Here is a 70,370-nt window from a genome sequence, read left to right on the forward strand (position 1 = left end):
CGTTATCTCACAAGGGGTCCCAGACTGCGAGAGGGCACAGGACAGGCTGAGGGACCCCCCTCTCCCCCCCCCCCCCGAGGGCACAAATTTTTGTGTACCGGGCCTCTAGGATGTTTTTAAACTTCAAGGACATTGTTTCATACTGTCTGTACAATTCTGCACCTTGCTCTTTTTCACCCATGTTTTTGAGATATATTTACATTGATACATATAGTTCTAGCTCATTTATATTACTGCTGCATAAATATTGTATGATTCCAGCACAATGTATTTATCAGTTCTCCTACTGGTAAATATGTAGACATTCTTTTTCTTGCAATCACAAACAATACTTCAGTGAACATCCTTGCATTTGTCCATATCTTGATGCACATGTGGGGGAGTTTCCCTAAGGGACAACATGTATGGAAAATGTTTTAACAGATTAGAGGAAAGTAGTCCACTAAATTGAAGTAATATTCTAATTGCTAGTAGTGATAACAATGAGAGTGATATGTTTGGATAGTTCAAAGCCACCACTTGACCTATATTCAAAAACTTATTAAATCACTTAGACTGAGATGAAGAACTGGCATGTAGAGGTCAAGCAGAACTTGGTCAAGTTTTTAATTCAGTAGCTGAAGCTCTGCAGGGTCCGATCGAAGCTGAAAATGTGGTTGAAAGAGCTGAGCATTTCTAATTTAAGATATATGCCAAGTAGACCCAAATAGCAAGGGGAAAAATGGGAATAGATGTACTGAGAGAGAAAAAATCTTGACAGGTTCAAGTTAGCATCTCACTTTCCCAACCCTTGAGGCTTATTTAACATGAAGAATTCTACAGAACTAGCTACAGACCAACGGGTTTTTCAAAGTCTGATTTTTTTCCCTTAATTTTTTTTCTTCCAAAAACTAACAATTTAGGGCCAGGCTGGTGTCAGGGTTTCCATTCACATCCTACTGCTGCTTTTTTCATCATCACTCATTGACAATACTCAAACAGCCACCTTGTCAGACTTGCCCTTTGGCTAACTGAACCGAGAATGAAAAATCCTTCTAAGCTGAGCAGCAGTCCCATGTGGGTGAGTGGCAAGGTTTCAGTGGAAGAAAATAAGTGCAGATCCATCCTCTCTAATGTTGGCTCAGAGTGAAAATCTTAGATCTCGCCTCCTGCCTGCAAAGCGCAGAGCACCACTTTCTAACAGCCCAAGGAGGCCCTGCACATCGAGCCCTCAATACTGCCTGTCACTCAGACACACCACCAGTGTGCACTTGGAATCAAAGGAACATGGACTTTTTTATTTATAATGAACTCAGAGACCACTTCATTTAAACCCTTTGTTTTGTAGATATGGGAGCACTGTGATACTAAATGTTTTGTCCAAGCTCATACAGGAAACTACTGGCATACAAAAACTACACATTCTCGGTTTCATGCTCTTTGTCCTGCATCATGCAGCTTGTATATAATGCTAATGCATTATGACAATTACAAACATTCATTCATTTTAAAATTTTCATTCATTAGAAGTTGCCAAAATTTTTCAGCAGCAGTACTTTTAGATCACCATTAGATAGTTCCCTTGGAAGATTATACTAACACTAGAGGCCCGGTGCACAAAATTTGTGCACTGTAGGAGGGTCCCTCAGCCTGGCCTGCACCCTCTCATAGTCCAGGAGCCCTTGGGGGATGTCCAACTGCCCCACGAGAAATGGGCCTAAGCTGGCAGTTGGACATCCTTAGTGCTGCCTTGGAGGTGGGAGTGGCTCCCACCACTGCCGCTGTGCTCACCAGTCATAAGCCCACCTTCTAGCTGAGCAGCACTCCCCCTGTGAGAGTGCACTGACCATCAGAGGAAAGCTCCTGCATTGAGCGTCTGCCCCCTGGTGGTCAGTGCGCATCATAGCAACCAGTCGTTCCACAGTTTGGTCGATTTGCATGTTAGCCTTTTATTATATAGGATTCTCAATAATTTCCTCTGCCTCCCTGGATTAAACTGTCCCATTCATGACAGGCTTGACCATGTGACCTGCTTTGGCAAGTCATGTGAATAGAATTGAATCATGCCATTCCTAAGCATGTTTTCTGTCTCTCTCTTCCCCTACCCCTCCCCCTCACCCATGCTGTAAGAAAAGCACATCCTAAATAGGGACCACTCCTTCAGCCTGAATCCCAGGATGAAGAAGAGGCATAGAGAAGAGCTGACCCTCACTCACATTGATATACTGTGAATGGAAACAACCCTTTACTGTTTTAAACCATTAAGATTTTAGGGTTTTTTGTTATTGCAGCATAACCTAGTAAAAACTGACTGATACAGTTACTAACAAACAGCAGAGACAACAAAAATGCTTGGCCAGTCATCACAAAGCAATTCATAAATTATGAGCAGAGATCAACCTAATATGTTATTTTTATAGATGAAGGCAAGTCATAGTCCACTTTTTCCCTTTATTTATTCACTTCCACAATGCACAGAACTTCCTTTCCAGGAGCAGTGTGAAACATTGACTGTGGGATCACTAATAGGTGCTTTTCACTAATTCTTCTCAAGAATACACATCTCATATAAAAGGAATTGAGACTGTGAATGTGAAAATGCAATGTTCCACCTCATCACCAATGGTTTCTATAAAGGAGGCTGAAGAGAAGGGGCCATAGAGAAGCTTAGAACAACAAGAGCCAAGACCCTCAAGGCTGAAGGCTCAAGCTACTTATCTCTATGCCTAGCCATGACCTAGTTACCCAACAACCACTCTGTCAGAGGCCAGCCTGCTATTGTCTATAGGAATCTAGCAATAAAGTCCATCCTGAGCAAGACACTTGTCTCTAATCCTTCATGCAGCTGAGATCTGTTGAGTGCCTACTGTATCCAAGTCAGTTAGGCCTGTTAAGATATAATAAATAAATAAATAAATAAATAAATAAATAAATAAATAAATAAGAAGACAGGTCCTGACCTCAATTAATTTATATTATATATTTTATTTATTTATTTATGTATGTATGTATGTATGTATGTATGTATGTATGTATTTATTTAGGTTATTCCTCACCAGAGGATATTTTCTCCATTGATTAGAGGATGGCAAGGAGGGAGGTAGGGGTAGAAGCATCAATGTAAGAGAGACACATCAATTGGTTGCCTCCTGCATGTGCCCTGACTGGGCTGGGGATTGAACCTGCAAACCAGGTACATGCCCTTGACAGATCATCGAACCCAAGACCTTTCAGTGTGTGGGGCTGGTGCTCTAACCACCAAGCTGCACCGGCCTGGGCTAAGTTATATCTTAATGAGAGGCAGACAAAAAACAAACATATGAAAACATTTGTGAAAAATATGGGAAGTAAATAAGGTGCTACAGTAAGGAATTTCAGCACAGGTTGTTTTAGATAGTAAAAACCCCTCTCAGAACATGACATTTCAGCTAAGATCTGAGGATACAATGAATTCAACGATGCAGAGAAAGAGCTGGGGAAAATGTTTCAAGTAATGGAGGTGGGAATCTCCAAGACTCTGGGGCATGAATGAGCATGACATGTTCAGGGAGCAAACAGCTTTTAGAAAAATGGACTTCTTGCCGAAACCGGCTTGGCTCAGTGGATAGAGCATCGGCCTGCAGACTGAAAGGTCCCAGGTTCGATTCCGGTCAAGGGCATGTACCTGGGTTGCGGGCACATCCCCAGTGGGAGATGTGCAGGAGGCAGCTGATCGATGTTTCTCTCTCATCGATGTTTCTAACTCTCTATCCCTCTCCCTTCCTCTCTGTAAAAAATCAATAAAATATATTTAAAAAAAAAAGAAAGAAAAATGGACTTCTTATTTGGGTCCTAGGACCAAACTCAGCATCAACAAAACCCAGACTAAATGAGAGTCAAGTTGTTGTGGACTGTGGGGAAACAGACTTTCTAGAATACTTTAACAGCTAAAGGCAGACACACTTTTGAGGCTTAACTGAAATACAATAGTTCTCCCCTTACCCACAGTTTCACTTTCTGCAGTTTCAATTATCCACAGTCAACTGAAGTCCAAAAAATTACATGGAAAATTCCAGAAATAAAAAATGTGTAAGTTTAAATTGCACACCATTCTGAGTAGTGTGATGAAATCGTGCACTATCCCACTCCATCCCATCCAGGTCGTGAATCAACCTTCTGTCCAGCATGTCCACACTGTAAACACCACCCACCCCTACTCACTTAGTAGCCATCTCTGCTATCAGATGCACTGTCACAATATTGCAGTGATTGTGCTCAAGTAACCTTACCGTCAGAAGGGCAATAATAGCCCAATGCTTTGTCATAATGCCTACATCATTCAGCCCATTTCATCTCGGCCTGCGGGCATTATATCATCTCCCATCATCACAAGAAGAAGAAGGATGTGAGTTTAGTACAATAAGATATTTTGAAAGACACAGAGAGACCACATTCACATTATTTTTATTACAGTACTAGAGGCCTGATGCAAGAAATTTGTGCAAGGGGCTCAGCCCTCGCAGCTGCGGCAGCTTGCCTCGGCCCTTGCAGTTCCAGCTTCATCTGGAAGGTCATCCAGAAGGATGTCCGGAAAGTTGTTTGGCTGTCCAGTCAAATTAGCATATTATGCTTTTATTATTATAGATATGTTTAGAATTGTTCTAGTTTATTATTAGTCATTATTATTATTTTACCATGCCAAATTTATAAATTAAACTTTATCTATCATAGGCATGTATATATAGGAAAAAATAGTATATATAGGGTTCATTACTAACGGTGGTTTCAGGCATTCACTAAGTCTTCAAATGTGTCCCCCACAGGTTGTATTGACTCTCCTCCAATGAGGATGTGGCTTTGCTGATGCAGAATTTGGTTTAAACCTGGGAAATCTAAGTGCACAGTACACAGAATATTAGGCTAAGTCTTGATGTGAGTCCTATGTGTAAAAGAGTTGTTGTACAGCAAAAACCTGGCTGTTTTCTTAGGACCAGAAAGACCCTATCCTATTCCAGTGGACATTACACTGAGGAACCAGGAATGAGGCAAAGCCCGACCAGAATACCCTGCATCTGCTCTCATGTTCTGTGGCCAAAATTTTCCTGAAAAGTTTCTGGGTCCTGACTATACCAATCAGAACATGCACACACGTGTGTGTGTGTGTGTGTGTGTGTGTGTTTTCTCCAGTTGCCATTCCATAACCTACCTGACACCAAAGTGAAATTTTGGGTAAGGGGAGAACTATTGTATTTCAGTAAAGCCTCGAGCTGGGTTGGCTGCAGCCCCGTGGCTGAGGGTTAGAATGGAAGATGTGAGATTGAATTGCGAGGTAGGGACAAGACTATGCAGGACCTTGTTTATAGTCCTGGGAAGACATTTGGGGTTTATTTTGAAGAACAGTAGGAAGAGAGATGAAAGTCTTTAGAGGGCACCTGGTCAGATCTATGCTTCATGTATATCTGTGCTGTGCTTAGAGTAGAAGAAAGGGTGGAGACTAGTGAGGGGTACAGTTGAAGTGGGCGGGGCAAGAGAATAGAGTGGGTAAGACCAGGGTGGTGGCAGTGAGTAGGCAGAAGTGGATGGTTTGACAGTTATTTGATGGAACTTGGTGATGGACTACATGGAGAATGATTTCCCGGATGTTTGCTTGAGAGACTGGATACCTAACAGTGCCATTTACTGAAACGAAGACTGTTGACCAGAGACAGATTTAGTGGGAGAAAAAAACAAGGAAGTTAGAAGCTCACTCTGGGCCACATTAGACTGGTGAAATCTGTAAAATATCCAGATGGTGCTAAGGGAGACATACAAGTCTGGAGCTCAGGGCATAGAACAGAGCTGTGGATGTGGATTAGGGAGTTATCAAGACATGAATGCTGTGAAGAAAACAAGCTTATATACTGTTAGAATTTGTTCTTCTAGAATCACAAATTTATTTTTCTCAGCTAAATCAATAACCAGAAAACCAAGACAAAGGACCTTACGGTTTCTGACTAGAAATTGGGTTTTGAATTTATGTAGAAATAGAGTTATGAAATAAAGTTAGCGAGGTCATTAACAGTGTTGGTGGGTACATGACAGCTTAGGTATATAAATTCAATCTCCCACCCAGACATATTCTAATATAAACAGTTTCTTATATAAGACATATAGTGAGTAAATTCAATTCCCCACAACAAATATGTAAAACAAGTTTTGCAGTAACTATAGCCTCAAGGTTCAAGATTGTATTCTATACATGATTATAATAAACCTCTATAATAAAGGGGGAAATGTCTCAAGAGATTTCCTTACGTTCCCAGGAAACAAACCAGCCATAAATTCAGTTTCACAAGGAGAAAAGCAAGTACATATAGATCTAACCTTAATAGGACTTTTAACCCACCTGGCCAATACACTTTATTCTCTGTGGTAACTATATGATAACTTCTTCAACCTTATCCCTTATCTTTGGAGCAAAGGATAAGAAGTAGCTCGGTGCTTTGCATTCTCATATAATACACTTGTGTCAACTATCTTTTTTCCTCTCAAGATTTCCCATTAAATACTATTTCTCATTAAATTCCACAGCCTACAATGTCAACTTCCATGTTAGCTGAGGTTGACTCCACATGCCTTCCTTGGGCTATGTTAATCTAAGCTTTCACTACAGACTGGATGAAATCACCTTGAGAGGAAGTATAGACCTGGAAGGGAAAAAGGTCTGGAGCTGGGCCTGGAGGGACTCCAACATCATCTCAAGTTGAGAAGGGTAAGAGGGTGAAGGAGAATGAAAAAACGTGAAGTAGGATGCGCATTAGAAAAATGTGGTGTCAGGGAAGTTGTAATGGGCATTTGTCTTTGCTGCCCAGTATTCAGTCCCTTTCTTGTGGTAACAGGATCACAGATATGCTCACTCTAGGAGCAAGGAATGTGGGTGAAGTTAACTCTCCCTTAAGTCCTAGGGGCAGAGAATTTAACAAAGGCCTAGCCAGTGGTCGGCAAACTGAGGCTCGGCAAACCGCGGCTCTTTGGCCCCTTGAGTGTGGCTCTTCCACAAAATACCAACTTCTGCGCATGGGCCGCGAAGTTTCAATCGCACTGTATGTGCGCGCCCGCACGTGGTATTTTGTGGAAGAGCCACACTCAAGGGGCCAAACCGCATGTGGCTCGTGAGCCGCGGTTTGCCGACCACGGGCCTAGGCCAATCCATATATTCCATCCTCTTGGCCACCGTGGTTGGTTCAGGGATGAACAGAGCTTAGGACAAGACACTATGACCAATCAGTGCTAATCTCAAGACTTCCTGCCGGAGGCATAACTTTTCCTACAGGATTTGCACATAATTAAATGAAAGAGTGGAGCTCATGGCAGCCTCTCCTCTATGAGGGGAGAATGTCTATGAGAATGGAGCCCATTTGGAGGATGTGGAGCCAAGAAATAAATAGAGAGAAAGCAGTCTTAGTAACATTACCTGAGCTCCTGCCTCAGACCATACCTAGAGCCAGCCTCACCAAGACAATGATTATATGAGCCAATAAATTACCATTTTGCTTGGCCATCTTTGGCATGGGTTTCTCTGACCGGCAATGAAGTCCTAACTAACAGAGAAAGCAAGAGAAGTGACTGCTACAAGGAGTGCCTGACATCAGCATTTCATGATTAGAGGTTTAAATTGAGTCAAAGCTTCCACAGAATTTAGCAACATGGAGGCCATCAGGAATCTGGGCAAGATCAGCTTCAGTGCACAGGTGGGCTGGAAACCAGATTCAGGGGGTCATGTGGGAGATCCGCCATGCACATGTATTATCAATCACGGCTCCTAATTGATAAAACAGAGCAGAAAGAGTCAGAGAACCATGCCGAACCGGTTTGGCTCAGTGGATGGAGCGTCGGCCTGCGGACTGTAAGGTCCCGGGTTCGATTCCGGTCAAGGGCATGTACCTTGGTTGCGGGCACATCCCCGGTGGGGGGCGTGCAGGAGGCAGCTGATCGATCTCTCTCATCGATGTTTCTAGCTCTCTATCCCTCTCCCTTCTTCTCTGTGAAAGATCAATAAAATATATTTAAAAAAAAAAAAGAGTCAGAGAACCAGGAGATCTGGACTCCAGGTACAGACCAGCCACTAACCAGCTGGGGGCCTTGGGCAAACTGCTCACTTAACCTCCTGAGGTTTAACAGTTTCCTCGCCTAGCAAGTAATCAGCCCTGCCTTACACCCAGGGGCCCTGTAGCACTAAAATTCTCGGTATTTTGTTATTTTCAGCAAAGTTATTCTGTTCTGAAACTTCATGGGAGAAGAAGTCATCCATTAGCATTCTCACTAGGTTCTCTCCTGTGCTGCTAAATTAAATTCTCCTTGGCGCAATTTTCATTTCATAGAAGCATTTCACTGAAGGCCATGTCACTGCTGTGGTCAGCTTGTGTAGAGCACTGGGGTGTGCCCCCTGGCTCTGGCTTCCAAATTGATCTCTTTTCTGCGATCACCCATACTGACATTGTCCCCACATGTCTTCTCTGTTTTGGGGTCCGTATTCCATTTCTACTCATTGTTGCTCTCATTGTTTTCCAGACACAAGATATGGGCTCCAGTGTCTGTTCAGGAGTTTCACGGGCCTCTTGAGCCTCTAAAAGACAGAGCGCTTTGCTGATCAGCTTTCATTCTTGGCAGAGTCTTTTCTGAAATGTTGACCATGCACTGCTTTTTACGTCACACCATGGACCAGTCCAATGGCAAACTGGACGTTGACCATGAAGCAAAACACGCACAAAAGGTCAGCAGTTGTTAAAACACATCCCTTATTCATCTCAATCAGGAGCAGGACGGGAGAGGTTAATTTTTCAATGGGGTAACATACTGTATATATCAGCACTAACAATGAGCTTTTATTTCCCTGAGTCAGCTTTAAAAATAATGTTGACTTTTATGGCCAATACATTATGGATCACCATATTTATGTCAGGATGTATTGGCATGAAAATAAATCAGTGAAAAAATTAATACAGGAGCCTTGTGTTTAAATGAGACTCCTCGCAACTCCACACCTTCCCCTCGTATTTCACCGGAGCGCTTTCCCAGACCTCATCGCTGACATGACATCAAGGCCTGTTTCATTCTCTATAACTACTGGTTTTAATCGGTCTTACACATGATGAGGTTCAAAAAAATATCCACTTGGTTCTTTTGCGATAAACATACATAACTGCATTCCATCATTAACAGGACTGTCGATTCGAATGTATGGTTTATGCATGAACAAAATATCTCCATGTCAAAGCTCTGACTGGTACACGATTGATAAATGAAACTCTTTTGTGTTGGAGACCAACTCCAAATAGTATATTTGCTACCCACAATTGTTTTAGAGCCATGAGAAGTGTCTACGTATATGTTTTAGAAAGCAGGCTCAAAATCTAGACGCTAAAGAAAAATGGAGTTTGGTGAAAAAGAAAATTCACTCTCTCAAGTGTGTCTTCTCTTTCTAATGCTCTTCTGTACTCATAGGATGCACCAAAGGCCCAGCTGCCCACAGTGCCCTCTGAGAAGAATGCGTTTCTCAAATCCCCTGCAGAAAGAGCAACTCTCAATGTTTACCGTGTTGTGTGGTCTTGCTTCCAACTCTGCGATCCATCATAGCAGCCCAGGCCATGATGGAGGGGCCACCCCGCCAGCCAATATGTGAGAGAGCCACAGTGTGTGTGTGTGTGTGTGTGTGTGTGTGTGTGTGTGTGTGTGTGTAAGAGGCCTGGCTGTTACAGTCCTATCCAAACAGGAATAACAGTGAATACCCCAGTCAGTCAGAGTCTCTTGGGAGAATTTCTATAGCTGTGTGCAGAGTTACCCATCTGCAACAGTGAATGCCAAAGGATGCCCAGAGGGAAAGCTGAGTCAGGAGATGCAAGGAAGAAGCAGAAACTGAATAGAGAAGCAATGAAACAGAGAAGTAATTGACAGAAGAAGGGTGAAGGCATTGGTTGGTAGCTGCAAAAAAAGAAGTCAGCCTGGCTGGCATAGCTCCGTGTTTAAGCATTGACCTAAGAACCAGGCGGTCATGGTTCAATTCCAGGTCAGGGCACATGCCCAGGTTTTGGACTCAATCCCCAGTAGGGGGTGGGCAGGAGGCAGCCAATTAATTTCTCATCATTGATCTCTCTCTCTCTCTCTCTCTCTCTCTCTCTCTCCCCCTCTCTCTCCCTTCCTCCCTCCCTCCCTCCCTCCCTCCCTCTCCTTTCCTCTCAGAAATCAAGAAAAATATTTTTTAAATGAGTCACTATTTCTTCCCCTACCCCGAATATTTAATTCATCACCAAGTCACATTCATTTACTCCTTAAATATCCACCGACTTCACCCATTTCTCTCTGTTCCCAGCCTCACCACGCACATCAAAGCCACCAGCATGTCCCTCCTAGACTGGAGCAAATGCTCCTCATCTGTCAAGTGCTCCCTGATCTCCACTCACCAAACAGCATCTAATCTAGTCATCATGTTTATCTGTTTCTTACACACACACACACATACACACACACACACACACACACACACTCACTAAACCCTTTAGTAAGATAACATCAATTAGATGAAAATGGGGGAAGGCTTTCATATATTAATACAGAAAAAATATCCTGATGACCCTCAAGGTACAGAAAAGTTTCTTATTCCAGATACAAAAGCACAGAACCATAAAGGAGAATTGACCATTTCAACTATGTTAAAATTAAGAACTTTCACTCCTTTAAATAAAAAAGTATATATATCATTAAGCCAGGGAAAGCCACAGAGTAGGAAAGAATATCTGTAGCCATGAGTAACTGAAAAGACTTTTATCCAAAATGCTAGTGGCCCAGTGCACAAAATTCGTGCACATTAAAAGGGGATTAATTAGAGGAAATATTTCAATATTGCTATTTGCCCTTTCTCTATAATAGAAGTGTTAGAGATGAAAGAAAATTAGTAAAATGTATATGAAAATCTTCCACCTGTCAGAGTCTGGGGTGCACCGGGACCCAGAGTCAAGTCCCCACCCACCCACATGCGCCTCGAAATCGCGTGAGACCCAGACCTGGCTGGCCCCACCCGTATTAGGCTAGATCCAGACCTGGCCAGTCCCACCCTTGTCAAGCCCCACTGGGCAGGATCGCAGCCTCAGGTCCCCTGGCCTGGTGCCAGATGGGGGACACAGCCTGAGATCCCCCATCAAGCCCTGCCAGGCCGGGGGCGTGGTCTGAGATCCCCATCAAGCCCCACCAAGTGGGGGGCACAGCCTCAGGTCCCCCCGTCAAGCCCCAACAGGAGGGGGCACAGCCTCAGGTCTCCCGTCAAGCCCCGCTGGGTGGGGGGGAGCAACCTGAGGTCCCCCAGCCCAGTACTTGGGCAGGGGGCACACCTTGAGGTCCTCCATCAATCCCTGCCAGGAGGGAGGCGTGGTCTGAAGTCCCCTGTCAAGCCCTGCCAGGCACAGGGCATGGCCTCAGGTCCCCCAGCCCGGCACCGGGGTGGGGGGTGTGACCTCAGGTCCCCTGGCCCAGTGCCAGGGCGGGAGACGTGGCCTGGGGTTCCCCCATCAAGCCTCACTGGGCAGGGGGTGCAGCCTGAAGTCCCCTATCAAGCCCTGCCAGGTGGGGGGCATGACCTCAAGTCCCCTGGCTAGGCGCTGGGGTTGGGGGTGCAGCCTCAGGTCCCTTGGCCTGTGCCAGGGCAGGGGGCATGGCTGAGGTCCCCCATCAAGCCCTACCAGGCAGAGGGCATACCTTGAGGTCCCCTGTCAAGCCCTGCTGGGCGGGGGGTGTGGCCTCAGGTCCCCTGGCTCGGTGCTGGGGCGGGGGGGCATATCCTGAGGTCCCCTGTCAAGGCCCGCTGGGTAGGGGGTGCGACCTGAGGTCCCCGGCCTGGTGCTGGGGCGGGGGACACGGCCTGAGGTCTCTCCGTCAAGCTCCTGCCAGGTGGAGGGCATGGCCTGAGGTCCCCCGTCAAGCCCCATGGGTTTGTGGGGGCGCTCAGACTCAGGTCCCTGCTGATTGCTTGTTAAGGCTCATTATGGGAATTCCACCTCCACTGTGGGCGCAGCCATCTTGTGTTACAGAAACCCCCTGCCTCTGCTGTGGGTGCTGCCATCTTTGTGGCGGAGTGATGGTTAATTTGCATATTCCCTCTTTATTATATAGGATGTAAAGAACTCCTAGAAATCAGTTACCAAAAGACAGACAACCCAATAGGAAAAAAAAATAAGCAAGAAGAAACTAGAAGAATCACTTCACACAAAAGGATACAGCAGGAGCCCCTCCTCCCCCACACAGAAGCAACACAGAAGAGTCTGGGGAGGGAGGGGGCACCTTGCCAGGCAAAAGGAAAATGGGATTGGGCGAGAGAATGCATCTCTTCTGTGTGGCTCTTCTTTCTGATGCTCTCCTGTCTGCAGAGACCATGCCATGCACCCACCATGGCCTGGCCAGTGGGAGACGCAGCTGCTGAACAAATGCTCCTTCTTTCTGGCTCTGAGGACGCTCCTGGGGTTCACTGATTCAGGTTCTCAGAGGACAATCCCTTGGGCCTGAGCACTCGGTTGCCTTTGGTGGGCTAACTCAACACCACTCTGCCCAGTCTCCCGTCCCCCCTTCCTCATTGCACTGGTCACGCCGCTGGCCCCTCACTCCTGCTCCCTGGGATTGCACTCCCAGATAAAACGGCTGCACAGTGAACCTGGGCTCTGCTTTCTGGGTGACTGAGGTGAGAACAGCATCATTCTCCTCCTCCCCCACTGCAGAGCCATTGTGGAGTCTTCCCACACCACCCCCACCCTAGCAACACCCTAGCAACAGGAAAGGCTATGATGGTGGACAGAACATACCGTGTGTTACCACGTGAACGGCATTTTAGGGGCAGGCTGTGCAGGGAATTGGCTGCCTGAGGGGAAGAGTGGATCCAAGAAGAGGTCCTGGGATACAAGCCCTCTACTCTGAAATGCCTTGGGCAACTTACCGCTCAGCCTAGAGCCCCGGGCTCTGCTACTGATCTCCTCTCTTGCTCCAAACCAAGCCAGCTTTCTACATTTCTCCACACAGCACACAGGGAAAGAGTTGTGATGCCTTTAAAGGTCTTTGTCTGATGCTAAGTGAAAGGCAAAGGAAAAAGTTTAATAAAGATTCCCTTTTAGGGTCATGAGCCCAGAGGCAAAGATGGACTTCTACAACCATAAGTTCTTTTACTGAACCATTGATTAAAGTTAAAAATTCTGGGCGCTCTCCCTCCCTGGAGCACACCTATGCCTTTCTCTTTTCCTTCCTCTTCCCTTTCCCACTCCCCACCCCAAGCACCCCCTTCATACCCAGGCATCCCCCCATCCCAGGCACCCCCTCCACACCCAGGCACCCCCTCCACACCCAAGGCACCCCCTCCACACCCAGGCACCCCCTCCCACCCAAGGCACCCCCTCCACACCCAAGGTGTGTTACCTTTATCTTCCTCACTCCCAACCTCGAAGGGCCCTTCCTTTGCCTCTATAACGTGTTTCTAAGCCCATTTCTTTCTTCTATGAATTGCTTCTTCTACCTCTGTGACTTTATAAACAAATATTCTCTTTTTAAAAAATTCTGATTGCAAAACTATTTGGGGGATCATCATTCGTACAGATGGAGTGAGAGATTATTTTTTTAGCAGCGAGCTTTCCAGGCAGTCACATCAGTTGCAGAGCAGCACCTTCTCTGTGGTGACAAGACAATGTCAGGCAGTGGTTCCCATCACGCCCTGTGCTTACACCCATTTGACGCTGCCAATTATGTCAGATCCTTGTCAACAGAAAACAAAAATGGTGCAAGCTGCTATTTAAATTAATTATTGACATTAAGTAGTCCCTGTCTCTAGATAGTCTTCTAAATTATTTAAAGACTCCAATTTGCTTTCCTTATGGAAAAAAAATCACAGCCCCCAGACTCCTACATTTGGGGACAATTCAGACATGGAAGAGGGGTCCAGGCACACAGCAGGCATGAGCCCACACAGTAAATTTATAACAAATTCAGTAAAAAGCGATGTCAGTGCCTTTTCTCTTAAGACTCGAGGTATAGTTTAAACTATAATTATATAGGTTTGCTATGTGGGTCTCACTCTTGACAGGATTTTTAATTCTATTTATTCTGTTACTTCTCTCCTTACCATTATCTCCATACCATGCTTTTCAAGATAGGGTTCTGTCACCTACAACAAAGGCACTGCATCTAGTGACTGTAGGGGTCACCTGCACTTTTATTTCCACGTCATCTCTCTCTCTCTCTCTCTCTCTCTCTCTCTCTCTCTCTCTCTCTCCATATACACACACACACACACACACACACACACACACACACACACACACACACACACACACACTGAGGGGACATATTATTATGACCGGCCAGATTATGACCACCCCATCAGTACTTCGTTGGGCCACCTTTTGCCTTCAATACTGTGGCGATTCTTCTTGGCATTGACTCCACAAAATGTTGAAAGGTGATGCGAGGAATCTGACACCATCCTGATGAATAGCATTGTCCAGTTCTGTGAGATTTGATGTTTGTGGAACCAGCTGCCTGATGGCTCTTTTAACTTAATCCCACAAATGCTCAATTGGATTGAGATCTGGTGATTGTGGGGGCCACCTAAGCAAGGTAAAGTCTCCTTCATGTTCTTGAAACCACTCCTGCACAATACAAGCACCCGTGGCATGGTGCATTGTCTTGCTGGAAGAAGCCATCTCTATTGGGATACAACATCAACATGATAGGATGAACTTGATCAGCAATGATACTTAGGTATGTTGTGCTATTCAAACGTTTATAATGATCTGGCCTTCCAGCAACTTCAGCGCAAAATAGCTAATTTGCCTACAAACGTCAGGTGGTCATAATAATCTGGCCACTAGAGATAGATTAGATATAGATATAGATATAGATATAGATATAGATATAGATATAGATATAGATATATAGATAGATATATAGATAGATAGAGATAGAGATAGAGAGAGAGAGAGAGAGAGAGAGAGAGAGATAAATATAGATATAGATTAGAGGCCCGGTGCATGAAATTCATGCACCGGTGTGGTCCCTAGGCCTGGCTGGCAATCGAAGCACGAGCGTCTGGCATGGAAGGGCAGGTCCCAGCTGACCTCTGGGCCCTGGGCAGCACCTGGGCCCCCGGCCCCCCGCACACCCCCTTCCGCCTGAGTCATCAGGCCCCTTCCTGGTTCCCTCAGCACCTGGGGAGTCGGGTGGTGGTGTCACCCCCTGCCACCACCACTGGTTGCCATCTGCAGGGCAATCAGTGGGGCGATCAGGCACTGTTCACACCCACCTTGGCCTGGTGCCACCCACTCAACTGCTCCACCATCCCGCAGTGGTCCTGCTCTCATGGAGGCCAATCGGGCCGGCAGCGCCTCCACTGCTGCCCATTGCCAAAGCAGCATCACTGACGCCCGCCATGTTCCACGTCGCCCCCTGGTGGTCAGCACACATCATAGCAAACAGTCGAACTCCCAGTTGAGGGGACAATTTGCATATTAGGCTTTTATGATATAGGTCCTATATTATATATTATAATATATAGGTCCTAAATATTATAATATATCCTATATTATAGGATATATGTGTGTGTGTGTGTGTGTGTGTGTGTGTGTGTATGGGAATCTGGGAATTTGATGAGTCTCTCTACTTTGTAAAAGTAGTTCAGGCTTGGCTGAACCACTGAGCCCTGCCAGTGTGGCTCAGTGGTTGAGCATTACCTATGAACCAGGGCACATGCCAGGGATTGCAGGCTCGATCCCCAGTAAGAGGTGTGTAGGAGGCAGCCGTTCAATGATTCTCTCTCATCGTTGATATTTCTCTCTCCCTTCCTCTCTGAAATCAACATATATATAATTTTAAAAGTAGTCCGGGTTTTCCCCAGATCATAGCATATAGAACTTCCACAGAACCTCTCTGAACCTCGGTTTGCTTAGCTGTAAAATGGGAGAATGCCTGCCATGCTTTTCTCACAGGATCCTTTGGAAAATCAATCACAGTAACAGATTGCTTTCACTAACTGTAATACCAATTCATTGTGCAAATTGAACTGTAACTGTAGACAAAAGACCCAGAGGAGGTGGTTTGTTGGTGGAATTTCTCTATGTTCTCAATGAATCATATCTCACCCACAGCTGCTATTCCTGGACTTGAGCCCTATCCCAATTCCTGCTTCCATTTGCAGGAGAAAACTGCCACCTGTCTGTCGGTCTTCCACGCCATCCAGTGGTCTGTTGGCCAAATAACACCGAGTTACCCAGTGGATTTGAAAGACTTGGGGAAAGTAATTCAAAATAATTCAGACTACTTAAATCTACCACTTGATTAAATGTATTTGGGGCCCCCACTTTTAAAAGCTTTCTGAAAAATCAAATAATTAAGTTGTGATATGAACAATAAATCCCTAATTTATCTTTGTAAATTAAGAAACGCATACATGAATCAACAGTTTTTCAGAATAACTTCTAGAAACGAATTCTTATTGTCCATTAAATAGCTTAGTTGTTTATGAAAGGTCTCCAGATGCAAGTAAAATATTTAATATTAAAAGGAAATTCATATATTTAAGCATATTTATGATACAGTAGTGGCATTTTAAAATGAAAATGAGCAATGCCTACTTTTTTGTCTCAAAATTTTTGACCCAATCATGCCTCTACGGTTGAAAAGCAATAACATTTTATTGTCACTCAAATTTATTCATAACTTTTCCTTTATCCAAACTCTGGAAACATGTATCATAAACACTTGTTAAAGAGAGAACAGTGCTTTCATCTTAGCTATGTCATTTCTCTGAGCAGTGATAACTATTTCAGACCATTAAAGCGACAAAGACCTCTTGTCCCCTTTGGAAGAGGTCCACCGTGGTACTCGGGGACCAAGACTGCTCCCAGGAGGATTTGCTGTTCAGCAGGGGCCAGAAATGGAACCAGGCTCTTGGGGCCGCACAGTGGGAAGAACATTGAGTCCAAGGTCAGAAGCCATAGGGCCCATTTAAACCAGAGTTGGTCTGGATCTCACTTCATTCTTTTCTCAAGGCCCCCTCCCCAGTGAGCTCATTTAAAAGAAACAAATTCCAACTCTAATTTGTGTCTGTCTTGTTTAAAGCTCTTGAAGAAATGGTGATAAAGAGGGGAAATTGCATTCTGCAGTACACACTCACTTTCTAGAGGTGTACACATCTCTTCTCCTTAGAATCCCATCCACCATGGCCACTGTCCCCCAAATTCTCTCCTCTCTAACCCCCAGCTGGCCTCTCCTTCACTCTGGGTCTTTTCCTTGGTTCTATGAATAGCTAGCTACATAGCCTCCAATTCTTCATCCCAGTGAATGCCTCTAGGGAGGCAGGAGAGAATTCTGGGAGGACAGAGGCTAGAGAAGGCACCTTCCAGGAGGTCAACATTGTCACAGCTTTTGGCGGGTAAATTAACACTTTATGGCCTGAGGTTTTCTCCCTCTTCCTTTCTCCATAATAACTTCAATGATGCATAGTCTGAACATTGTGTAGTTCTTTTACACTTATGCCCTAAGAAAGGTCATCCTCTCACATAAAAAGCTGTCCCTCCACACTGGGTAGGCCTACAAGTGTGTGGAACGTATCTTAGTCTGCAAGCTGCTGTAACAAAATACTACTGGCTGGGTGGCTTAACCAACAGATAATGAACTTCTCACAGTCCTGGAGACTAGGAAGTGTAAGATCAGGAACTGTAGGGTTTAGTTCCTGGCTTGTAGGCCACCTTCTGAGAGAGAGAGAGAGAGAGAGAGAGAGAGAGAGAGAGAGAGACTCTACTGTCTTTTATTATAAAGAAGCTAATTCTATCGGATTGGGACCCATTCTTATGACCTCTTTTAACCTCAATTACTTCCTTATTCCAAATGCACACTGGGGGCTAGGCGTTCCACCTCTGATGTTGTAGTGGATACAGTTCCGATCAGAGCAGAAGGTAATAACCAGGAAGAAAAGTGACCTTACCCAGCTTTCAAGTAGCGAAGCCAGACCTCATCTCCCATCCTCTGACATAAGCCAAAGAGCGCTGGTTCCCTGGCACCACAGTCTCTAGGACAACAAGGAGAAAGGGGGGGGGGGGGCAGCATGTGTTGGCTTTCTCCTTGTGGTGCCTGAGCCTCTCCTCACTGATTCTCGGAGCAACCTCACCAGAGAGACATCCCATTCTACAGCTGAGGAGCCCCTGGCTGAGACAAGGTGATTTGTTTCAGATGGTCCTTGTGGTCCTGGCAGAGGGGGACTTGAGTGCTTTGGACCACCCACAGCACGCCGTGAGGGGTGGACACAGGATGCCCGGCAGGAGACAGCCCACTAGAGTAGAGGACGCCATGAGCCTACGGGCGTGTCTTCTCTGACCCTCCTCCGTGAAACAGGACACTAATGCTTCATCGCAAGGCTGTTCTGAGATTAAATAAGATCACGGGTGTGAACTGCTGGCCGAGCCAGGGCTCCACTAGGCTGCTTCCCTCCCGGCTTCCCTCTGAGAGCCCTCCCAGACCTGGGAAGGCAGTTTCGCCTGAAATAACTAAGCACCTGCCAGCCTCCCACATGAAAGATTACAGGGAACAAAATGAATGAAAACTCCATTCCTTTTACTCACCAGCCAAAAAGTACTGCCCTCCCAGTGGGGTGGATTCTAAAGCCAGTGGGCAAGCTATCTGTTCCTTGGCAGGCTGCACCGGAGAGCCACTGCCCACAACCTGGGAACACCAGTCCCAGCCTTCAAGCTTCAGGCTTCAGCCCAGGCACGGGCCTCACTCCCCACCCAGCCTCAGGGACACCCCCTACCCCTCCTCAGGCTCATGCCCATGTCCAATCAGTCCTGTCGCTCCTGCCTCAGCAGCGTCTCTAGGGTCAGGTCCTCCTCTCTGTCCACCCTGCATGGCTTCACTGGGGGTCCTGAGCATGCACATGCACATGAAGCCCCCCCCTAGAGTCTCACTGCTCCAGGCCCATCTCGTGCTGCTGCCGCCGGTCATCTCCCTCCAGCAGAGCCTATCCCATCACCGTCCTGCTTAAGGATAGGCCCCCTCCTTATGGTGGCATCCTTGAGTTTCATGCTCCACGCTGGCTCTCCTGCCATCCCAGGACACTGAGCCCACCCAGGAACACCCGAGCCTCTCTGCCTCACAAGCTCCTCTTTGTTCTCCCAAGCAGCTAAGCAGTTCACAGGACGCCTGGTCTAGGGAGCCTCCACTCCACCCTCTCAGGGGAGAACTACCACATCCTGCCGGTTTTCACAGCATTTGGACCATTTTTCACATTGTCTGGCCATTAGCTTCTGGGCTCTGTCTTTCCTGCCAGACTGCGAGATCCTGGAGCACAAGGGCTGTTTTATTCATCTTTGCAGTCCCAGTGCCTGACTCAATAGATGCTCAATAAATGTTTGTTGACTGACTGAATGAATGAGGTCTCTCTTCTTTTTATTGTGAATGAAGTTCTATATATTTTAAGTTTACAATCAACCTTCAATGTATCTAAACTTACCTATCTTAATTTTTTCTCTCTTGCCCTGTATTCATTCATCTTTCTGAATGTTAAGTCCTAGAAATAAACGTCTTTCCATCCCTGTAGGCTCCATGCTGATTGGCTGACCAACCCACTGACTTCCCAATGGGACCAAATCTGCGGGCCCTACACACAGCTTCCTCGGCTGGTGGCTCTGCCCATTGGATCTGCTCTGTCCGCAGGGATGGGAGTAAGGAAGAAGCCGCACCTGGCTTCATGGCTCAGGCTTGTTTTCTTGGCTGTTCAGGGTGCTGAGGTAGTTAATAGGCAAATCAGTCTCCGTATTCAAATACGCAGTTAATAAATCCTGAAAGAGATACAAATCCAAATCTTCCAGCAGCGCCTGTAGGCAAAACCTGTGCTTTCCCTAATCCCCCTTAACCCCTAAGGATCACCGTCTTTTCCACCATGGCAAGTGGGCTTAGGACTGAGAATGCGAGCCTGGGAGATCTCCCCTGGGAGATTTCCTGACTCTATGCAAAGGATTCTCGCCAGGGGAGGAGCCACGGCTGGAGGCTGTGTGCCCTGTTTAAATGCAGCAGCACCTACGGGCTACCATGTGCACCTGAGCTTCCTAGCACAACCCAGCCCGCAGCGGAGAGCATACAAGCCAGTGCAGGGCCAACCCTGGGACCTGGTAAGCCTAGAAGCCCTCGTGTTGAAGACACGAGTTTAATTCTTTTTTTCCCCCTGGAGCTGATCTCTCTCAAACTAGGACTCTGACCACACTTTGGAGTGGAACCACACGTTAGTACAGAGCTGATTTAGGTAGAGGCTGATCCAGCCAAGGTCATGATACTCTGCAGTCCCCCCCCCCTTTTTTTTAAATCCATCTTTTTTAAAATATATATATTTTTTATTGATTTCAGAGAGGAAGGAAGAGGGAGAGATGGAAACATCCATGATGAGAGAATCACTGATCGGCTGCCTCCTGCAAGTCCCCCACTAAGGGTCGAGCCCACAATCTTGACCAGAATCAAACCTGGGACCTTTCAGTTCGCAGGCCGATACTCTATCCACTGAGCCAAACCAGCTAGGCCCTTTTTTGTTGTTGTTAATCCTCACCCAAAGATATTTTTCCATTGATTTTTAGGGAGAGTAGAAGAGAGGAGAGACAGAGAGAAGCATTTATGTGAGAGAAACACATGGATTGGTTGCCTCCTGTGCGAGCCCTAACCAGGGCCCCGGGTCAGGGAGGAGCCTGCAACCAAGGTACATGCCCTTGACCGGAATCGACCCCCAGGACACTTTGGTCCACAGGCCGATGCTCTATCCACTGAGCTAAACTGGCTAGGGCTGTGGTCTCTTTTGCTTCCCCCCAGGGGCAGCAGGAGCAGCAGGAGCAGCTGGGCTCCCAGAAGGAGCCTCCCAGGAGATGGAGAAGCTGGATACGAATGCCTCAGAGGAGCAGGGATTCTGCCAGCTCTCAGAGGACTACAAGCAAATCTACCTCCCCCTGACCTACAGCGTCATCTTCGTGCTAGGGCTGCCCCTGAACGGCACTGTCCTGTGGCTCTCCTGGCGCCAAACCAAGCGCTGGAGCTGTGCCACCATCTACCTGGTGAACCTGATGGTGGCCGACCTGCTGTACGTGCTGACGCTGCCCTTCCTCATCGTCGCCTACTCCCTGGGCGACTGGTGGCCCTTTGGGGAACTGCTCTGCAGGCTGGTGCGCTTCCTGTTCTACACCAACCTCTACGGCAGCATCCTGCTGCTGACCTGCATCTCTGTGCACCGCTTCCTGGGCGTGTGCCACCCCCTGAGGTCACTGCCTTACCGGACCCGCCGGAACGCCCTGCTGGGTGTAGCTGCCACCTGGGCCCTGGTGGTCCTCCAGCTGCTGCCCACGCTGGGCTTCTCCCACACGGCCTACATCAGCGGCCATATGGTCTGCTACGACATGACCAGTCCGGAGAACTTCGATCGGTTTTTTGCCTACAGTATGATTCTGACGTTGTCTGGCTTTGTCTTGCCCTCCTTGGTCATCTTGGTGTGCTACTCGCTGATGGTCCGGAGCCTGGCCAAGCCGGAGAAGACCCTGGAGAGGACGGGGAACACCACCCGGGCCAAGTCCATCCGGACCATCCTGCTGGTGTGCAGCCTCTTCGCCCTCTGCTTTGTGCCCTTCCACGTCTCTCGCTCCTTCTACATCACACTCCGCTTCCTGGCTTCCCAGGACTGCCAGCTCCTGACGGTGGGCAGCATGGCCTACAAGGTGTGGAGGCCTCTGGTGAGCATGAGCAGCTGCCTTAACCCGGTCCTGTACTTCCTGTCAGTTGGGAACAACGGAGTCAGGCTCTTCCAAAAACTGAAGCATGACAAGGCGGGCGAGCACCCAGCTGGAGGCAAGGGAGAGAGACCCGGGGGTGGGCAGATCTGGGTAGTGCCGAGATGAAGGTGGGGGAAGCGAGCTCCAAGATGTTACAGTTACAATGACTTGTTGGAAGACAGTCCTGTGCTGGTGGGAGAGGGACTCACAATTGCCTAGTGGTGTCCTGCTGGAAAGGACTGTACATTGATGCTGAGATTTTAAAATAATATGGAGAGACCTATGTGGAATCTAATGAACAAAATAAACTAATGGACAAAACCGATCCAGAGACATAGAAGCATGGAACAGACTGTTGAATCTCAGAGGGAAGGCGGGGGAGGGTGGGTGGGTGGGTGGATGGGAAGAGATCAGCCAAAGAACTTGTATGCATATATGCATAACCCATGGACACAGAGAATAGGATGGTGAAGGCCTGGGGGGTGAGGGGACAGACGGGGGGCAGGGGGGTTGAAGGGATCAATGGGGGAAATATGTAATACTTTCAACAATAAAGATTTAATAAGTTTGAAAAAACATACACAAAATTGACAAAAGAAAAGAAAGAATATGAAGAGAGCCACCAACACAAGGAAATTTTTATTTTAATGACAGCTGACATTTATCTCATCATTCAGGTCTTTCAGCTCAAATGTCACCTCCTCAGAAGCCATGCCAGCCTATCAAAGCTAATGTTGATATCTCTTCCCATAACGCAGTCACTGTATTTCCCTACCCATTGTCTTGTTAACACTTATTAGTATCTGGGCTTGTTAACTAGTTTACTTATTTATGATCTATCTCTGCCCCCTAGACTATGGGCTCCTATAGGACAGGGACCTGGTCTGACTACTGTGCCTCTAATGCCAGTCTCCACAGCAGGGCCCAAAACATGGTGAGGGCACAGGAGAAGGGGGCTGAATGAATAAGTGAAGGAATAAATGGATGGGTGAGTGAATTACTATGGAATCACTATGAACTGCTAAGTAAGAGCACTTTACATAGAGTAACTCACTGAATACTCACAAGAGCCCTTGGAGGTGGGAGCTACTGTTGGCCCCAGTTACAAATAAGAGGACCACAGCACAGAGCTCAGGGTAACCTGTCCAAGATCACCTGGGGAAGGCTCACGCCACAGTGCTGCCTGGAAGCTCTGGACCCAGGAACTGAAGGGCACACTCCTAAGATGGGAGCACGTGGCCCCGTCCAGAGACTGGTCCGAGCCAGCCCGTGCTCCTCGGCGAGTCGGCCGGTTTTACGTCAGCTCACTCTTACATAATTGCTGTTCTCTGCAGACCATGCATATACAGGAGGAGCTCTTTCACTATCTTACTAAGCAGTGTTCTGGCTCAGGTTAGAGAGAGCTCTGCAGGTAAAGTGGGGGGTGCAAGTTAAAGTGACTTCATGAATGAAGGGTTCTGTTGGAACATGCTGTCTCAGTTTATGACAGATAAGTTTTACCACTGTCTTAAATCACAATATGATGTTCATTCTCTAAAATAAAAATTATTTAAAAGCCAAGGTAATTAAAAAAAAAAACCCTCATATTTAAACAATAATGATCTCCAAAGACTTCTCAGATCTAATCATATATTATTTAAGAATTCATTATAATCTCTTTATGAAGAGGTGGATAAACCTTTTTCATAAAAAACAAAGTGAAACCCCTCATTACCACCCCACTCTAATTACTGAAAATGTCTGAGTAAACCATATATATGTCTAGAGTATAAAATTTTATTCTAAAAGTGCAGTTTATTGCTTTCAAGGGCACACAATAATTAGAGCTAGACGAAGTGTTGCCAGCAGATTTCCTTAGGATAATTAGCTTAATGAATAGGGAAGGATGTTTTCTGATTAGCAGGTCAGCTGTTTCCTCATAATAAGTGCTTCTACAGTAGCTGAGAGAGCTTAAAGCTGTTTGCTCTTTTGAACATTCACTTAGCTTATTAATTTTTGTCTCTTTCTTTGCATAACACACTGGGAAGATTCAGCCAACTTAGAGTCCGAATGATCTATCACCCCTTATAAATGAATGAAGTTTAACATTACTGGAGAATGGGTGCACTAGGCTCCCCCAAGCAGCATAAACCCACCCCACACCTCACTTAGCCATGACCTCTAATGCCCACCAGTCCTGGAAGTGGGAAGAAAATGAACCTAGAATCCTCGGGATACATCACCTTTATCTGAAAACCAAGTGCTTTATACCCCTGCCAACATGTGCCAGCTAACCTATGCTTGCAATTACTTCTCTGATCCATATAATGCTAATTGTTTCTGTGGTCTTTTGACCTCCTTAACAGCAAAGAGTATAAGCATCCATTTCTAACTTTTTTCCGGATAGTTGGGATCAAAAAGTTTTAACTTAACTGACGTTGTATCCTGGTTTTCGGGGACCGTTAAGACCGAAGAAACAAACTAGACTAGTGGGTCCCCTTTGTAAGAGGAGCTGGGGACACACTGTCCAACATAAGTTTCTCCTGTGGTTATGGGAAACCCATCCCATAGAAGGGGACAAGGAGACTAGAAGAAACAAAAGTTCTTCCTGTGCCCTAGCTGCTGTGGCTCAGTGGAGAGAGCGTCGGCCTGCGCACTGAAGGGTCCTGGGTTTGATTCCGTTCAAGGGCACGTACCTGGGTTGCAGGCTCGATCCCCGGCATGTTAGAAGTGTCTCTCTCACAGGACACATGTTTCTCTCCTTCTCTCTCTCCCTGTCCCTTCCACTCTCTCTACAATAAATTAATGGGAAAATATCTTCGGGTGAGGATTAACAAAACAAAAACAAAAAGTTCTTCCTGAATCTACCCACCACCCTGGTGAAAGCTGGGATCTCCAAATGTGGTATCCCCCTGGGTCCCGAGCATCTTGCATGATCTGCCTGGTTGTTTGGCGGTTTAAAATAAAAACAAAAGTCAGCGAATATTATCATGTTCAAGCATGAATGCGGAGCAGTACTAGATGCAAATATAACAGCTGTAGCCACCTACAAACGTATCAAGCACGGTGCCAGTCTGTAAGAAGGCTACAGGAGAGACAAAACAAAACCAAACAACAGTACGCACATTAATCAACTCCAGCAGCTACGGAAGAAATCATGTCAATTACTGACTAATCCAAATGAACAATACAGACAGGAAATATTAGGGAAGTTTGGGGGAGGGTGGTGAGAGCACTTTCAGCTGAGAGAGCCAAGAAAGGTATTATGAGTCTGCTGAAGGCTGCATGAAATTTCAATTATTGGAATTCCCCAAGCAATGGAGAAAATGAAGCACTTTTGTGGAAGCCAATGTTTGGTTCCTAAAGGGGAAGAGGGAGATAATTCTGGGAGGGAAAGAACCACTGTTCAAGGCACAGGGAACCACCAAGGGTATTTGAGCAGGAGAGTGTGATATGATCAGAGATGTGACTTAGAAGTGTACTGACAGCCCCCATGTTTGAATGAATTTGAAAAAAGAAACAAAATGTGACAGCAGACTTCAAGGTCTCCTCACTGGCCTTCCTTTCCCTCAAAGACATCCTACATAACACCTCCAGATTTCCCTTAAAACAGCGTTTTTCATACATCACCACCTCCCCAATTTTGTCAGTTTCCTCCCTATACCATCATTTCCATACAACAAAGTTCCGATTTCTCCTGTTGGCATACTAAGCCCATCACTGTCTACAAGTGAACTGTTCAACTCACAGGTCTCCTACCACACCAGGTGGACGTCTACCCCTCACATTTACCACAGGGCCACCATCTGCCAAAAAAAAAACAATAATCCCTTCTCCAAATGCCTAAGTACTCATCTTCCCAGACCATGAGTTCTACTTCCTCCAGCTACCCCCAATCTCACTCTGCCTGCTGACTTACCATCTTGACCCACTGGGCTTATCACCTTGGAGTTGATGATGGGCTCCTTTATCATTTCAGTCTGTTTTATCTCCCCCACTATTTGACTGTTCAATCTATAGAACATGGCATCCTAGTAACATTCTGAACTTAGTAGACACTTAATAAGCAATGGTGATGCTGATGATGGAGGAAGAAGAAGGTGGTCAACATTTAGAAGACCACTGCAATGATCCAAACATACAGATAAAGGGCTCGAGTAGAACTAACAAGATTTTAAGACATATTGGAAAGAATGAGGAGAAATAAAATGATTATTTGGACACAAGTGGTAAAAGAGACATAAAAATGGCTCTGAGATTCTCAGCCTGAGGAACCAGAAGAAAACTAGCACATAGTGGGTGCTCAATAGTCTTGGGGGAAGAAAAGGAAAGAAAGGGAGGGAGGGAAGGGTGGGAGGAATGGAATGAGGCTGTGCATTGTGGGGGACAGTTCAGACTCAGACAAGTGCAACGTGAACTGCCTGTGAGACGAGTTGGAAATGTAGGATGGAGGATCTGAGACAGCTTGGGCTCAAGCTCTGGATTTAGAGTTATCTGTCCAGGCAAATATTTACAACTGCAGACATAAATAATATCTCTGAGGAAGAAGAAAAAAGAATGAACAAACAGAGGACCTAGGAGATACAGGAATCATAAAACTTTCTGACAGGGAATACCGGGATAGGAGGTGGGGGTAGATAATAGAGCATTGGAAAATCAAATGAGGTTTTAAGAGAGTTGTCAAGGGTGTTACATAAAACAGACCAGGCAAAAAAGCACAAACAGATGTCTCTCAGCAAACAACTCAAATGCCCTCTTCTAAGGAGCCTCCCCTGATCACCCATCAGAAGGCCCTATTCCTTCTCTGACCCATCAGCCGTCCCTGTGAAGGGACACCTTCCCTCCTGCCAGGTCTGAGCAACATCATTAAAATCCTCTTCTCTCCCTTCCTGCAGGATCTAGCAGAGGCTTGAACACATGGGGACTCACTAAATCTTTGTGGAATAAATGAATATACAGCAAACAGTTCTCCTGTGTATGCTTTCCTGGAATTACTGCCTAAACCCAATTTATAAATGTGTGCCTATAAAACTAAATCACAAGTTGTTTGGGATTTATTTGTTCTAACACCAACTCCAATTCACTGCAATTCCAGGACACACAATACCTACAAGCATTCTCACTTTTTAGCCCACATTTCAAAGACGATAAAGAGGGGAAATTTTTCACAAAGTCATTTGCAATCCAGCATAACCTAAGCTTATAAAATCATGTATTCTCATTATCATTTACTTTCTTGTAAACAAGCCAAATTTCTGTAGTATTTCCATTTCTCAACTTTTTGAGGGTTGGTTTTTTTTAATGTATCAAACAACTTCCAAGGTAATGGTTTTAAGAATTATTCCATGATAAGAGCAGAACTTATGTTCCTGCAGCAAGCTATAACTGGGCGTTTTTATAGTGGTTAAATCATGAACAAAAAGCAAGAAGTGCCACTCCAAGAAAATTAACGAATCAGAGAGTCTGAGAATGTTCCACTCCACAAGTGGAAAAATACATTAACAATGAGACCTTTAGAAGTGTTATCCCAACAATCAAAGAAACAGCCATTCAAGACTCCTTATGTTCCTCTCTTCTTTTATAGCCTAGTTTCTTGCAAGGGGAGATACTTTTTCCTTTTTTTTTTTTTTTTGTGCAATTTCTACCTTGAAGTTATACTCCAAATTTTTACAAGTCAGCTGCTGCCCGTCCCACTGCAATTGCTCTCAACAATGCATCAATGACTTACCAGTTACAACTGAATGGACACCCAGACCCTATCCTGCTTGAGCGTCAGGGCATTTGCCACTGTCACCCACTCTCTTCTTAAACTCCCCCTTTCTTTCACAGAATGAACCCTCCCCTCCTTCCCTTCTCATCTTGTCCTGCTCCCACTCTGTAAGTGTGGGTGGGTGTGCCTTAGGATTCTGTCCTCTGATTTATTTTAAATGTGTTTTTATTGATTTTAGAGAAAGAGGGAGATAGAGAAACATTGATGTGAGAGCACAGCATTGATCGGCTGCCTCCTACACGCCCCCTACTGGGGATCGAGCCCACAACCCAGACATGTGTCCTGACGGGGAATGCAACTGGTGACCTCTTGGTTCATGGGTTGACGCTCAACCACTGAGCCACACCAGCTGAGCTTGGCACTCTTCTCTCATCCCACACTCTTCCTGCACAATCTCACTGACTCACTGATGGGCTGGAAATCTTCTTGTATTTCAAACCTATGCTTCCACCCATACAACAGACCCTTGGGCACTGCAAGCTTCAAAAAGCCAAAACTGAAATCATTTTCCTCCCAAACCTGATCTTTCTGGTAAAGTGGCAACGGAAATCTGGGAGTCATCCTCAATTCCGGCCTCTCCCCCTCGTCACAGTCGTGATCACAGTCAGTTAGAAGCATCACTAGAACCTGTTCTCTCCTTTCCTCTCAACTGCCAGTGCCTTCATTCAAATTCCCATCATCGCTCGTGGGCTTCACTGCTCCAACCTACTGACTCCACATTTGTTCCCCTCAACCTCCAATTCATTCCCTTCCTTCTGCTAGAGCATCTTCCAAAATGTAAATCCTTTCTTAAACCCCAACATAAAAATCTTCCAAAAGCCCCCATTTGCCTTCAGGATTAAGATAAAAATAAGTCAGGCCGAAGTGGCTCAGTTGGTTGAGCATCGTCCTGTGCACAGAAAGGCTGCCAGTTCAATTCTCCAGTCAGGGCACAGGCCTGGGTTGTGGGCTCGATCCCCAGTTGGGGTACATATGTAAGGCAACCAATCAATGTTTTGCACATCAATGTTTCTCTCTTTCTTCCTCTCTCTAAGCATTTCCTTGGGTGAGGAATTTTTTTAAAAAATCAATATGAACATGGAATGAAAAGCCCTCAGCAATGTACCTCATATGAAAGCTTTCAACCTAAACTCTCCATGCGCCCCCTTCATTCCACTTCCATTAACCAGCAGACTCTCTCGGAATTAGCTCTGCAACCTCTGACCCTCCCCCAATTTTACCCACACCTCCTCTGCTTAGGTGCATCATCCTACTTATCCTTTACGATGCAGCTCAAAGACCATCTCTGAATACCATTGCTCTGCATAGCCATTGCTCTATGGTAGTGCTCATCAGGCTGTACCACAATCACAGCCACTGGTCCTTTGTCCATCTCCCCCCTTCATCAATGAGACCCTTAAGGAAGGTGTTCCACATTTTCCACATCTCTGAATTACCACCTCTACTAAAGAGCCTAGGTTCAGTGATGCCAGAAACGAATGATAACACAGAAATCTGCATATCTTACATGATCAAGCATTACTATAGGCTCATTAGAGGCCTGGTGCATGAAATTCGTACAGGAGTAGGGTCCCTAGGCCTGGCCAGCCATCAGGGCTGATCAGGGCCTTCCTTCACCTGGCTGCTGGCTGCTGGCTGCCGGCCGGGGCCTTCCTTCATTTTTCACCGCCCCCTGGTGGTCAGCGCAAGTCACAGCGAGTGGTCGAACTCCCGGTCGGTTGAACTCCCAGTCAGTCGAACTCCCAAGGGGACAATTTGCATATTAACCTTTTATTATATAGGATGCTTGGTTTTCCCCATTACTACATTTCTTTGAATCATAAGATGATGTCAAAGACAAGATACAGCCAATTTCAGAGACATTAAAAGGTGAAATATTGTAGTCTCTGAAAGACAGCATGTTTATTTAAGTAAAAGAATCATAAAAAGTTATGCACTTTGTCGTCAGATTAGAAAAGCATTTCAAAAGTCCAAGTGCTGGAAAACAACTCAAAACTTTCTAAAATAATTCTTAAATGAAAGCAGCACATATGTTATCTTAAAACATTATAAATAGTTCCCCTTTGAAATGTTCATTAAGAAACTCTTCCATATCCTGCTGTGGTAGCCAGAACACAAATCTAATCTCTACTGAAATTCATAGAACTATAAAGTCATGAAAATAAAACATTTTTAAATGTCCATTAAATACGCCCATTCCCCTTCTCTCCCATCTACCTGGTCTGGAATGGATCCATCCCCACAGACCCCACAAGAATCCAAAGAGGACACATATATTTCTCCTCTGACACTCGCTCCATTTTATGAGCAATGACTCTTAAAACCTGAGATGACCTGTCTCCAGGCCCATCTGCTGACTACCTTCATGTCCCACCCAGGCTTCCTGCTGCTAATACGGGGCCATTCTCCTTCTAGCCATCTCCAGCTCTCCCAGCTCAAATCCAGCTTCTCTCATCCTTCTCCCACCTCATTCCACTGACAGTGTGTCTAGCTCCTGTCCACTGTACCCTCTGAAGTCTGGGCTCTACTGAGCTTGGACGGAGGAAAGAGGATCACCTTTTATCCTGACACCTTTATTTACCTCTCTTCCCCAGGGCAGATAGGATCTGCTTTGAAAGGTTAAAACCACCCGAATGTGGTAACACACAGAACTCCAACATCATCAGATTTTTCCTTGGAGAACTGAGCAAACTGATACTCTTTGCTAATCAGGAAATGGAAGCCCAGAGAGCTACTACCTAGTAAAACTCAAGAGACAAGCACGAGAGATGATCCATTCCAAAAAGACCAACTCCTACCAAGTACATGCTAGTCCCAAATGGAATAACTCATAGGTCCACTGGTTTTCATTTCACAATTGATTTGAAGGCAGTTTAGGGAGTACTATAAGTTAAAATAGCTGCCCTGATGTGAGACGAACAAAGATCTACCAAGGAGATGACTCATCACTTGAGTACATGACCATATGCACAAACATCTCAGGGGAATAAGTGGTAATAAGTGTGTCCTAAGTTGGCTGTCTGGCCTACCTGCACGATGTCAAGAACTTTTCAGTATTTCTTACAAAACATCAAAGTTTTCCCCACCAACTTCTTAACAGCAAATCCCTGCTCAGTGTTCACCAACCTCCCCACCCTTGCCTCCAGGGGAGCTCTCCAAGAACAAGCAAAGGGAAGAAGCCAAGGGGTAGTAAGAGGCTGAGGTGGAGGCATTCCAGAAATCTCGGGCAGCTTGTAGACAACTTACAGCTGTTCTTTGCTACCACTGGGATCAAAATGTAAGTGCATTATTTCAGTTAGCCCATACCCCATTCTCTATTGCTTTGTCTCCTACAGTTCTCATCACATGCAATTTTCTTCCTGTAAGTGCCAATTCTATTTCTAACTCAGGGTTCTGTTTAACTCCCTTCTGTATCCTCAAAGTTCTTTGGAAAACACTTTCTTCCGACTCAAAGACATTCATGTGCATACCCTTCAGACACGTTGGTGTTTGCTTTCACAGGAACAGCAGCACCGAGTCTCCCACATAATAAAGCCATCATTGCCTAGGTCAGTATGCACACCAATGAAACCATGAAACGGCGCTTCCTATTTCACTTTAGGCACATGATACGATGTACTTGGCTGGGAGGTTTCCTATTTTAGGCTATTATAAGCAATCATGCAAAGAAGATACTTCCTTAAAATATATAAAAATGTGTATCTATCTAATGGTTTCCTTAAGATAAACTATTAGAAATGGAATTGCTAAGCCAAAAGTCTTGCAGCCTACCACTCTACCCCTTTTAGGTCTTCTTATTCACATTTCCAATTTATCCTTCAAAAAAGATACTCAAATTTACTCATATTATTTATGCATAATTCAAAAAATATTTATTCAGTGCTGGGCACTATCGACATAATCATTATTAACATTAACAGACACAGTTCTTGCCCTCAAGGAGCTTACAATCTAAAGGAAGAGACAGAAACCCACACCATCACAAGCAAAAGTACAGGGTTTTTCCAAGACCATAGGAATAATTAGTTCTAATAGGTTCTGAGCTAGGGCTAAGATTGTTGGAAATCAGATGAAACCAGGTCATAAGAATCCAGGACAAAATATTCTAAGCAAAGGGAGAATGGACAAAGCCCCTGAGAAGGGACAGAACCTGATTCAACTGAAAACAATGTAAGCAGGTCACTGTGCTGGGCACAGAGGTAGCAGAAAGACGAGGGCAGGGCCAGACCACAGGTCACTGTGCTGGGCACAGAGGTAATGGAAAGACGAGGGCAGGGCCAGACCACAGCCCTCCGGCAGCAGCAGCAGCTGGCCTCCTGCACCCTCCCCAACTGTGAGGCCAGCCTTCACTCATCAGAGGCTAGAACAGGCACAGGGCAGTCAAGCCCACAGAACTAACAACTGAATAATGACACCATACACTGTAAATCAGAAACATGGATGAAAGTAAACTTACCCTGAAAAGGAATGCACTTTCAATCTGTCCCAGAAACTTTAGGCATACAATATTATGCCATGTACTTTAAACAATATAATCAGCTAAACTCATTAGTTTAATAGTTGTCTAAAATATCTGTGTGCACATAGATAGCAAAATACATGAAAAAGTCCTTGACTTTAATACGCTAAGACTAATAAGTCAATTAAAAAGCATTTAAATCTGTCAGAGAAATTTCATATCCACATTTTATTTAATGTGAAAAACATAAATGTCACTTTAAGGTCCTACACTAGAGAAAAAGCTAATCCCTATAATCTTTCAACGAATAATTAGGTAAATTTTCTTTAGTCCAACACAGATTTTCTTATAATCTTCCACATAAATAAGAGTTAAAATCAGTGTTTTAAGATTTTTTTTTAAACTCAAAAGTTATAAGACATCATGTAGATTCCTTTTACAATGTTTTTATTTATCCATGTAGAAATGGAATTATCATCATTTAGAGGACATTTTCAGTAATTAGACTATATTAAAAAACTGTACAGAAAGTTCATACCACAAACTTATGTCCCTAAGTAATAAAGGTGCTCAGTAACAGAGAGAGAGAGAGAAAGAGAAGTTCAAAAGGGTCACCGCTCAGCAGCCTGTCTCATAAGTAAAAAGAGCAGAACACAATCTATTTGTGAAAATGAAGAGACTTCATCAAGTATATTTCAAATAGTCCCTATTACAAAGGGAATGCCTATTAAAATGCGGTGGTTTACACTATTATAAAACATCCCTTTACCCCCTCAAAAGCTTTAAAAAAATATTCTTTGCTTTAAGATAAAGAAAAGGCCAAATCTCTATGATATACTTTGTAAAAATGATCTCAATATAAATCCAATGATCTCCATTATTTACTGTCCATACTGAAATTCACCTGCAAGTCCCAGAGCAATTTCCTAAACTTCACTGTTGATTAGCCTATTCTGAAGTAAAATTCTTCAGCAACACACAAAAGACAGAGAGTAAAATAGTCCTCACAAATATACTTAGAAACAGGTGTACTTGAAATATAAACATAACTTTCCAGACCATTATTTTTCCTATTGACTAAACTCTATATAATTTTTTAATGGAGGTTTTCAGATCAATGATGTGTGCAGCCCACTCTCATGACACAGTCATTTAAACTTCTCATCTGCAAAACAGAATGCAATATATTATCAAAAAGGGGTAAAAAAAACACAAAGCCCCATCTGCCTTACAGAATAAAAACCATAGCATTACAAAACACATAGCGCCAAATACTGAGAGTCCACATTTTGCTGAATAATCTTTTAACTCCTCATGATTGTAAAAGTAACACAGGACCAATTTAGAAAATATAGAAAAGCAAAGAAAAAAATAAACTCTTATAACCCTATCATTCAAATAGAACTGTTAATATTTGGGGGCTTTTCTTTCATTTTTTCCTATTTTCGTATTTTTTCTATTATAGACAAATAATAGGTTTAAGAAATACTCATGTTTGCATACTTTAAAAAATAATTAAATTAGAATATTATATTTGCATTTTTATCTTTTGCTTACTTAACATGTAGCATGTAAAATATCTCTGACTTTAAAAGTCCTTTTAAAACATAATTTTAAAAACATACTATATGGGTGTATCATAATATATTTAACCATTTCCCTATCATGGGACATTTGGGATATTTCCAATTTTTTTACATAATAAACAGACTATCGTAAATATATTTAAAACTCACAACACTTCTGATTATTTTCTTAAAATGTATTTCTAGAAATACAATTACTCTGTTAAAAGGGAATTTGACATGATCAAGAATCACCCCCGGAACTAAAAAGCCTTGTTCTACCAGATTTTAACTTATTCAAAATTCACAAAACTTACAATTAAATGGTATATATTTAAAAATAAATTTTTAAAGTGAAAAAGTATTCACTGTCTAAAAAATTAGAAATAATAGGAAACAGAATCACTATTATGTTATAGAAATAGTGTATGATATACACTATTATGTTGTACAAATGATAGGAAATAGAATCACCATTATGTTGTAGCATGTAGAATCACTATTAGATGGTAGCATATACTCATGAAAAAAATTAATTTAACTTAAAACACACTATATACTTTAATTTGTTCCAAATGAGTCAAAGAACACAGAATAGCATGTTAGTACCGAGAAAAGATGAAAAATGATCTCAACTAGTTAAGAAAAAGAAAACATCAGAGAGAAAAGAAGGGTGAGCTCAACAGAGAAACTTAGGACAAAGGCCTTTGCTCCAATAAATTACAAATACTACACATCTCTGTCTCTCAGAAGGCAATTTAAAGCCAAATTCTCCCACCCTGCCTTCATTTGAGACCTTGATATCCACCTTTCACAATTTTCTGACACAAACAAAAATGTTGTTATAGTTCCAGAGATGATCATTAGCTCTCGAAACACAAGAAAAAGACTGTTTTCTTAAAAATCCAATCCTAATACTTTGAAATACAATGCTAATGTCCAAGAGTTTCAAAATAAAGACAACTTTTTTCTTTTTCAATACTTACTCAGCATGAGAAAGTTTCATTTCTTCCCTTTGTCTTGCAGAATAATTTAGGTTCCCACCTAAAACACAAATAAGCATAAAATCTTTTCAATATAACTATTATAAAAATTCAAACATGCACGCAAGCTCAAGCACACACACACACTCACACACACAAAAAAAAATACATTTGCACTGATATACTATGAAAGATGAGAAAAAAAATAGTTTATCTCCTGGAACCGTCCCAAGAGAAAAATGGTTTTTACTTTTAAATCCTTATAGGATACAAGTAGTCACTCCTTAACTTTAGCATTTTTTTAAAGTTTGAACTTATGTATTACCTCAGGTTTTCTTAATTGGGACATTGTATTGATATTGAGTAATAGTGAAAACTTAGAAAAATTAAAGAAAAGACCTAAAATTATAAAGAACTCACACACACAAAGCACAAATGCATGTAGCTCACATATATTCACAAAAGAAAAAATCTGCAATTTCTCATTCTATATCAAACACTTTCAACCTTAAAATGAAAATTTCAGCTGAAAATTTATTTACTTTTTTTTTTTTTTTTAATATAAGACAATAACACAGGAAGGGCTTTAGGTTCTAAAAATGCTTCTTTAGCCCTAACCGGTTTGGCTCAGTGGATAGAGCGTTAGCCTGCGGACTCAAGGGTCCCAGGTTCGATTCTGGTCAAGGGCATGTACCTTGGTTGCAGGCACATACCCAGTAGGGGGTGTGCAGGAAGCAGCTGATGGATGTTTCTAACTCTCTATCCCTCTCCCTTCCTCTCTGTAAAAAATCAATAAAATATTTAAAAAAAAATGCTTCTTTATGGCCCAGTCAGTGTGGCTCAGTGATTGAGCATTGAAACATTTCCTTCTCTCTCTAAAATAAATAAAAAAACATATTTTTAAAAAAATGCTTCTTTATGCTAATATACAAACAACATCTAGCCTGGCCAGCATGGCTCAGTGGTTGAGCATTGACCTATGAACAAGGAGGTCATGGTTCGATTCCCGGTCAGAGCACATGCACAGGTTGCAGGCTCAATCCCCAGTGTGGGTGTGCAGGAGGCAGCTGATCAATGACTCTCTCTCATCATTGATGGTTCTATCTCTCTCTCCCTCTCCCTTCCTCTCTGAAATCAATAAAAATATATATTTTTAAAAATCCAAAATTTTCTAAAACTTACATTAAACAGGCCAGAAAGAACATGACAACAATTTTAATGAACGTGAAGGTCCAGAATACATAATCCTACATAATAAAAGCGTAATATGCTAAGTGTCCGACCAATCAGAGGACCGTTGGGTTGACTGTTCGACCAGTCGCTATGACATGCACTGACCACCAGGGGCAGATGCTCCAGTAGGTTAGCTTGCTGCTGGGGTCTGGCCATTCGGGACTGGGCGAGAGGCCAGAAACCTCCCTCGGTCTCTCCCTTGCCGGCCAGCCCCGATCCGCCTTGATGGGGACTGGGCAAGACAGCCCCGGATGGCCCTGATCGCAGGCCAGGCCAAGGGACCCCACCCGTGCATGAATTCATGCACCAGGCCTCTAGTTATATAATGAAATGTTTCCATCACTATGGACAGAATGTCGTTATATTAGAGCTAAAACACTCGCTGGCTTCTAGAAAGGCATGCAGACAACCCAGTGACCCCACAAGATTATCTATCGTGGGTTAAGAAGAAAATGCCTGAACTACTTACCTCGGGCACGGTTCACCAAATAGAGGAAGACCACAGCTAAAAGTGACACTGGAAGTGAAAAAACACAGGACCCTTAAAAGACATGCACTTTTTCCCAATGATTCCTATGTCATCATAATTACAAAGTAAAACTTAGACAAATCAAATAAACCTTTATTAACTGGAATTTAAAAATAAAATCACTATTTACATTATTTTTCTGAAAGCACTATAAATAAGTCATACACCATTTTCTCCAGGGGCTGCCTGAGCTCAGGGATGGCAAGGCCAGAAAAGGAGAAGCAGACACCCACAGGAGAGGGACGGGCCCACCCATGGGTCATCCCTGCCACTCTTTCCTCTCTCTTACAAGTGCTGGTCCTTCCCAGCACTTCCCCCAAACTCCTGCCAGCCCCTAGACTATTATTTTACAGAGAGCCAAACAGAATAAATCTTTTGGGCGGGGTTGGGGGGGGGGGGGCGGGGGAGAGATAGGTCTGAAAATACCATGTCCATTTTACAAATTAATGAAACATTAGGATGTGGTCATTAGACTCCCAGAAGCCCAGAGCCAGCTCATACGTCAGAAAGTCAGATGCCTGGTTTTTTACCTTAACAGGTAAGGCCCACTTAGTTTATTTAAAATTAACATGGCAACAAAAACATTTTAAAATGATGTGCTATTTGATTTGGGAACCAAATAATATGAAACTGAAGCTTGAAATTAAACCATATGTTGCAGCATTAAAAGTAGACAAAAACAGCCCTAGCTGGTTTGACTCAGTGGATAGAACATCGGTCTGTGGACTGAAGGGTCCTACATTCAATTCTAGTCAAGGGCACATGCCCAGTTTGTGGGCTCGATCCCCAGTAGGGGACAAGCAGAAGGCAGCCAATCAATTGGCTCTCATCACTGATGTTTGTATCTCTCCATCCCTCTCCCTTCCTCTCTGAAATCAATAAAAATATATTTAGTTTTAAAAAAATAGACAAAAACACTTTCATGACCGTTTTTTAAACTCTTAAACACTTTCTTAAAACAAATAAAGCTTTTTTTTAAATTTGGTGTGCTTATTTCTAAAATATGAGATAAAATGTATTCAGGCTATATTCATAAGCATTTCTCTGCAAACACCATACTTCAAGTATAGATAGTCATTATTCCCTGTAAATGAAAACGAAGCCTGATAATATCTTCACTGGGATTTGCCTCTTTAAATACATGTTGTCAAAGTATAAAAGGCATCTTAATATATTATATGAGAATTTTTTTCAGATGAACACAATTTGTGTATATGAAGACAATCAAAGGAAAAATGCTGGTTTATTTTTATAGTTTTCAACTGTATTCTATGCTATTTTTAACCAACAAATCATTACAGGTAAAAATTACATAAAAGGACTAAGAATAAAAATAATTTAAAACTGCCTGATGAATTAACCCTGAGCACACCTAAATCACACATATATCCATATAGTCACACCTAGGACCCTTCAAAGGGTTCTACTTTAAAGGAGTAAATTTTTTTTTAAATAAATATTTAAAACAGAAGATAACGCATATTCTACTGCTGCCTTTAAGAATAGGAATCTCCTGAAAAATGCCTGTGAATCTTCAGAGAACTACAAAGTCACCAGCTGGGAAGCTCTGATGCACAGGCTAAGAATCGGGCAAATCTGAGAGCTGCATCTTAGATATTTGATTTAAAAGAAGGGAAAACAGAAAGTAACAATAACACCTAAAAGCGGAAATAACAACACTCTGCTACAGATTACAAGAAAGTAAACAAATGTTGCCACATGGCACACTTACAAGACACACAGGCAATGAAGAAAACTTCTAAAAACAAATATCCCCGAGTATCCAGTATCATGCCAGCAAGGATAGAAATGATCGCCAGACCAAGATTCTGAATGGACTGCATGCTGCAATCGAAGGAATATAAAAACACATTTCAATTTCAAGTCTTCACAGAGGAACAATTCACTATAAATATCAACATCTACAAACAACATGGTACTAGTGTTGAGACATTTTCAACCAGGGATTTTTTTAAATCCCATGACTGTTTCCTCTACTAAACTTCATGCTCAAAGGTAGGGGAGCTTGCCTTATTAAGTGCACTATGAACTCAAAACCAAGTGAATACAAACCAGAACTCAACTTCTCACTAGAAGCCCTCAGATACACAGGCAGTGGGGTGATAATGGCAGCAATTACCTCTCTGGGTTAGCTCGCCTCCCGCTCCCTTGCTGGAGCATTTTCGTTGCTCCAAGTTAAGCATAAACAGATTAACTGAATTTTTTAGTTATTTCCAGGTTTAGAGCTGTCCCAGAAGCCTAAAGACGACTAGATTCAGGAGACCTGGAGTTTCATATGATAATAAGTTGGTACAGCAGAGAGATATCACATGATTCCCGGTGCAAATACTTACAAGCCATATGCAGTTCCCAGCTGATGTTCAGGAACTACAAACGCCACCATTGGCCACAATGCACAGGCAAGCAATGAATAGGAGAGTCCCAGGAGACTCTATAGAAAGTGATACAGAAAAGAGTACAAGTCTTATACTAACCAAAGTGACTTTCCTTTGATGCAGATTAGCATGAGTGCATATTAGCTAACATATGAATCTTCATGCAAATGTTATTATAATCAGGTTAAAACTCATATTTAATCCAAAAATGTCCTGGCCCTCCCTTAGAAGTATCCCTCTAGTGAGAAAATACATGCACACTGTCTTAATCACATTATTTATATATATACATAACTGCCTGGGCCCAGGGTAGTCAAGAACCAAGAAAGAAAACAAAGCTAATTTGTAAAAAATTGTTGCCAATGTTTTAGACAAGCTAATTTTCCAATATTTATTAGGAATCTCAAGTTAAACAACCAAGGCAACATCATTTTTCTTCAATTAAAAAGGGAACTTTATCATTTAAATTAAAATAAGAGTTACACTTATCATGTGAGTAAAGATTAAAATAATGCCAATATCCAACAACGACAAGAACACTAAAAACAAATACATTCTTATATTACTGATAGAGCTCTACTGAATGTCTACCAAGATGTTAACTGTGCAAAGCCTCTACTATAGCATTTCTACTTCTAGGAACCTGTCCTACCGAATTCTTACCTAGTGCACAGAGGCAAAAGGAAGTTTACAATTGTGAGTGCACGAAACAGAGTTTACTCTTGTATTATTATTTAATTATTGTATTATTTTCCATAAGAACTGTGATCCTACTTTTGCCCCGCCATATATATATTTTTTTTAAGATATTCTTTTATTACAGGAAAGGAAAACAGCACTTCACCCTGTGGTCTTAAAAATGACACTCCAAAGAACAATCACAAAAATTTGATGAATTCCTTATCACTTTTTGACCTGCTAAACGTCAAAGACAAAAGGATGTGAAATCATGGATATTGGGCCGATAGTTTTTTTTTGCCACCTATAATGGAAGGACAACTTTTCATGAAGTACAGAAAAATAAATGGAATTAATAAGCACTTTGGCTTTCAAAAGACTATTTTATTTCAGATACTATTTTGGCATTGAGGTTACCCTATTAAATAAGTCAAATGAAATTAAAAATACCCACTGCATTAATAATTAATATTTATGCACTTTAAAAATACTAGTAGTTATTTTGTAGACACTGAAATCAACTCATTGTTTTCTCCACTGTCACAAAGCACTGCTATCAGAGGAGCTGAGTGGCTCCTGACATGCAATTTACAGGGTCCTCCCTGAAGCCCCAAGCCCCCCAGGTGTGAACAGCCACATTACCATAGCAATCCAAGGGTTCCACAGCGTGAAGGCCAGCAGCATGTGGGAAGCAAGGGTGGTCACCACTGCACACAGAACCCAGATGATGTTCTTCCCTGTTTTATCCACCATGAGCCCAAATATTGGGGACATGGGAGCTGATATGACATATACAACACTGCCCAGAGAATATAAAAGGTATTATTTAATGAAATATATCCCAGCTACCAAAAAAAAAAAATCCAAGTCCCTAAATCCATTATGCAAAGCAAACCCTAGCACATTCAGTTTAACCATCTTCTAAAATGGTCATTGGTAAATAGGAATATAAAGATATAAAGAGTGGTCCAACACTTCTTTGGTTTTCCATTAATGCAAAGATGGCCACCCAGGATCAAGTCCCAATTTAATTTTGATTTCACACTGTGGATGTTACATCACATATGTCTTATAACATTTGGTTATAATTAAAGACCCACACTAGGCACACAATAAGCACTTACGGAATTAATGAAATACCTGTTAATAGCACTTGCTGCCTGGGAAGAAAATCCAAATTTCTCTATAAAGAACACTCTAAAATAAAGAGAGAGAGAAATAAGCACTTTAGAGAGAACTACTCTGTTTTCTGTTTTGTTTTTTAATAAAGGCAGAATAAAAACTGAATACAATAATTCTAAGTTTAGTCAACTTTTTCATCTTGATACTATTTTCCCACCTTATTTGAAATTATTCACATTCAAGTAACTGGCTAAAACTTTAGTGTTTATATAAATATTTCACTGACTAAATAAAATATACTGATGCCTATTTTTTCACCTATTTACATATACTGCAAACAGTACACACAAATGTTCAGAAAACCAATGCACTACCACAGGGGATTAAGAGAGCTTCTTTTCCGTAAAAGCTGTACTGACCAGGTTTTTTGCTATATAATGCATAGGGTTCTTGTCTCAAATTATTTAGAATTACAACCTGAATTTTAAGGATTTTATTATAAACACACACCCCCATAAACACATTCACACTCACACACTGTTCTGTTTAAGCAGCTGCCAAAGAAAAAAGACAGAGAGGTAGAAGATAAAGCAAGAAAAATTTGATTTGAATCCTGAATTTGAATGTGGAGGAATTACAGTCCTAAGAAATAAAAATATGCCCAATCACTATAAGCCAGTATGCTGTCTCCATTCTCAATAAGAAGCTTCCTAACCAAGGAATAAAGAGGAAATTTCAAAAAATCTAACCTAAAATCAAGCAGTAAAATAAACCAGTATTTTGAATCAAAAACTGTTATTAGGTATTTCTTCAAAAAATATTAAACAATACTAAACCTTAAGCTAAGAAAATCAGTTGTATCCCAGGATATGAAACAATTCCTGTGTATATATAAACTATAAGCAGAGAAGCAAGATTAACAGCTTAAACAATTACATTTATGTGATTGGAATCTCATTATAATTTAGTCAGCAGAAGTGGAATGCTAGAGAATACTCACTTCCCCAGTCCAATGAAAGGGAACACCGCCACATAATAGAAGACACAGATGATAAATATGAGCCACAAGGGCAAGGAGAAGTCCTTCACGTCGGTTAGCTTAATAACTTCACCTTAGACAAGAAAGGGAAGAGGCATCAGTATAATTTCACATAAGAAGATCATTTTTCATTGATCATGTGATTAACCTCTGCAATTCAGTCGAAAAACACTTTCTCAGTAAATAACTGGGACATAGTTTCTGGGATAACTTAAAAAGACATGAGAAAAAGCAAAACCTAAGATTAGTATCTACCTACCTAATGATGAGGAATACTCGTCATTTTGCAAATACACAAAGAACATATAAGGGGGAACATGTACCCCAAAATTTAGACAAATAGAAATAGATTTGGAAATAAGAGATCAAAAGACATGTTTTAAGCCTCACTGGGTTTACAACACTGCATCAGCAACTTGCATAATTGTACATTATTTCAAAGAGGCCGTAATTCCCCAAAGTCCCACTCTTCTCGCATTGAGACTCACCTGTTTTTCCTTGTTCTTTATGAAGAATTCTTTCTGCTCTCTGATCCAAGTAAGCAAGGGCCAAGGCACAAATTAGTGAAAGAATACAGGTTATACCCCCTGTAATTAAAAAAAAAAAGAGAGATTTTTACAAGAGAGCCAGACTGAAGGTTCCTTAAAACACAGCACATCACATTAACAGCCGAAAAACTTAGCAACCAAAGGGGACAGTATTTCGATACATGTAAGAAAACCCACAATTACAAGTGAGGAGAGAAGGGAAGGAAGAGCATGCGGTAAGCATTCAACAAACAGTAGTCACTATTACTATATTATTTCCCAGTAGAAGGTTGGAGAATAGATGGAAAAGATTAGAACAAACTAGTCCACTCTTCTAATGCAGAATACAAATGGAAGAAAGCTGATAACCAGCTAGCAAGTTAGTCCTACTTTCTTAATTCAGTCTAAGCACCAATTGTTAATGGATGTCGGGGGAGGGGGGGCTATAAAAGCAAAGTCTGATTCCGTGATCACCTCATTTTCCTTCTGATTCCTTCCCAAAGTCCATCACCCTTGCTCCTAACCTCTGGCAGCCTGGGGGCCCCACCTTCCCACGCACGGCTCACTCAGACTCTCTTTCCTATGCATATTCAGCATTACTCACTAACGCTGACCTCATATTACTACTGTGAATCAGATAATTAATCCAGTTTACACTTGTCAAGAATTTTAAAAACAAGCTTAGTAGCTCCGGCCGGGTGGCTCAGTTAGTTGAGTGGTGTCCCATACACCAAAAAGGTTACAGGTTCGATTCCTGGTCAGGGCACATTCCTAGGTTTCAGATTCCACATATGGGAAGCAACTAATCCATGTTTCTCTCTTTATCTCTCTCTCTCTCTCTCTCTCTCTCTCTCTCCCTCCCTTCGTTCTCTCTCTCTCTCTCTCTCAAATCAATAAACATATTCTCATGTGAGGATTTAAAAAAAAATAAAAGTTTAGTAAAATAAATGCATCTTTAACTGGCTGACATATGGTCCAGTTGAAAAAGCTGAAATAACAGTAGACATTAGTTCTGTTTCTGCCACTAACAAGCTGAATGATCTTAGACACAGAGCTTAACCTCTCTGGGCTTAAATTTCCCCAACTGTAAAATAAGAGACTTTGATTCATAATGGCACAGGTCTTTTCTGGCTCTAAAATTCTTTAACATTCTCAAACTCTGCATCATGGAGGGAACGAGAAGAAATACTAAAGAGCATTTAGAGTAAGAAAGAGGGTTTAAGTAAGGCAAAGGATTTGAGGAGACGTGGGAGGAGGAGGAGTCTCTAGGTACGAGTCTCCTGTTTAGGATTACCACTCCACTGTCCTCTTTTTACCAGGCTGTATCAAGGAAATCTAAGGAATGAAAGATGGCACAGGACATTCACCCCACCTCACAGGTCACTCAAGGGCTCTGTAAGCAGCCCTCTTCACATCATGGGGCTCAGGTAGACAAGCTCACTGCTCAGAGAAAAAGCACCGGTGGTGGAATCCATTCGCTTCCCAGTGACCCGCCCAGCCATCAGCAGGTGGAGCCTCAGCTAAGAGAACTTAGGGCCAGGAGGAACCTGTACAGTTTTGGCCCAATACCCGCAATCTCACAGAAAAGAAAAATGAGACACAGAGGTTACCTTCCTTGTCCAGGGTGACTGACCTGTCAGAGCCAGGACTAGAACCCAGGCTCCTGACCCCCAACTTAGTGGATTTCCCACCACACTGTATCATCTCTACAAAATCTAAGCTCTACATTGCTAAATTCCTGATGGTTTCAGAGTTTTCACATACATAATCTCCGTTAATCATCAGGACAATGCTTAAGTAGACAAGAATAGGACAAGATCCTCCTTTTCTTTAAGAACATGAAATGAAAACAAAAGCATGAACACCTCGCTGTATCTAATCAGGTCAAGTAACTCATGAATTTTGCAGGCAAAATTATAACCAACGTGGTCTAACCCTGACTCCAGGGTTCCTTCCTCTCTGCCGAGATACTTCCTATGACGTGTTCAGAGGAGACAGAACGTGGGACATCAGGATTCACTAACCAATCATAAGTGTGACTCCAAGGGTTGTGTGACCAGCAGAACCCAACGAAGCTTCAACCTTGGAATACAGCCATCCCATGAGGTTCATGTTTACTGTACTTCCCTGCAAGAGAGGGGGGAAAAATCAACCTATATCTTCTATATAGGTTGCCTTGTTCAAAAACTAGGATGTGAGGTGGCTTAGAGAATAGATATATAGGACTCAGATTAAACAGAGGTAAAATTGTTTAAAAATATTAGAAAGGAGAAAACTAAAGTAAAGCCACAGATGAGATTACTACATACCAAAAAATGCTAATTTATAGAAAATGCCTAGTATTCAAAATAGCACAGTACATTTGTAACTTCCTAGTAGCCTAAACAAAAAATGAAACTCGAGTTACAAAATTCACAGGGAACTGATGACAAAAAAAACCTTAGCTCAGAAAAAGCACAGCTCTTCCTGGAATTGACATCTGAAAAAGAATGCGTCTTCTGATTGTCCATAAGAAGATGGTAAAAATTATAGATAACATCCTCATTCGCTTATTCATTCATGTAGCAATTACTGAGCCCTAATTTTATGTCCATCACTGTTCTAGGTATCAGAAAAACCATAAGGAACAGAACAAAAAATAAATTTTAGCTCTCATAGGGCTTACGCTTTAGTGGGGTGGGTAGAGGAGGTAAACTATATAGTATATTAAATAGTGCTTAAAAATGCTTGAAAAAAAAAGGGGGAACATATAAAACAGGGAAGGAGAATATAAAGAAGTGGAGGCCTCCCCGAGAATGTGACTTTGGAGTAAAAGCCTGAAGGAAGTTAGCTGTGAGGACATCTGGGGGAACAGCAATCCAGGCATAAGGAACAGCCAACCACAGGAAATGAGCCTGTCTGACCAAGAACTCAAGAGCTGTCTTCATAAGCAAAATGCTGGTGCACAGCAAGGAGGTAGACATTAACTACAGAGGGCAAGTTTGGAGCAATCAGTAAAAGCTACTTGTGCAGGCAGATTCACCTCTATGTGAACTTGAACTTCATAAAGTCAACTGAAGTCGATGGGCTGCCCCATCACACAGTGAGCTTCCATCACTGAAAACAGGCAAGCGAGCCAGGAGATGACCGTATGTGAGGACTTTCATAGCAGGGATGCCCAAATGGATAAGACATTAGAGCATGAAACCTGCTAAGATCCATTCCAATGCTCAGATTCTCTGAACTAATGAATGTTCATTTAGCCATGTTAGACTGTTTCTAACGGAAGTTAGAAATGCCTTAAAGTAAGGTACATGTACTGTGGTCTACGGAAATATATTAAAAAATCAATACCTAATCTGTCATACACGACCCTTCATCCTGTAATTTTTAAGAGATCCCTGTGATATTCAATCCTGTGCTTCCTATTTGGCTTCATTAGCTTTGCCGTACTTACAATTCTAGCCATGCTAAGTTGGAGTCCAAACACCAGGTTCAGTTCTTTGCCTTTAAACCAACTCACAGCATATGTATTCTGGGCAACTGCTAAGGACTCCCCACCAATCCTAAAAGTGGGGAAAGGAAGAAAAGTCAAGCTTTTGAAGAAAAACCACAGTCAGCAGCAGCAGGTTTAAAGCTCTGACACCCCTCTAACTGTCCATAAGAAGATGATAAAAGTTATAGATGGTGGTGTCGCTGCCTCCTCCCCTGAATCCACCATAGACTATGGTAAATGTAACGCTGTGTGACCCAAGACTGGGTCATAGAAGATGAATCTGCTTTTTCATCAAACACTCATACATGGAGCCCTGAGTCACCCTGTAACAAGTCCAACTACCCTGAGTTCACCATGCGGTGAGAGAGCCAAGCCATGCTACACGGAGAGGCCACCCTCAGGCACTGCAGCTGGCACTGCAAGTCTTCAAGTTGCCCCAGCCAGGTGCCAGCCAAGTGAATCAACGAGCTCTCAGATGACTCCAGCCCGGAGCCGTCCATGCAGCTTTCCAGCTGAGGCTCCAGGCAGCAGGTGCCCAGACAAGCTGTCCACGCTGTAGCCTGTCCAAATTCCTGACCCACACAGACCACTGCGAAGCTTCGGGGAATCTGATGTCCTGCGATAATAACCATGACAGGCAAGAAAAGGACTCTGGGTTACCCATCACCATCTATGCGACATAAAAATGTTCATGTGAAGCCCTGGCTGGTTGGCTCAGTGGATAAAGCATCGGCCTGTGAACTGAAGGGGTCCGGGTTTGATTCCGGTCAAGGGCACATGCCCGGGTTGTGGGCTCGATTCCCAGAGGGAAGCATGCAAAGGCCACTGATCAATAATTCTCTCTCATCATTGATGTTTTTATCTCTCTCTCCCTTTCCCTTCCCCTCTGAAATCAATAAAAAAAATATATTTTTTTAAATGTTCATGTGAAGAGTGAGCCATGCTTTGTGAAAACACAAAAATTCACTTTTCAGGTGCATACCTTCCATATGTAACATTCTCCTACTTTCTTTCTGTAAGTTCTACACATTGACCAGCCCCACACCCAGGCCTTCAGCTTCTCTTCTATATCCTAACTCTGAGCCTTCTTCACCTCTCCGTCCTAGTTCAAAAACAGTTTCCCTCTCTTCTGCTTATCCAAACCCTACACTGATATCAAAGCCCACTCCGTCCATGAAGCCACTTCTGACCACAGTTCCATATGAATCCTTTATTTTTATATACATTTTGTTTCCTTTTCTCTCCCTTAGAACAGTTTTTGGAGTATGTCACGAGTCTACAGGTCCTTGGTACAAATGAAAATATTGAATGAATTGTGCTTTTAAATTAAAAACTAAATAAGTTATTTCATCTGGGTTAGGAAACCCAAGGCTGGACTCAGAATGGGCTTACTGAACAACACTGAAATTCATGAAGGCTATTGGTATTTTGTTCATTCAAGCCTTTTCAACAGGTTCAAAAGGACCTGTGCTTAGCCACTAAGAAACAGCAAACTATCCGTGAATCACCAACCTAGAAACTGATGGTCTACACTATCAACTACAAATGAGGTTTAAATCATAGTCTTCAATATATCAGAACAGCAAAACACCTAGGAAAAACATCATTTCTAGAGAACTATCTAATATTCAAACCCACACAGAGTTAAATTAACTATGGTCACTCAAAATTGTTACTTACTTTAAAGGAAAATTAAGACAACCAATAAACAGTCTTGTGTATCTGTGGCTACATTTCAAGGACTTGAAGTAATTCTCCATAAGAGACAATAATATATTTTTTAAATCCTTAATAAACTGATAGCTGAACACTAAAAACAATATATTAGGACAAATGAAATTATGCATAACTTACCCAAACACAAACCTTCCAAATTCCATCAGCCAAAAAGCATTAAATATTCCACCCAAAGCAAAAATAACCTATAATATAGAATATAACATAGAATCAATTAAAAAGTTAATTAAAGGTATTCAAGAGAAATAAGTAACTTATGATGACTCACAGCTTCTACCATAATTTTAGTATTCCTTGTTAGTAAATCTGTGAAATTAAAACATTAATGTTCGCCCTAACTGGTTTGACTTAGTGGATAGAGCGTCGGCCTGCGGACTAAAGGGTCCCAGGTTCAATTCCGGTCAAGGGCATGTATCTTGGTTGCGGGCACATCCCCAGTAGGGGGTGTGCAAGAGGCAGCTGATCGATGTTTCTAACTCTCTATCCCTCTCCCTTCCTCTCTGTAAAAAAATCAATAAAATATATTTTTTAAAAAAACAAAAACATTAATGTTCATCTGTCTCAAGCCTTAAAATGAATTATGCCTTCTACTATATGGGCATTTGTGGGCGTTGCTTAATTCAGTTAGGCATTCATTAAAAACATCTTTGCCAGAATAAGAAAAGAATTCACGGCACTATCACTTACTCAATGAATGTTTTCGCCTTCCTTACCTGTCCAATGCAAACAAAACAGCTAAAAATAATGGTGCCCCATCTGTTGGGAGAGAATTTGAATTAAGAGTATGTCAGTCACCACATCTTTCAGTCATGTTTTCTTTGACCCCTCTCTTTTTTAAATGACAAATATCAACCATGTTAATACAGTTCACTCAAAGATTCTACACTCGGAACATCTGATTAATGTTTCCCCAGAGTAATAACATGCCTATGTTAGAAAAGCCTTAACGAGCACAGGAGTAAACGTCCTTCCGAAACTCAAGCCCTCTCTCCACCTGGTGAAATGGCCACACCGCACTCAGCACTGGAAAGCCCACTATGGCCCCAAGGCAATTCATGGCCCATCCTGTCAACCTACGTGAGCAAGGTCTGTAACATACGAAGCGGAATCTATCCTCCTGCAGCTTCCAGCTAATTCTATCCCTGTAGATCAAGCAAAATAAACGTAATTCTTCCTTTATACCCTAACTCTTCAAAATGTTTTAAAGTTAGTCCCCAAGTCTAAACACTCAGTTTCTTCAATTCTTTTCCACCAGACATGGTTGGGAGACCCTTCATCATTTTGCCCTCTGTCTCCTGAAAATATTCCCAGTCTACACCCCTCTTAAAACCTCCACTAACAACACACCTACAATCATAAAAATGAAAAGTAACAAAGCTTGTAGTGTGATTCCTTCCTCAGTATCTAACAGAAGTGGTCACAAAGTTCAACCCTAAGAACAGCAGAAAGGGAAAGTCTCAATAGGGAGAGGCAAATACTACAGATGTGCTGGTTACTGTACATCCATCTCAATCCTCATAACCACCTTGCAAGGCAGGGATTATTATCCATATCCTACCAGTAAGGAAACTGGAGCTCAGAAAGCCAGGAACAGCTTGGAGAGTTGGAAACTGAGCAAGTGGCAGTAATGGGATTCGGACCGTGGCCTGCCTGATCCCAAATGGGGGCATACCTGAGCTACCTTATTTCATGAGCCCCAACCTTAACTGAAATACCAGCCTACTTTCAAAAACCAATTCCAGAGACATAAAAATATCTTTAAATAAATATTAAAGCAGATTATCACGGCAATACAGAATCTTATTCAGTTCTTTCTAGAAATTTAATTTAGTTCTGTGTTTTCCTAATAATCAGATTTTTGCTATAGGTGAAATATTTTTTTCAAGCTTACCGTATTCCAAATACTCGGTCTATCAAAAAGCCACCCAGGAAACACAAAACTACATTGGGCCAAGAATACCAGGCATACAGCAGCATGAATTTCGTGGTATTCACCTGCATATCCTATATGAAAAAAAAAAAAATTATTTTTTCCAAATAGTTGAAATTAGTAACTAACAAATTAAAACTTTTTTTTTTCTGTGTAAGGCAGGAATTTCTTAACCATTTGAAGTCACTGAACTGCTTTGGTTTCTCATGGCAGCTATGGCCTCTGCCTGAGAAAAAGGTCACATCTGGGACCTTCTTGGGTCAGCATGCCATTCCAGATCCCCCACTATGGAGACCACCTCTGTCTGCATCTGCCCAAATATCTATCTTCTCTTTGCCCTATACTAACTGCACTGGGGCTCCCCACCAAATGGAAAAAATAATCAGCCTCCCCCTACTAACTCGTACCTTCTTTCCCTTTCATTCTAGAATGTGAAGGGCCAATCTATGCATTTCTCCCTGTCCAAAGACAAAGAAAAGAGACTATCAAAATGCACAAGAAATTGGAACTATCAAATTCATTTTTACAAAACCAATGTGGACAATCCTCTGCAATCAGTATCCACATTTTAAAAACAACAAAACGTAATAGCAAATCATTTGTCATTCAGGTGATTACTCCAAGGGAGAGTGGAAGGCAAACAAAAGTCTCCTAATACTTTCGGTAATACTGAGGAAATAGCACATAATTATTTATCTGAGTGTGAAACAATATCAAGTTACACATGAGTGCTATAAACGAATTTTGTGACCACTCATTCCAACTCACAAACACTCCTTGGTGACTACAGATATTAAAATGGACTCACTGGAGACTGTTGCAGACTAGGCAACCTGAGAGCTAATGAAGCCTCAACAAATACACCTTCCCGAAAGCAAACAAAGGTGAAAAATCAACTTACCCGTTTAACCTGAGTCTGAAGGGCAGCAGGATTATCATAGCAAAAATAGCTGCCTAGAAAAAAGAAAGAACAAATATTTTCTAAGCACAAATATTATCCACATAATAGTTTCAACTTGTAATTACTACTCAAATGGTGATTTTTAAATGTTTATACTTGAGGTTCGAGGACTGACACTATGGAAACTTTTTTGAACCTTTTCCCTGCCCATCATTATTTTCTAAGCTGTAGCCAAATAATCCAGAGAACACATGTCAAATCACTTACAAATTATTAGCCAGCATATACAGCAGTGGTTCCCAACCTTTTTGTGGCCATGCCCCACCTAAGCATCTCTAAAATCCTGATGATCCCCTCCCCCCAAAACATAGAATTCTTATGATTCAAAAAGTGAACTCCTATTCATGTGAAGGAAGCCTAAAAGGCAATTAACTTGGTCTAAACAGGCTTCCAAAGAACATGGAATCCATGAAAGAGAAAATTAAAAGAACAAAAGGACAGTTGAAGTACTGAGGAAGAAATCACTAAGAAATTTTTAAAAAATAATAACAATAATATGAATTGATATGAAAAAATAGCAAATAAAGTCTCAAAACATATAATAGAGAACTGAAATACATAAATATGTCACAATATATTTATACTAGAGGCCCAGTGCACAAAATTCATGCACTTGATGGGGGGGGGGGGGGGTCCCTCAGCTCAGCCTGTGCCCTCTAGCAGTCTGGGACCCCTCAGGGGATGTCTGCCTGATGGCTTAGGCCCATCAGGGGGAGTGGGCTTAAGCCACCAGTCGAACATCCTTAGAGGCAAGAGAGGCTCCTGCCACCACCACTGCGATCGCCAGCCGTGAGCCCAACTTCTGGCTGAGCAGTGCTCTCTCCCTGTGGGATTGGGCTGAAACCAGCTCTCTGACATCCCCTGAGGGGTCCCGGCTTGCGAGAGGGCGCAGGCCAGGCCGAGGGATCCCACCAGTGCACTATTGAAGCTGGGGAGAGATGCAGGAGGTTGGCTAGCCGGGGAGGGGCCGTGAGGGTGCTCCAGGGCATGTCTGGCCCTTCTTGCTCAGTCCTCATCAGCCAGACCCCAGCAGCAAGCTAACCTACTGGTTGGAACGTGTGCCCCGATGGTCAGTGCACATCATAGCAACTGGTCAATCGGTCGACCAGTTGACTGTCTGCCCCCTGGTGGTCAGTGCATGTCATAGCAAGCAGTTGAGTGGCCTTAGCATATCATTAGCATATTACACTTTGATTGGTTGAATGGCTGACCTGTCAACAGCACATTTAACATATGAGGCTTTTATTATACAGGATACTGTATGTGAGGCCCCCTAGGACCATAAGAAATACAAAAAATTCACTGTTAGTAACTCATTCTCAAATTGCCCCCCTTAAAAATCAAATTGCCCCCCTGTGGGGTGTGTGCCCCACGTTGGGAACCACTGATATACAGCAAGTATTGGGGACCTGAACCATGAAGTTAACAACTAATTATTCTTCCATTTTATTTTCATGATGCTTCATATATCTATTACTTTCTTGGCATCTTCATGAAGCACTACATTTTCCTTATTTAAAATTATGAAAACACACACACTAAAAATTTCTCAAACTTTGTCAGCAGTTTCCTGGTAACGTTACCTGAAATCACTATTTACCTTGAGAGCAGAGGAATGGAGTTTAACTACTCTAATATTTGAAACAAGAGCTCTAATTCTATAAACAGATTGCTCTAAATATAATAACTCAGCAAACACAGTGCCAGGAGTGAAGAGAAATAAAAGAGAGTTCTAAAGGATTAAAGACACAAAAATATCTGTTGACAGATAAGAGAGAAGTGGAGAGAGGTTTGACATTCATTCACTGAGCTTTATTCCTAAAGTACTACAATTGACAGATTTATGGTAGGCTTCAAGATAATACTGCCTCCACTTCCCCACTCTCTCTAAAAGTACATATTAGAAAGTACAGATTCGGGGGCGGGGGGGTGGAATTGTCCTTAGAAGGGTAAGAATCTGACTTTTGAAACCCAGGCAAATAGCCATAATTTACCAAAAATGACCTGTCTACTTCAAAAGAGATCATTGTAAGTGTTTTGTGTTGTTCTTTTTTGTTCCTAAACCAGCAACTTGTGGTTCCTGCTTTAATCGCCATTGTAAGGGGTACCGGTATCATGATTTAGAGTTAATGGATGGGCATCTCTTTCCAAAAAAGGGAGTGGCCAGGTTGCTCACAAGGTTGCGGGTTGGATCTCTGGTCAGGGCATCTGCCAGAAGCAACCAATGAATGTGTGGGTAGCTGGAACAACAAATCAATTTTTTTTTAAAAGGATGGGGGTGGGGGGCTCAAAAAGACTGGCAAAGAAACCAAAGCCCAGAGCATCCTCCACGCCCGCTTAGGTATCGCAGCAGGAGCCTCAAGTCACCCGCCATAAGGCTCCAACACTTGTTGATTACACCGGCTCCGGTGGGCGCCCTGAAAACACACTGTGACTTCCATACCAAACGAATAGTGACATTGAAAAGTTGCTGAATAAGTCAGCTGCTGGAACACGGGACGGTATTTCAAAAATTATCTCAAAAAACTGCCTTCAGATTGCCTAAGTGAAACCAACCACCGCCAAGACCGCAAGCCCAACCCAGCACGAGGGCTGCGCAGTGGCCGGGCGGAGAGGAAGGACACAGCTACTCGCTGAAGCCACCAGCGAGCCACCCTCAAGTCCCAAAAGCGGGAGAAAACTGTATGACGCTACCCACGGAATTCCTGATTTTTAAAAAGTCTTTCCCATGCGGAGGGAAGAGAGGCAGTTCAAAGTTTCTGCACAAGACGCCGGGAGAGGGCACTTGGCCTGGAGATCCCGTCGGTCTGCGGCTCCGGAGTGAGATGCTGGGAACCCAGCAGTAGCGAGGGCCACCGCTCGCCCAGCGCAGCCCCTGACCCCGCCTCTGGACGCCACGGATTTGAATGGGGGCGCCCAGGGGAAAGGAGGGGGGCCCAGGCGCTGACCCAGCGGCTGCGCGGAGGCCCGGTGGCCCCGGTGTGAGCGGATCTCAGGGCTCCGAGGGGGATGGTCGCGGTTTTCCTGATGGTCCGCCCCGCCCGCCCCGGCCGGGCAGCTCACCGAAGCCGAGGAAGCACATCAGCAGCAGCACCAGAAGCCGGTGCGCCAGGCGCCTGGGGTCGCAGAGCGCGGGCAGCGCCCCGGGGACGGCGGGGGCATCTCTCCCGGCCTCGTCGGGGCCGTCGGCCAGCAGCCCCCGCGCCTCCTCCTCCTCCTCCTCCATGGCGCCCGCGGGAGACCGAGAAGCGAGAGCGGCGGCAACCCGGGCACCTCACACGGTCGCCCAGGCCAGAGCCCCGGCAAGACGGAGGGCACGTGACCGCGGCCGCTCACGTGACGCCGCGGAAGTCAGCCGGGCTGTGCTCACGTGATCACGCGGTGGGCGGGGCCGGCGGGGGAGCCCGGGAGGCGGGGTGTGGGTGTGTGCTCGCTGGGCAGCGAGTGTCTCCGGGGCTGCGGTCCCTGGGGCGTCTGCCCCCCGCCTTCCGGCGCTTACCGCGTGTGCTGCGGTTTCCCGACCTGCTTACAGGTGCACCCACTGCAGACCGGCCTCTGCCCCGGGGGAGAGGGGGCCCCGTCCAGCCGCTCAGCGCCCGGCTCCTGCCCACCGACCCGCGCGCCACGCTCGGGCAGCATGGCTCCCCGCAGCCCCGTCGGCTGCTCTGATACAGACTCGACTTAGTGCCTCCCGCGCTAGTCTCAGACCTCAGGGTTCACGGAGAGGTCAACAGACACTGATACTTGGAAAGCAGCATGAGGAATGGATGAATGTAATGAGAATGACGACAGAAAGGAGCACTACCTTCTATTAAAATGCCTGGGGATACCATCTGGGAAAGGGAGACCAGGTGACTGGTTTAATCAGCCTTGGAGGAATGTGGCAGCGGAGAGGCTGGGGAGCGCTGAAGCCCTTGAAGTGGATGTCTAAGCCAGGATTAGTAAGAAAGCAAAGAAATGGTGCCTGTTTGAGGGGGCTGTTGGGGGAGACGGTTAGGAGGGATAATAAAGATGCCAACATAAAACAGGACTGGGGCGGGGGAGGGGGGAGTATGTGCGTATTGATCTGGGAGTAGAAAACACTAAACCTGGTCCATGAGAAGCCATGCAAGGATTTAGAGCAGAGCAGCAAGAATGAAAGATCTGTGTGTTTAAAAATTCAATCTGGCCACACAACCTGACCCCCTCCCCTTTTTCTGGTTGTCCCCAGGCTTTGCCAACAGAATTTCGAGGGTGACAAGGTTAGAGGTTGAATAACCATGAGGACTATAAAATACTAGAGGCTCAATGCACAAAATTCGTGCAAGGGGCTCCGCCCTCACATCCAGCTTCACATCGGCTTCGTCAGGAATGTCAGATCTAATTAGCATATTATGCTTTCATTATTATAGATTGGAAATAGTGGAGGTAGCAAGGGCCTATACTGGGGAAACAGGCATGAAGCAAAGAAGACGAAATAAGTATCTACGAGGTGAAATGGAGATGACTTTATAAATAAAAGCATATGAGGTCTGAAGGAAAGGAAGAATTTGAGAATGTCTCCCAGATTCCTAGCTTGGGCCCCAATAGAGATCGGAATATGGGGGGGGGGGGGAGTGTCAAGAGATAGATCAGTTTGGGAGTGTTGCCTTTGAGATGTCTATACATGATATCTCCACTTTCCACCTCCCATGCTCTCTTCATCTCCAAAGGAGGCGCCCCCAGTCTAGTGAAACCTCTTGCCAAGATGACTAACAATGCTATCTTCCCACTTACCGTGCTCACTTCTCTGTCCTCATCTTACTCAATTTCTCAGCATCAGTTGATGCTGTTGGCAGCTCCCTCTTTCTTGGCCCCTTGACACTACATTCGTCTTGTTTTCCTCCTAGTTTACTGGGATCTCACATTTGCTATCTCATTTGTCAGCTCCTCCTCTTCTACCTCAAATCTAAATGTTCAAGAGCTCCAAGGCCCAGTGTTGAGACAAACTGACATCATGTGCCTCCTGACATTATGCACTGAAACGAACACAGCACTCTGGTATAACTAAATGTCATCATGAGGAAAACATCAGACAAACCCAAAATAAGGGACGTTCTACAAACTAACTGGCCTCTGCTTATCGAAAAAAGTCAATGTCATAAGGAACTGCTGCTGGCTAAGGGAGATGAAGAGACATGACAACTGACCCCAACCCATGGTCCAGGATTTCTTTAGCTATAAGAGACATGATTAGGATAGTTGACAAAATTTGAATAAGGTCTATGATTAGATCATTTTACTCTATCAATATTAATTTCCTGATTTTGGTGATTATGAAAAAATATACATTAGGATATTTGCAAAGAACAACATACCTGCAACTTACTCTCAAATGGTTCGTGAAACTGTGTGTGTGTATGTGTGTGTAGGCACAAACATATATACGTATATATGTACGCAGAGAGAAAGAAAATAAATATGGTAAAGTGTAAACACTGGTACATCTGGATACAAGATTATGGGAATTATTTGTACTAGTCTTACAACTTTTCTGTAAGTCTGAAATTTTGTCCACAGACTTTGATGTCCTGAGAGCCTTGGGAGTCTTTGTATCTCAAATACCTAGTACAGGACCCAGCTTGAAAAATGCTTAAGTGAATAGATGAGTCCCTTAAATCAGGAGAGAGTTGCAGCAGCGAGTGGTGTAACAAGGAAAGCTTACTGTCATGGAAACATTCATTCCTGCCTACACAATGAACTTGCTCGTTCTAACTGCGCTGACCTATTATTAGTAAAGCAAATTGCACTTGTTGTGTAATTACCGAGTGATGAAAAAGTGAGAATGACTCAGGGGATAGGTATAGACTTGATTATCTGGGACACACAGCCACTGGATTGACCAGCCAGTTTCATCGGTGTGGGCATGGCCTCAGCCTCTGGAGCAAAGTTAGCCCCCCAGACAGAAAAAAATACTTCTGGGTTCCCTCAAAAATCTAAGTTCTAGACTCAGCCTTCTTGTGCCTTTACTTCCTACCACTGCTCCTGAGGGCTGTGTGGGTCAAAAAATTCCCCTATCACCATGCTATGTGGAAGCCAAGCCGGAAATCTCACAGCCTTCTTCCATGCCTTCTTTCCCTCCCCGGTCTGCTCCCACCTCATCCTCTCCCCCCAGCAGTGTGAGTTTCTAAGTGGGACAAGAGGGAGGCGTGTCTGACTCTGCCTGGGAGCCCAGAAGCGATGATAAGCGGGCGTGATCTCAAAGAATGGAGGAGACTGACGGGAAGGAAGAGGGATGGGAGAGGAATGAGATTATTTCAGGTGAAGGCAACATCACATGCGAAGGTTTAGAAAGGGCTACAAAACCACATCAACGGCCATATCAGCTTCATCCAACTCTCTGTGAAGCTGTGCAACGGGAAGCTTTGGCTGTCTGGTAAAAATAACTAGAATATGATCTGAGTTATGGGACTCGAATTTAAGTCTGGTTTTCCCATATATCGACTCGTGAAAATTATTTCATAGTCTCTGGTCAAGTTTATATAATCACAGGAATGAAATTTTGTATGTTCTTATTTGAATGAGGGACAAATTTCAAAAGAAAAAGATCTGCTTTAGTTTCGTAGTATACGATTGCCCTTATATTTTTAGAATGGAATAAGCAAAATCAGTGGCACAGATAATGGGAAGACATACACTCAGAGGTTTGGGGAGTCTTGGCTAATATTTACTAATCATTCTTCAATTGCCTCCTTTACCTTGTTTTATTTTTGCATTGGCACCCGTGACCTGAGAATCAGTGTCATGGGTGCTAACCTGTGTCATTCTGCCTGGTACCTTGCCTTTGACTGTTCCCAGTATGGAGAAAGCATTTTCTTCACCTCTCAGCTCCGGACTCAACTAAATGGACTGTTCTTTTATCTCCCAGCTCTGGGATTCAGATAAATGTTCATTTATTAACATTTCTCTCAGCAATATGTTTGCAAGGAAGTCCACTCCGAACACCTACTTCTTTTGCCTAGAATATAAAATTCACTCATTTGTAAAGAACTAGAGCATGCTAACAGCTGAAATGATGTCTTGTAAAGCTTAATTTTAAAAGTTGCCTAAAATAGACTTTTTTCAATAAGAAAAGATATTATATGATTTGGGCTCTTTGCACATTTATGCACCTTAAATTTCCCATCAGTAAAAAGCATACTTGTGACCTACATACTCTATTGGGATGCCAAGCTTATTGTGGGATTTTTAACCATGTTAATGTCCTCATATGAAAAAATACCAATGCATGCATTCATCTTTTAATCTATTTCTATTTTTCTCTTTCTGTATGTGTCCAGCTATGCGATCATCCATATGCCTCCCTCTACTTATACAGTTATCTATTTATCTATCATGACTATAGAAGTCTGTTTTATAGACAAATTATAAAGATTAACTATATTTTCCTTCTTCATAACAGATGAAGGGGGTCAGGAGAGAACAGGCAATATTATATTTTCTGGTTGGAAAAATTTAAAGGAACTTTCCAGATTGGTAGAAGAAAAAATATATGTATATGTATATATACACATATGTATATATGTGTACATATACAAATATTGAGCAGTGAAAATTGTGCACATATTTATGCATTACATATCAAAGAAGAGAAAGACAGAGGATGAGAAAATATCTTTTAATATTCAGTTGTTGGAGGAACAGCCATGGGAAGTATATGGGCACTGCCAGTAGGTTATGGACTTACTGTCTGAGCTGCAAGGTCACCCTTTCCACCTAGTCTATGCAAATGTTTAAATGTTTCCTTTGCCAACTGGCACAATGTTAAGCTTGGTCAGTAGATGGCGCAGAAGAAGCATCTCAGGCAGAAAGCGTTTGTGTGTGTGTGTGTTTTATTTTTATTAAAAATTTTAGCCCTGGATGAGTAGTTCAGTTGGTTAGAGCATTGGGCCTACACACCAAGGCTTTGGGTTCAATCCCAGGCCAGGGCACATATAAGAAGCAACCAATGAATGCATAAATAAGTGGAACAACAAATTGATGTTTCTTTTTCTCTCTCTCCCTCTCTCTCTAAAAATTAAAAATTAATAAATAAAATAAAATTTTTAATCTTGACATTATTGCAGATTTCCTCCTTACCCCCCACTTTGACACCTCCACCCACCCCTGCCACCCGCTCCCTTGGCCTTCACACACTATTGTCCGTGTCCATGGGTTATGCATATCTGTTCCTCAGCTAACCCTTCACCTGCTTTTCTGCCTCCAGTCTGTGCTCACTCACGGCTTTGGCCAAGGCGTGCACAGCATCTCGTGCCCAGTTCCTGTAGCACCGGTGGACTTCTTCTAAGGAAAATGCTAAGAAACCCAGAGCTTAATAGAAGAAATAAATCTATAAAATAAGCACCATAACAGAATTATAACAAAGGTACCTCTGGAATTTAAAGTGAGAAAAGAGAAAAGAATGAAAAAAGAAAGTAAACTAAATTAATAAAAATAGCCAGTCTGTTGGAAGAACAATCATAGAAAGGGACATGTGAGCAATCCTCTACAGAAGTCCGGCAGATTTTACAGCTTGGGAAGTACTCTAACCCTGGAATTAAATCCACACACGTCCACGTCAAACAGATCAGTGTAAAATCTTGGAGTGAAAACTTACTAGACTCTGGTCCACCTGCTGCCATCTACTGAAGTGATTTGTCTGTGAATACTACAGCATGGGGTTCAAATCATACAGCTAAACCTGGACACACATTTTATTATCTGCGTGAGTTATCTGTCTATCATCTGTTATCTATCTACCTACCTATCATCTACTATCTAGCTAGCTATCTACCTTTCTATCTATCTGATCTGCTCCAATAGATTGCAATAGTGAGCATGTCAGGAGGGCTGGCCAGTGGAAGGCAGAGACAGGTATCATGCCTGATTCACCACAAATTTCTAGTACTGAAAATTTCAACTATCTCCTGAATCAGGTCAAAAACAACATTGCTAAAAGTTGTTCAAAGTTGTTTCTCTCTGCTAACAATATAGTCTGAAAAGCACTTTATATCGGTTCATGTAGACCTTACTCATTCTTTTTGTATCCCTGCATAGTACTATATTGTATGTATGTAATATAGTTTATTCAACCACTCTCCTATATAAATTAAATATTAAGTTTTTAGTATTTTTCAGTTATAAATCACGTTGCAATAAATAATCTTGTGCATGTATATTTTTATGTTACTAGGTCAAAGGATAAATGCACAAGATACTGTCAAATTTCTCTTTAGAGAGGTTGTAACATTTTTCATCAGGAAAATACCTGTTTTCCCACAACCTCACCAAGAGACTATATTGTCAAGCTTTTGAGTTTTTGCCAGTCAGGTTTGGCATAGGTGTCATAGATTTTCAAAAATAACATGAAGAAATGTATCTAATAGTGGATATAAATTGCTAAAGGCAGACGTCATTTGCTTTTTAAGTAGATGTATTCTGCTATGTAGAGTATCTGTCTCCAAATGTTTTTTCTCTGTCACTCATCAGAGGTTAGCTGTCTCTCACAGAGTCACCAAGGCTGTTTGGCCAGTGGATGTCACTCCAGTGCTACTTTAAGAGACAGTTTCCAGCACAACCCTCTCGGTTCATATAATTTAGGGCAATAACTCTCTTTTAAAATCCCATCCATGGCCCAGCCAGTGATTGAGCATTGACCCATGAACCTGGAGGTCAGGGTTCAATTCCATTCCCGGTCAGGACACATGTTCGGGTTGCAGACTCAATCCCCACTTCGGGGGGAGGGGGAGGGGGCTGTGCAGGAAGCAGCTGATCTATGATTCTCTCTCATCATTGATGTTTCTATCTCTCCCTCTCTCTCTAAGAAAATCAATAAAAACATATTTTTAAAAGAAAAAAATCATTAAATTCCATACAGATGAAATTTTAATAGATATTTTTATCAATAGTCCCAGGAAAAAAAAAATGATAGCATACTCAAATTAGGATACTTCAAAAACGGTTCTAAGAGACTTAATGGAGACCATAGAAGATTAGTTTTACTTGAGAAAAGCCAAGCTCCCCATGTCGCCAGTGCAAATCACGTTCTTCCACGAGATCTCGAGTAAAGCATTTCACAGACCCACACACAGGAGACTGTGGTGTGGCAAGCTTTATTCAGGTGGAAATAGAAGGCTCCCCTCCTTCGTTCCCAATGTCCCATCTCCATCCAGCCCATCGTGGAAAAGGTCCACTCTTGTCTTCATCAAGGCCAAAACAAAGGTCAGTGTCCAGAGTTTCTGTTTCATGATAAGCCTTAGTCGTTTGGAGCCTGCATGGTCTGCCTCGGACCCCAGACAGCTGCCAGACCCTTATGGTAACACATGTTCCTGGGTAATAAAGAGTGTGCTAAAGAATGGGGTGGACTCACACACCCATTCTAGAATAAGTTTAATTTTTCAGTGAGCATAACCATGATTAATAAAACTGAGTACAAAGGAAAGACACTGAGTTCTGACATCAACAGTTAAATCTCTCCTCATGACAACCCTTAGCCAGGTGTGGCTAAAAAATCGTATCCATTCTGAATTTCACTCTCTGCACCATGGAAGTCCTGCCACACGTCCTCACCTGCAGGCTCCGTTCTTGTTAGGTCCGACAGCCTTTGTTCCAGTGCCAGACAGTCCTGAGTTCTTGCTTATGTTCTCATTCCAAGGCCAGCCAGTAGTGTGTGGGTTCTGGACTTCGTGTAGGAAAGATTTCACAACACAAGGCCAGGTAATTCTGAGAGTATTATTAAAGCTGGGACATTAAAAAAAAGGAAGGCCCTAGCGTAGAAGAAGCAACCAGAGGTGAGCCTAGGAGAGGCCGCTTTGGCTCTCTAGAAACGTTATGGGAAAGAAGTGAGCCTGGGCAGGGCTGCTGTCGGCTCACTGGACGTCAGAGAAAAGGGGCCCTTGGAGACAGACTCAGGGATTTCGTCCAAGAGAAGCTGCCGCTGCCTTGGTTGCAACTCTTGTGAGGACCCTTAGAGTTTAAGAGAAAGAAAATTCACTGGAAAAGGAGATTTGAGTGGGTGTGCTCCAAAGAGGATGTGCTGGCTTCTTTGTCTTAAGGGGTTGTATCTGCTTTCCCAAGGTGAGGGCTTTAGGGAAGGTCTCAGGGAAGATCTCAATAGAATATTCATCAGCTTTTCCAAATGTTCCCTTTCAGAGTTGTGGTCTCCACTGATGGGTCAGCACCAGGGAAGGGGGTCATTAGTCATTGCAGCTGGTCCTGGTGTCACCCACCTGGCTTTGCTGCTTTTGTGGGCCTGGAGCTGAAATACAGTTGAGGCCTTGATGTTATCTCTAGGGGGGGAAAGGTCAGGGGAGGGTCCAAACCACAGGACCAGTGATATGCCAGGGGAGGAAAGGTCACCCGGGCTTCTGTACCTGCCTGCTAATTGCTTAGCCAGTTTGTGCAGCTATCTGTCTCAATTCCCCATTCTACTTGCCAGGGAATTTTCCTCACTTCCTGCTATCCTGCCTCAATCGGAAGTGCACTCTTCACAGAAGAATTCCCAGGAGTGTCTTCTTCCTTCCACTACACTTGTTAAATCACATATTGTTAGTGTAGGCAGCTAGGAGTTAACAAAAGAGAAGGGAGCTAGACTAGCTGGGCCTGATTGAGTATGGAAGTTATACTTAATCAGGCTTAAGTCTGCAATTACAGCTTCAGACACCCCAGAGGACAGCTGAATCTCACAAAGGTGATTAATATCCTCCCGTCCCCCGTGTAGGGAGGAGGGACCAACTTTCCAATCTCCCCAGAGAACAACTGGTCCACTTCCTGGACTATGAGGGGAAGGAATCCTATATAATAAAAGGGTAATATGCAAATTGACCCTAACAGAATGACTGGTCACTATGACACACACTGACCATGAGGGGGCAGACGCTCAATGCAGGAGCTGCCCCCTGGTGGTCAGTGTGCTCCCACAGGGGAAGCTCTGCTCAGCCACAGCCTCTCCCGCCTCCTCAGCAGCACTAAGGATGTCCGACTGCAGCTTAGGCCTGCTCCCCGCTGGTAAGTGGACATCCCCCGAGGGCTCCCGGGCTGCCAGAGGGATGTCTGACTGCCAGCTTCGGCCCGATCCCCCAGGGAGCGGGCCTAAGCCAGCAGATGGACATCCCGAGGGGTCCCAGACTGCGAGAGGGCACAGGCCAGGCTGAGGGACCCCCCTCCTCCCCTGAGTGCAGTGCACCAGCCTCTAGTAAATAATAAACGGAATCTCCTTTGCTAGACACATTTGCAGTAGAAGCCAAGATGGCCCAGGGGGAGGTAAGCACACATGCAGTAGAAACCAGATGAGGAGGCAAAACTTTGAGTCATGTGCAGTAAGAGCCCAAATGGTGACATAAAGGGGTGAAGTCTAGCCTGGGAAAATCTGGGAAAAGAATCAGATTGGACAAGGGATGGGGAAACACTGAAAGATTCAGAAAAGGGATTGGATAGGGAGAGTACCCAACACAAGTCTGCAAAGAATTAGGAAAGAGATTGATTAGTTTGAAAGAAAGCCCAAGGTAATACAGACAGTCCTCAGGTTATGTCGGACTCAACGTATATCGTTTCACAGTTACAGCACCATCTCCCATTTATTTATTAAAAAATAAAAAAAGTTCCGTCATTTTGACGTATGTACATATGTGCTTTATGTTTTTTATTATTTATTTACCACAAGTAAAGGTCAGTGTCGTAAGTGTTTCCTTCCACGTCCTGCGTGGTTCAGGGTTCGGGTCTGGAAGTGGAGCCGCACACAAATGAAATAGAAAAGACACAAGATAATTTGGGAATATGGGGGACCAGGCGAGCAAGTCCAACTCAGGGAGAAGGACTTCCACTGTGCTCAGGCCTCACCAAGCTTTTATAGTGAGAGGTAAACAAGGTAGTGATTACCATAGTTACACAGTTCTTGTGAGTTTCACTTGTTTTGACCATGGTTACACTTCCTGCACTTCCTCATCCCATTAGCTTTCCCAGATAAGATCTAGGGAGTGTTATAAGGTCAAGCCTAATTATGCTAAGAGGACTGTGCCCTCTAAGCTAGGACTTGTTTGTGACTTTGCCAGCAGGCCAGTCCGAGGCTTAACCCTATATCAGTTTCCCACAGTCAGGAATTGGGATCTTTCTTTTAATTTTTTTTTACTGTTTCACTTCATTACTGCTGTGTATGTGCTCCATGTGAGTGATGTCGGTGCCTATGTAGGTGGGTTCCAACTTAGGGCGAAAATCCGTTATGTCGTGCCTTAGGAATGGATCTCCGACGTAACCCGAGGACCTACTGTATAGTCAAAGCTTAACAAAGGCCCCTCTCAGTAGCCCGCATTGGTTAGTTAACCCAGTTGTTCACGCACTCCCTCTCTATAACAGTGACATGGGCCCAGACGTGGGCCCAAACATGTTCCTGTGTGCAGTGTTGGCCACAGTCAGGGCAGAATCAAAAAACATCCCCAACTAGGAAAGGTAGAATGAGCACACTGTAGGTAAGCCAGAGAGTTTTGGGAATGTAGGCACTCTACCAAGAGCAGGCGGGGTGGATCAGCCCCAGTGGACTCACACAATACCCAGATACAGAGTATGTCCCTCAGTGGGAAGCCTGATGGAGGAGTCAAATGCCTTGAGAGGAAAACCAGAGGCTCAGGCTAGGCGCCCCTTCTGTAGAAAAGGAAGCCTCTATTGATCCTACTAATTAGACTGAGCTAGTAAAGAGGTAAAACAAAAGAAACCATGACACATCACTTTGTTGTTCCACCTATCTATGCACTCACTGGCTGACTCCTGCATATGCCCCAACCAGGGATCGAACCTGCAACCCCGTTGCATGGGGATGACACTCCAACCAACTGAGCTACCCAGCCAGGCCTGTACCTGCCATATTATTTAGCTGAGAGTTAACAAATAACACTTGTCTCTTATGCACCTGTGCTCTAAGACACGGAGAGATGGAGATAAAATTGATAGCTATTACACTAAGTGGGCCTATGTGCAGAAAAAAGTTAACATAGCAGGCCTACGCTGCTGTCCTTGAAAACAGCAGCTTGCAAGGTTGGTCCTGGACTGGCATCTGGAAACTTCGATTTCAGGAGGTTCCCACCCATTAACTGACAAATGTGGCTCACTGTGCCAAATGATGTGGTTTATACTGAACATCTGCTTTCCTTCTAGAGCCTAGAATTTGTGTATATTCTAGATAAAGAGTGCCATGTGATCAGCCCTCAAGGAAAGCTATGGGCACTGATTCCCTACTGGGCTTCCCTGGTTGGCACATTTCACATGCATTGCCACAATGTGATGCTGGGGGAATGCAGTGTGCCATATGATCCACTGGGAGAGGACTCTTAGAAGCTTGTACCTGGTTTCCTCCAGACTTCACCTAGTACACCGTATCCCTTTGCTAAGTTTGCTTTGTATCCTTTCTCTGTAATAAATTATAACCATGACTACGACTATATGCTGAGTTCTGTGAACCCTTCGAGAGCAGGGGTGGGGAATGTCCGGCCCTCGGGCCATATAAGGCCCTCGAAATCATTTGGTCTGGCCCTGCTAAGGCATTAGGGGTAACTTAATCAAATGTTTGACTAAATATAGCAGTCTAATTTTTTTCAAAAAAAGATATTTTTATTGATTTCAGAGAGAGGAAGAGAGAGGGAGAGAGAGATAGAAACATCAACGATGAGAGAGAATCACACTGGAAATTGAGTTCACAACCCAGGCATGTGCCCTGACAGGGAATCAAACTGATTTCCTGGTTCATAGGTCAACACTCAACCACAGAGCCACACCAGCCAGGCACAGGCTAATTTTTAAGTTGATAATTTTGTATAGCTCATGAATGATGTTACAAATATCCAAATGGCCCTTGGCAGAGAAAAGGTTCTTCTTCCCCCTTCTAAAGAGTCCTTGAACCTGGGGGTGGTCTTGGGATCCCCACAACATGGCCTACTAATACTCCCTGAAGCAAACTTACCCCAAACTGCAGACTGCAGAGCGTCCTTTGTTGAGGCATTTGAAAAGAAAGACCCCAGACCTTTAATTTATTTATAAAAATAAGCCCACAATACTTTCAACAATAAAAATAACTTTTTTTAAAAAAGAAAAAAAACCACACCTGATATCTTAAGAATAATAGCAAGAAACACCCCTGCTAGTCAAAGGAAGGCAACAAGAATCTGTGCCTTTGCCCATGCAAATAGTGTTTTCTCATGACTTTGGGGATTACTGTGTACACCCAGGATGAACTCAATAAGTGCTTACATATTTAAAAATGTACATTATGCAACAAAAAAATAAAAACAGAATCTTTTCCAAATTTTTTAGTATTTTTTCCGAATGTTTAAATAAACATCTCTTAAATTAGCATTAGAGAAATTGGGTATTTTTAAAATTACACTGCCAACTATCTCATAGATGAATTAGATTTATTTTTTTTAATATATTTTATTGATTTTTTACAGAGAAGAAGGGAGAGGGATAGAGAATTGGAAACATCGATGAGAAAGATCGATCAGCTGCCTCCTGCACGCCCCCCAGAGGGGATGTGCCCGCAACCAAGGTACATGCCCTTGACTGGAATCGAACCTGGGACCCTTCAGTCCGCAGGCCGACGTTCTACCCACTGAGCCAAACCGGTTCGGTGAATTAGATTTATTTTTATCGAAAATAGCTTTAACACTGTCTAGAAATAAATATTTCTCACTCATTCACATGGACTCAATTGTAGATAATGTTCTCCTGTCCCGAAATTACTTTTACTGTAGACTCTCTTACTTTGGTTTGTACTGAAGCAGCTTTTGAATTAATTGAATTACGCCACCCTAGTTGTAACCACACTGGCAAAATAAGCATGAGATAATCTGCATAAGACTACACAGACCTCAAGGGAATTATGTTGGACTAAAAAAAAAAAAAAGAAAAGCCAATCTCAAAAGGTTACAAATTGTGTGATTCCATTTATACATAATTTTTTTAAGTTTTCCAGCCTAAATTTATAGCTTGTGCTGATATAATCATTTTTCTGTAAAATAGATAACTTCAAAAGAGTTGGAAAACAAATGTTGTTGCTCTCAAAGAAAGATGGTCTCCTTTGAAATTGGTCCTCTCATACATAATTCTTGAAATAACAAAATTATGAAGATGAAGAAAAGATTAGTGGTTGCCTGAGTTGGGAACTGGGATAAGGAGGTAAGTGTAAAAAATAAACTAAACAGAACATGATTATTAATCGGGACTGTAGAAAGATGAAATGCTATATATCATTTATTTGAAAAATATTTATCATTACACATTTGATCTTTTTCATTTCCAACCATATACAGTTTTCACCTTGGTGATGACCTTGCTGAGTGGAAAACATAATATCTTTAATACATGAGTTAAATCTAAGATGATGGTCAAATGGAGTGCAGGTAACTGTTTATGTCAATAATAAATACAGTAGATTACTTTTAAAACCCATACTTTGGACTTTTTATTACAGATGCAATTGCTGACTTACCATAAATCAATGTGCTTAAGGTGCCATATGATATCAAATGTTTAGCTTAACAGCATAAAATTGAGCAGAAACTGTAAAACATGTTTTATAGGGGCTATAAAACCCCGGGGCTGGAGGTCCCGCTTTTTTGCATTACTCTGATCCATCAAGTCCACTGAAAATTCCAGATAACCAATACACTGGGGAATTGAAAATTGGCTTTCAGAGTTTATTCACTTCAGTTAATATAACCTCCAGGGATGGCTCTGTTTCCTGCTATGAGGAGAGAAGCACAGGCCCCACAGAAAGGTAAAACATTATATTCTTTATAATCCCTCCTGCTGTATCTAATCTTTCCCACTACAGCCCTTGGGGGATCCTTTAGCATCTGGAAAGAGGCTAATTGATATGGCAAGAGGGAAGTCATTGTTTATCTTTAAATGTTTGTTTCCCTGAGTAGTGGACACTCATTCATTCTGCAAGTTCAGTTACTGTTCCACTTTTAAATACAGCAACAGACAAGACAGGGTTGAGACAGTGAGGACAGAGAGATGTGACTGATGTGGGAGACCTTTAGGATACAGGCCAATCAGACTTGGTGAGGAAAGGGGCGAGAAAGAGGAAGAAGTCAACGATAACCCCCAGATTCTTAGCTCAGCAGCTGGGTAAGCAGTGAGACTGTTCCATGATGTGACTGCTGCCGTGAGCTAGAGCCAGGCCAGAAAGAGATTGCTTCCCGTAAGCATCCTCAGAGACCGTCTGATCAGAATTGATGCTTTTCTTCTGACATAAACCAGTGCCTCTCCCCTGTGTCCCACACACGCTGGTTCCTGGAATAGGCTGTGGTCTTGACCTGGTCAAGCATGTAAGACATTTTCCCATACCTGAGACTGATCACATACTCGTGTCCCTATCCATCCTGCCTTGTTCTATGTAATTCTTTGGCACCTGTCAAGCTACAGAAAGGAAATTTCCTTCGCCTTGCAGTCACCCGAGATGCACCTTATACGCACGTTTCCCTTAATAAACTCTGGTTTGGCCTTCCTCTTTCTTCAGTCTTTCCCTGTCCACTGTTTACGGGGGTAGATTTTTTCAGTCTCGGAGATTTTCCCTGGGCCCATGTGTACTAACGAATGGTGGAGTTAGAGTACAGAGAAGGAAGCTGGGGCAGTGAGGACACATTGAATTTGAGATACTCCTGGGTCATCCTGTGGAAATGTCCAATAGCAGTTGCTTTTATGGATCAAGACCAGAGGGCAAATTAAAAGGAGTTAACTGTGGTAAACACCACTGATGGTGTTTTCTGTTGTTGTAAATGCAGTCCCTTCCACTATAAAACCATGCACCCCATTGATCGCCAGCCTTTGAATGGGTGCTTGATGTGACAGATGTATTTTCTAAAAGTGGCTGTAAAATATTTCTGATTTCATATGTTCATCTGGAACCTTGCTGTTCTTTCAGTAAGAGGTGGGAGCTATGTCCCTTCCCTTGGGTTGGCCCTTATGACTTCTTCAATAAAAAGAGCTACTTGGTGCCACCCACCTATACCCCTCACTCCCCCAATCCATGTGCACCATCCTTCTGGGCTGTCCCTCTCCCATTGCCTCCCTGACATGGGGCTCTGGCTCTGGAGTTCATCCCCACCTCTTCTCCCAGGAACCACACCATTGCTCTTCTTTAGTCCCCAGGGAACTCTCTTGGGTTCCAGCTACTGCCCTCTCCCCAGAACACCCTGTATTCCTGCCATCTCTGCAGGGTCCCTCATAATCTGCCTCCAGCAGTTCAGGGGATAAACCCTGCCTCTCTTGCTAAGGATGGGGTTAAGGGTGGGTGCAGTAATGGGTGGGTTGTTATTAATGAACATGGTGAGATAATGTCTTGAGATGTTAATCTGTGGGGTTTTCTTTCCCTCCTTCCCTGTACAGTGACCAAGTGGCCTTATGAAAGAGAAAAATTGATAGAGAGAGATTGAAAGGGGCCCAAAATAGTCAGTGTGGAGCTTTGTGATTCCCAAACAGCTTTTGAGAATCAAAAGGTGAAGCTTGGAGCATGAAGCACATGGAGAAGCATGAAACAAGGAGACAGACTATAGAAATAACCAGGCAGCCACACCCTAAAAGTCTCCCAGACTAGTTCTTTGGGGCTGGGCACAGGGAGGAGCAGGAAGGGCCACTCGGGGAAGAGCAGGTCAGCATTGGAAGACTGGGGAGCGAGCCCCCGAGAGCCTTCCCCATCCCCACCCATCCCCAGGAGGCCCTCATATCCCTGAGGACTGCATATCCCTGAGACATTTGCCAAGCTCCATCTTTTAGGAAATGCTTTCAGTGTTCCAGGACTCTCTGAGCCCCAAATGTTAGCAATACTTTCAGCTACAAGCAACAAAAAATATGATTCGCAGTGCTTTAAACACTAGAGGTTTATTTTTCTCATGTAACAAGAAGAATAGAGGTGGGCAGTTGCTTTGTAAAAATGTAGATTCCCTGGAACCAGTTCCTGAGAACAGGATTCAGTTCGTTGTGGAATGGTCTCAGAGATCTACCATTCCAACGACCTCCCAGGTGATCCTAACTTGCATTCAGTTGTGGGAGCTAATGTCCTGGAGTTCACTGAACCTGCTGCGCTGTCCCCTGTTCTGAGTTTCCAAAGACCTTTAGCTTCCAGAGGAGTCAACAGCACTACCATTCAAATGGCCAACAAACAGTAATTGCTAACCTTTCACTGGTAGACACCAGCCCAGCCAGGCTTGTGACCTGGGCCTGGAGACGTGAGGATTCAGCAACATTTTCAAAGAGTGTGGAATTTCCACTGAAGCTTATTTTAAGTACTTTCTTTTTCAACTGAAGAAAGATTGGGTAACCATCCAAGGAAACAGGATGGATTGAACACCATCTTTTGCTTCCGTTCACTCTTGAAACCTATTACAATATAAAGATTTTGTTAAAGGCAACAAAATCATCAAGGACAAACATGAAAGAAAACTCAACAAGAATGGAAAGAGAGCTTCGAACAAAATGTTGGCAACTGGGAAGCAGATGGCGAGTGATGAGTGATTCAGAGACCAGGCATGGGTTGCAGAGAGGACACAGGGAGCTAACAGATTGGCCCCAGAGAGCCCCTGAAAGGCATAGGATTGGATACCCCAAGAATCTCTTAGAAGGTGGGGTATTGGTTAAAAGACTAAATTAAATGCAGAGGATCCCTGGAGTTCTTCTCCATTCCACCAGCCAGACAGCTCACTCATCCAACAGAAAACATACTGGAAAGGGGGATTCAGGGCAAGCTGGCATGCTGAATAAATGCTGAGATCCACCACAACGCCTCACTATTGCAGCTGAGAGTCTGGAGGCCCAGCTTAGACACCTGGCTAGAACTTTCCTCTCTAGGGAAACCAAGATCCTCAGAGAAAAGACTTTTAGACAACGCTTACTGGGAATCCTAATCAAACATAAAAATTCAGAGGAAACAAAACAGCACAAACAGAAGAATAAACTTTTAGGAAAGCCATAATTAATATCTTCAGAGGGGTCATAGAAAATATTCATAGAACAAAAATGATTTCTCAGGTTTTAAAAAATAGGGGAAATTTCAAGAAAATCCAAGCATAGTTTATTAGGAAGCTACTGGAGGCTGTACTCCACCCAAATGAGGGAGTAAACCAGGAGACAAAGAATTTAAGAAACTCATGCATATTAGCATAACCAATGGACATGGACACTGGGGGGTATGGGAGGCTAGGGGAAGGTCAAGGGGAGAAAAAAAAAAAGGAGGCATATATAATACTC

General features: G+C 43.3%; 1 protein-coding gene and 1 pseudogene across 6 annotated transcripts; one reads left to right on the plus strand and one right to left on the minus strand.

The window, feature by feature from the left end:
- Positions 1-8,653: 8,653 nt before the first annotated feature.
- LOC102431373 lies at positions 8,654-22,054 on the plus strand (annotated as a pseudogene).
- A 9,296-nt stretch (positions 22,055-31,350) lies between these two features.
- On the minus strand, positions 31,351-53,468 carry MFSD1 (major facilitator superfamily domain containing 1). Of its 6 annotated transcripts, none has more exons than XM_006090303.3 (16): positions 53,202-53,465; positions 50,079-50,131; positions 49,139-49,251; positions 47,961-48,003; positions 47,365-47,432; positions 45,472-45,580; positions 44,060-44,162; positions 41,997-42,095; positions 41,470-41,581; positions 40,488-40,544; positions 39,990-40,146; positions 38,628-38,725; positions 38,006-38,118; positions 36,214-36,261; positions 34,515-34,572; positions 31,351-33,128 (listed from the first exon to the last, which is right to left on the minus strand). In XM_006090303.3, the coding sequence occupies exons 1-16, from the start codon at positions 53,362-53,364 to the stop codon at positions 33,125-33,127; spliced, it is 1,398 nt and encodes a 465-aa protein (XP_006090365.1). In that variant the 5' UTR covers positions 53,365-53,465; the 3' UTR covers positions 31,351-33,124. The 6 variants fall into 6 exon arrangements, with proteins under 6 accessions (XP_006090365.1, XP_023610920.1, XP_014312647.1 ...); XM_023755152.1 differs by lacking the exon at positions 53,202-53,465 and adding an exon at positions 49,585-49,635; XM_014457161.2 differs by lacking the exon at positions 49,139-49,251 and having other exon boundaries at positions 53,202-53,418.
- Positions 53,469-70,370: the final 16,902 nt, after the last annotated feature.

The sequence above is a fragment of the Myotis lucifugus genome, unplaced genomic scaffold (assembly GCF_000147115.1).
Source record: "Myotis lucifugus unplaced genomic scaffold, Myoluc2.0 scaffold_70, whole genome shotgun sequence".
Classification (NCBI taxonomy): Eukaryota; Metazoa; Chordata; class Mammalia; order Chiroptera; family Vespertilionidae; genus Myotis; species Myotis lucifugus.

Excerpts from the sequence above, each read along its gene's own strand:
- MFSD1 (XM_006090303.3), bottom strand. The coding sequence starts at position 53,364 with ATGGAGGAGGAGGAGGAGGAGGCGCGGGGGCTGCTGGCCGACGGCCCC. Across the intron at positions 50,132-53,201 it reads GATGTGCTTCCTCGGCTTCG|GCAGCTATTTTTGCTATGAT; the intron begins GTGAGCTGCCCG and ends TCTTTTTTCTAG. Across the intron at positions 47,433-47,960 it reads GTTTTGTTTGCATTGGACAG|GTTATTTTTGCTTTGGGTGG; the intron begins GTAAGGAAGGCG and ends TCTATATTATAG.